This window comes from Carex rostrata, chromosome 11 (assembly GCF_964058835.1).
Source record: "Carex rostrata chromosome 11, lpCarRost1.2, whole genome shotgun sequence".
Classification (NCBI taxonomy): domain Eukaryota; kingdom Viridiplantae; phylum Streptophyta; class Magnoliopsida; order Poales; family Cyperaceae; genus Carex; species Carex rostrata.
In genome coordinates this window covers 511,665-583,753 of record NC_135928.1, presented here as the reverse complement: position 1 = coordinate 583,753, position 72,089 = coordinate 511,665, and the positions used below count along the sequence as shown (strand labels likewise).

At 33.5% G+C, this 72,089-nt stretch overlaps 6 protein-coding genes and 1 long non-coding RNA gene across 7 annotated transcripts; 3 read left to right on the top strand and 4 right to left on the bottom strand.

Annotated features, from left to right (window-relative positions):
- The first annotated feature begins 18,590 nt into the window (after window positions 1-18,590).
- LOC144561895 (serine/threonine-protein phosphatase 7 long form homolog) lies at window positions 18,591-19,187 on the top strand. The gene has a single exon (XM_078311000.1). It carries the CDS (start codon window positions 18,591-18,593, stop codon window positions 19,185-19,187), a length of 597 nt encoding a protein of 198 aa, XP_078167126.1.
- A 13,067-nt stretch (window positions 19,188-32,254) lies between these two features.
- Window positions 32,255-37,365, top strand: LOC144562010 (uncharacterized). Its single transcript, XM_078311133.1, has 8 exons — window positions 32,255-32,483; window positions 32,871-32,992; window positions 33,357-33,604; window positions 34,353-34,472; window positions 35,102-35,258; window positions 35,593-35,732; window positions 36,031-36,066; window positions 36,339-37,365. The coding sequence occupies exons 2-8, from the start codon at window positions 32,917-32,919 to the stop codon at window positions 37,017-37,019; spliced, it is 1,458 nt and encodes a 485-aa protein (XP_078167259.1). The 5' UTR covers window positions 32,255-32,483; window positions 32,871-32,916; the 3' UTR covers window positions 37,020-37,365.
- Window positions 37,366-40,442: 3,077 nt separating this feature from the next.
- DCI1 (delta(3,5),delta(2,4)-dienoyl-CoA isomerase 1) lies at window positions 40,443-42,814 on the bottom strand. Its single transcript, XM_078311132.1, has 4 exons — window positions 42,495-42,814; window positions 41,951-42,141; window positions 41,136-41,337; window positions 40,443-40,748 (listed from the first exon to the last, which is right to left on the bottom strand). The coding sequence occupies exons 1-4, from the start codon at window positions 42,763-42,765 to the stop codon at window positions 40,558-40,560; spliced, it is 855 nt and encodes a 284-aa protein (XP_078167258.1). The 5' UTR covers window positions 42,766-42,814; the 3' UTR covers window positions 40,443-40,557.
- Window positions 42,815-44,584: 1,770 nt separating this feature from the next.
- Window positions 44,585-47,308, bottom strand: LOC144562008 (uncharacterized). Its single transcript, XM_078311131.1, has 2 exons — window positions 47,032-47,308; window positions 44,585-45,211 (listed from the first exon to the last, which is right to left on the bottom strand). The coding sequence occupies exon 2, from the start codon at window positions 45,208-45,210 to the stop codon at window positions 44,782-44,784; it is 429 nt and encodes a 142-aa protein (XP_078167257.1). The 5' UTR covers window position 45,211; window positions 47,032-47,308; the 3' UTR covers window positions 44,585-44,781.
- Window positions 47,309-52,431: 5,123 nt separating this feature from the next.
- On the top strand, window positions 52,432-54,031 carry LOC144561804 (NAC domain-containing protein 104-like). Its single transcript, XM_078310900.1, has 3 exons — window positions 52,432-52,831; window positions 53,007-53,287; window positions 53,617-54,031. Exons 1-3 carry the CDS (start codon window positions 52,642-52,644, stop codon window positions 53,845-53,847), a joined length of 702 nt encoding a protein of 233 aa, XP_078167026.1. The 5' UTR covers window positions 52,432-52,641; the 3' UTR covers window positions 53,848-54,031.
- A 5,806-nt stretch (window positions 54,032-59,837) lies between these two features.
- LOC144562004 (zinc finger CCCH domain-containing protein 12-like) lies at window positions 59,838-64,971 on the bottom strand. Its single transcript, XM_078311126.1, has 7 exons — window positions 64,586-64,971; window positions 63,192-63,376; window positions 62,743-62,805; window positions 62,522-62,641; window positions 61,853-62,161; window positions 61,040-61,369; window positions 59,838-60,187 (listed from the first exon to the last, which is right to left on the bottom strand). The coding sequence occupies exons 1-7, from the start codon at window positions 64,650-64,652 to the stop codon at window positions 60,035-60,037; spliced, it is 1,227 nt and encodes a 408-aa protein (XP_078167252.1). The 5' UTR covers window positions 64,653-64,971; the 3' UTR covers window positions 59,838-60,034.
- Window positions 64,972-68,788: 3,817 nt separating this feature from the next.
- On the bottom strand, window positions 68,789-71,212 carry LOC144562007 (uncharacterized). Its single transcript, XR_013513953.1, has 3 exons — window positions 71,116-71,212; window positions 69,873-69,954; window positions 68,789-68,918 (listed from the first exon to the last, which is right to left on the bottom strand). It is a non-coding gene; the product is annotated as an uncharacterized LOC144562007 (long non-coding RNA).
- Between the last annotated feature and the right edge of the window lie 877 nt (window positions 71,213-72,089).

The following is a 72,089-nucleotide window of genomic DNA, read 5'->3' as shown; positions in this document are numbered from 1 at the left end:
CTAGTCGTCGGCTCTCCTCTCTCTTTGCACTCCCACCACAGTGGCACCCTGCCTTCTATGCCCGCAACCCAAATAGAAAAAAAGAAGAAAAAGAAAAATATGTCTTATTTCCTTTGGTCGCTATAGTCAGCCAATACTGAAGGTTATCGGTATTTACCACTAAATGATATGGTTTGTTTCTTTTGTTGTTTTAGTTGTTTGTGTTATTAGATGTTGATATTTAGATGCGGATGTTTTTTAGATGTTGATGTAGTTTGGATGATGTTTTGGATGTAGAACAATGAATGTATTTTACGTTTTAATTAATAAAAATTATACTTGACAACCACTGTCAAAGTTTCAAAAAAAATATTTTCAACCCGATTGCTAATTTAGCATGATACTTAAATTTGCTGTAATTCTCCATTCCAACATTCTAAATTGCTGTTGCCAAATATATATTTACAGCTTATTTGCAAATAATAGGATAGATATGCTCTTGAACTAGTCATTCCATAACCTGACACATAAATATGAGGAAAATGAGATACACCCAGCACAAATGGAGGTATTGTGAGCAAGGGTGTCAATAACATCATTTTATCAGTTTATCTGGTTCGTATCGTATTCGAAAAAAGGATAAGGATAAGATTTTCTTATCTGTTTACCCGATATGTATTGTATTTTGAAAAGAGAGATAAGAATAAGATTTGTTTTCATTAACTTCTTGATTACAGGTAAGGATAAAGATTTTTTTTCATTATCATAGCAGGTAAGAGTACGGATAAAGGCTATTTCTTAACCGTTATTTTATAAGATAATTTTAAAAATACTAATATATATATATATATATATATAGAGAGAGAGAGATGAGCTATGGTGCATTGCAATGCATAGGCACCCTTGTGCATTGGACCATAAATCACCGATTCAAAGTCCAAATGACCGATCCAAACCGTTCATCTTGTTCTCCATATTAATATGTGCTTGGAGACTATATTAATTTTACATTTTTTGGAATTTTTTTACTATCTATTAAGCCACTTTGAAAATCGCTGATCCGGTGGTCTAGAAATTTTTATTGTTTTTACTGTTCACCTAGATTTTCAATAAATCTAAAAAAATAGTAAAAAAATTCCAAAAAAATGTAAAATTTGGTCTCCAAGCACATATTAATATGGAGAACAAGATGAACGGCTTGGATCGGTCATTTGGACTTTGAATCGGTGATTTATGGTCCAATGCACAAGGGTGCCTATGCATTGCAATGCACCGTAGCCCATCTCTCTCTCTCTCTCTCTCTCTCTCTCTCTCTCTCTATATATATATATATATATATAATTATAGATATATATTTGTATGGAGATGGTACTTGATACTGATACGATAAATTTTTGTACTTTACTAATTTTCACAATACAAATTAATTACATTCATTACTAGTTTCTTCTTCTTGTTTTCTTTTTTTGAAAAATATATTATCGAAAGTAGAAATCTGGATGTCAATAGCATTTTTTATTTGTTTATTAACTTAATCGAGTACTGGAAAGGATAAAAAATATTTTTGTTATCATGACAAATACGAGTATAAAAATGTTTCCACCTAATCTTTATTGTACCCGTTGACACCTCTAGTTGTGAGGAGCAAAGTATAAAATTTCATTAAAACTTTGGATCCTCTAGTATGCCGAAATTTTTATTAATATCCAAAAAAGATAATTAATTTAAAAAACTATCCTCTCTACATTGGAATTCGAAATCTATCCAAACAAGAATTTTTTTTTACTGATTTCAAGCCAACTATTTGGTAGTAAAAATTCCGGTTGCATCCTTCTGAAACCGGTGATAATTTTTCCGGTTTGTAAGACCGGCAAAAAAAAAAACGATTTGATTTTACTAAAAAATATTGAATTGTCAGATATTATCAGTACTCCCATCTCATAATTTTCTCTCGCTGTGTTTTCTTCTCTCTTGTTTGAGCAGAAAAGAAAGCTCTTAATTGTAGGACCCACATAAGAAAAAATAATATCATGTGCAAATAATAAATATCAAACTTCTAGTTCCTATTCACTTTACAACATTTAATACATGTAACGGGTCACAATCATATTATATAGATGACTCGCCATATCAATAAATAAATAGTTGTAGCTAAAACACCAATCTCTGCTCAGAAATGATAAATTTATTATGTGCTGACCTTGATCTCTGCCCAGAAATGATATATTGTTTAGGTTGCTTGTTGTTTTATAACAAATAGAACAATTTTGTGTTATGAAACCAGTGTTTTTTTTACTGGTCGTAGCAACCGGGAAAATTATTACCGGTTTTGGAAGGTATTTAACCTGGACTTTTCTTACTAAAAAGTTGGCTTCAAACCGATAATTTTTTTTCGGTTTGAATAGATTTTGAATTTCAGCACAGAGGAAGATAGTTTTTGAAATTAATTAATTGTTTTGGATATTAATAAAAATTTCGGCACCAGATTGTTAGATGCTTTCATGTTGCATGTTGTTTATGTTTCATGAAATGTAATTAACATCTTGTAAATTTACACTCAATTTTTACAAACAGTTTCTTTGATAAATATTCATGTAACTATTGTATTTTCAACCCGTTGAGCTTTATAACAAAATATGCTCAAATAATAATAATAATCTTCTACAGTTGACCACTTTGGATCAAAATCTGCTCGTGCATGAACAGTGTTCCTGCTATCTCTGTCTTTTCAAATTCAATCATTGAATTGTTTCGAGAAGCGTGCACATAAATGTTTTGAAAAAAGTTGCTTTGAGATTTGTTCCCCAAAAAAATGAATGGTTGGATTCGAAAAAGCAGGGTTACTGTTCACAGGAAGAGAATAGCAGCGGATTTCATTCCGACCGCTTTCACTAGCACCTAACTAATTAATGGTAGGTGTGGAAAGTTGACATGACCTGTTCTGAAATCTGAACAAGTGCAATGCATAAAAATTGTATTTGAAAAAACGGTCTTAACGGCCGTTTAATCGTTAATGGCAATCAAACTGTTACAAATACACTTAACAGATATCTGTTTGCGGATGAAAATGATTAATTAGCCATTTTACCGTTTAATCGTCCGTTTATTTCCATTATTTTAATTTATTCTAGTGAATATTTATTTTCACATTGAATTTTTTTTTTTCTGTAATAGTGTGTAATAATAAGTTTTATAAATCATGTATTATAGTTTTATTTTTTCTTAGATATACATCTAATATTTTTAATATAAGTTTTTTCTTCTTACTTACTTTGAAATTGAAAAAAAATAAACGTAGTGTCATATTATAATAATAGAACTAAGTTAAATTAAGTTTATTTGATAAGTTTAAATAAAATATTTTTTTATAAATTATGATATATATACATAAATTTAATAAAAACGTTAAATTGTCCGTATAATTCTGATTAATCGACCGCATACCGATTAAATGAGAAGTGGTCATATGGAAATAGCAGGTAAATGGGAAGTGGTCATATGCACAGTACTGAGGACTTCGGAAATTGCATGTTATAGCTAGAGGTGCTACTTTTATCCGATTACCCGGATCTGATCCGGAACCGAACCAGATCCGACCCGGATCTGATCCGGAACTGACCCGGATCTGATCTGGAACCGACCTGGATCTGATCCGGAACCGAACCGGATCCGACCCGAATCCGATTAATTTGGATAGGGTATGGTTTAAAAAATATAACCGGTTAAATTATGTGTACAATTACAAAATTAATAATTTAATATCCGACCCGGATCCGAACCGGAACCGATACTGTAATGGGTAGTATATGGATAACATTTAATTATCCGACCCAATACCTGTATAAATACCCGATAAAATATATATTAATAACTCTGCATCAAGTTTTTGTGTTAGATAATATATTTTAGTTGTGCTATAGCTTGTTATAACTTAACCAGGTTTATGCTGTAGTTTTACACTAGCTTTTTAATTATGGCCTTAACAAGCTCAGTTCTTCTGTGCTATATTTTACTAATAAAAAAAATCTGCTCATATGACTAATCTAATATATGATACTTCCAATTCAATTTGCTATGTTTATACACACATGAGCTTTAGAATCTGCTTTTAGCACAGGTAACAGAGTAATTGATGGCAAACGAGCAAGTTTGGAGGTATCAACAATTGAAGCTCTCATTTGTTACAGCGATTGGTAAAATAGTAATTGAGATAATGTACTTGCAAATGTTGAATCAATGGGATAGTATTTTTTAATTTAGATAGATAACTAATAATTTAGAGTTATTATTTTTATTTTGTTATGTAGAATGATATATTTTATTATTTATGAACAAGATTAATAGTGTAATTTTTATTTTGCAGTAGTTTTTAATTTATATTGTAATGATTTATTATATGAGATGTTTAAAAAATTATAATTATATTTAAATGTAAATAATTTCTCAAATGCTTTAGAGTTATGATCTATATCTGCTCTGGATCTGGAACCGCCCCGTATCCGAATCGGACCCGATAATCCACAAACAAGTTATGGGTATCTATCTACCCGGAACCGAAAGACTGGACCCGAAATATCTATGGGTAGATAGGTATTCGGATCCGGACCCGATCCGGTTTGAAACAAATAAGTGTATGGATCGAAGTTCGGACCCGAACACTTTTAGGATACGGGTCCAAATATAATAGTACCTGGACCCGACCCGACCAGGTCCAAATTAAAAATTAGCCCCCCCCCCCCAAAAAAAAAAATAGCCGATCAGTTTTTTTTTTAATATTTGATAGACTACTTCTTTTGATGTATAATTAGCATAATTATACTAAATTACGCTAAATTATTCTAAATTATGTTAAATTGCGCTAAATTATGCTAACTTACGCTAATTATGCTAAAATAAGCTAATACTAATTATACTAAATTATGCTAAATTATGTTAAATTATGCTAAATTCAGCATTATTATACTAAATTTAGCTTAAATGCTAAATTATGCTAAATTATACTCTTGTTCTCTTTTATAAAATATTGACAATTTTATTTTATTTTTAAGTCATGTTGTGTCATCTTTCATAAATTACAAAAAATAGTAAAAAAAGAAAATCCAAAAATAGTAAAAATTGGTATTCTACGAGTTCATTATATAACTAATTTACTGAGTTACTTAGATCAAAAATTAGAAATGAAAAACTTAATCGAAAAATTATGAATTTTGAAAAGGGCATGGCAGTCAGTCACCAACACATGTATTTTTTCGCAAGTTTTTCGAAAAGTGGTCATTTGCTAAAATCGGACACTTCAGCACCGTTTGAAGTTTTGTTATCATTTTTTGTCTTCTCAGTGAAAATATCGTCTCTCTTGCCTTACCTCTTGTCTTAACCTCGCTTTTTTCGAGAAATGTCTTCGATAAATACATGTACCACATACAAGTGCTTTAGAAATGGGAATTCACTTTAAAAAAAAAAATCTCATTTAGCTTTGAAATGACTTAAATTCATAAACATCCATCTCAATGAAAAATGTTTCTCATTTAGCTTTGAAATAACTCAAATAATATTTATTTATTTACTTATTCTTAATAAATTTTGGATTCAATATAGACCAAAATCAAACAATAAGAGTATCGAAAAAGTGAGAAATTTAGCGTATTTTAGCATATTTTGTATAATTATACTAATTACACATCAAAAGAAGTAATCTAGTAAATATTTCAAAAACAAAAAACTTCACCGGTTATTTTCACTGAACTGTGATTCTCACGTGCAGTACGTGCAGGTTCCGTTTATGATATTCGAAATCCCGAACACAAAATCTATGCCGTGTATTATGTAAAAACCTACCCACGTTACTGGCAATAGCTTCAAGGAAATAGACTCTGTGGATATTAAATAGTTATATATTATGTATATTGACCTCGTATCAATAATGCGCACTATCTGTTCTCGTGACATAATGACTTTTAGCGAGCAAAGTAATGGAGCAAAACGATAATTAGTAATAGTTGATAAACGATCGGTTCTATCTAGGATCCTTTCAAATTTTACTGGGGATTAAATTCAATTTAATTTTCTGCATTATTTATTTACTTTTTTTCTAAAGAAAAGGTGGAGGTGTTTTTTATTCTTTCTTTTCATAAATTTTACTAAGCCGATTATTAATCTACGTGTTTCACAATATCAAAAACCAATTGTACTAGATAAGGTTTATAAAACACACATCAGTGTTGACCGGTAAGGTCTGCTCCTGAGTTATAGAAAGAAGAAAGAATGAGTAAAGGGTGTAATTAAGTTTATTATCCTCTAAATTAGAAAATCTTTAAAGAAATTGTTATATTTGATGATAATGCCAATTTATATAGCAAAAATCATTACTTTTAGTATAAAAAATGGTGAAAAAGCATATGCAAAGTACTCATTTTCTCAAATTATTCACCGCAAACGTGTTTTTAGGCTATTTTGGCAGGTTTTGAAGAAAGTTGCAAATTTAGGCCGAAAACGGAACAAAAATATCAGATTTAGATCAATTCTAAAGGAAGCGTCAAAAGAAACCATCACATGGAGTATGTAAATATTTCACACGAAGTGCACAACATGCAACATAGTGAAATTCACTGAAATTCGACTAAGTCGGGGCTCATACAGTATAAGCTATACCGTATGCGAGTACATGCTTATGCCGCACGGGCACACGAATCCAATCCGTGAACTGTCTAGTTTGGATGAAATCTCAGCCGTTGAGTAGTAACCTTCTAGAAGGACGAACCTACAAATGTGGCAGGTCTTGCTATGATTGGAAGTCTACTTTTAGCACTTCATTTTGGAAATCATCTATGTTTAGCGCCTCCAAATATGGCATGAGAGGCTAAAATTAGCCTTCATGCTCTCCATGGCTACACGCTAAGGATTACTATATAAACCCCTAATGTAATAGAATTTAGTGTGCATGTTTTAGTTATGTAAGTCCATAGATTAGAGTAGAATAGTACGTGTAAATTATGGAGTTGGAGAAGGAAAAACGCTCGAAGTCCAATGCGAAAGAATAAGGTGTCATCTAAGAAAGAGGTTTCTCTAGATTTTAAGTTATGTCTTTCTTATTTAATTTCTTTTATTCTGTTATGGCTTTGAGTACCTAAGCTTCTCCTCTCTAGAGTTTGAATGTAATGAATTATACATTATCTTTTTATTATATTTATTTTTCTTTTATGTCTATTTGAGAATTCGTTATTCTTTGAATGTTATTGAAATATGTCATTGTATACATAGTTCGGTCTACTATATGCCAATGTCCTCCACATACCTATGTGTGTTAAGTCATTGTATCTCAGTGTGAAAGAGAATACAAGTAAATACTAAACACTTTGGCTAATGAGACTTGGCAGCGGTTCAAAAACTAAAGTTAGATAACATCTCGAATTATAATTAGAAATTTATTTATTACTTGTAATAAGTAGGATTTAGGGTTATTACTTAGCGAGTACTAGGGGAATGTGATTAATTAGATTAGTATTAGTTTAATTATATTACATCCTGTGATAACCTAAATTGTCCCCCACAAGCCAATCTTAGAGTCGGAGAACCTTTCAAATACGCATAGAACCGAACCAAGGCATTCGAAGGGAATAATAGTACCGGTATGCGGCTCTGTCTGCGGGGTGGTCTATATCGCATATGGTAGTGACAGAAGACAGTATGAGGGTCTGTATGCTGCAGTGATAGAAGGTTGTATATGGGTAGACATGAGTGCCATAAAGATGTATTGAGATAATTAGAAGGATTTCATCTAAAACCCTAGAGGCTCCCTATTCTTGGCTTACAGCAATTAGCATCTCCACCTAAACCTTCGCTAGAGTAAACTGTAAAATCAACATGTACTTATTTTATTTTATTATTTATTAAGTATACACGCTATCCAAACAATCCGAAGAACTTAGACTAGTGTTAAGTTATTAATTACTTAGAGATATATCTTTGTGGATCGACATCCGACACTACTACTGTCACACCCCCCGGCCACGGGTCGTAACAGTACCCCGCCGTAAGCATACAATACCGTGTATACTTACAAGGCAATTAACAATTCAATCAAACAATAATATTATAAAAGAAGTTTCTAAATATATATATCAGAGTACACAGTCTGGTCAGAATATTGTTACGTCCAAAGGGTATGGTAAAAAGCTTTAGTACAACAAGATATACCTTTTATCCCTAAATACACTTTGGGTTCAGATTGCAAGTATACAATCTTACCATGTAGTATATTATTGGGTATCGAACCACAAGGAGTATGGTAAATACTATGCTTAAACTTTAAATAATAAATTTCAGAAAAAGAAGAAAGTAAAGTGCAATAAAGTAAATGAGGGGGTTGTATTCTAACGATTCCTAAGGTTGGGTTCAATACCCAAAATAAAGGAGTTTGAAACAATAATTGTAAATAAAAGTAAAAGAAATGAATTGATTTGCTTTCAAGATTTAGAGATCTAGGGGTCTTTGGTCTACAATCCCTTGCTAACTCTATTTATTCGGTATTTGTTTGAATTCATGTATGATTTGACGAGGTTTCTAACCTAATATGTTATTAAGGGTCACTTTCGTAAATTAATAACGTGCCTAGGTAATTCAGACTTCTCGATTAGGTCCCTCACCCTAGCTACCTAGACCATAAGCTCTTGTTAGTCTCTTCTCTCCTCAAATATTGGTACTTCTCAATTAAGTTCATGATACCAATACCCGATTCGATTTGAGATTTCCTAATTAGGGTTTGACTTCATGGTTAGGTTCTTCACCAAGTCCCTAACCTTAATATCTATAGTTCCGGCTTAGATTAAATTGGTTACAATCTTAATCTAAACCTAGAGTATTTGCATTCATAATTTAGTACTATCCTATTGATCACAGTCAATTTTGGTTCTTTCGAATCCAAAATGGAATACTACAATTCAAGTACTAACTATGTAATTAACACAAATGATTAAACCACAGAAATTAACAATCAAATCCCATAAAACAATCATAATAAAAACAAATAACCGAATAAAATAGAATTAAACAAGTTCATGCATTGACCTAAACCCCTAGAGAGAGAACTACTCTCTCTTCGAGAGATCCATTACAAAAATTGGTAAAAATAAGAAGAAATGAAATAAAGAAATAATTACATCCTTTATTTGATCAAAGCCCTCAATCTTGCCGACTTCTTGCTCAGGAAACCCTTCTTTTCCTTGCTTGAAAGCTTTCCTTACTTCAGAATTTATCGCTAAGTGTGTGTGTGTGTAGAGAGAGAAAATGAGATGAGATGTCCCTTTGAATGGAATAAACTTCCTCTTTTATAGCCAAGGATCATGCCCAATTAAGAGCCTATGAAGTGGAGTTAGTGGGTGTTATATTTGGATTATTTCTCAGGATGCCTTGTCCACATTTGGCTGTCAAAACGCATCCTTGGTGCGCCAAAAATAGAAAAACTGTCAAAAATGTGTAATTTTGGCTTTCTGCGGGTCCAGTGCGGGTGCTCCGGGCCGCACTGCGTATGGTATCACCTGCACTGGGGAAAATTTTAATTTTTAGTTTCTCATGTTGTAGATCTTCTCGCTAGCTTTCCAAAAAGTGGTCACAAGCCTTAATCGGAGTTACGAGTCAAAGGTTATGACTGTTTTAAGTTAAGACTCCATTTTTGGCTGACTGCTACAGTGCGTCCGCACTGGGATCCGCACTAGGCTCGGATTTTTCCTGTGCGACCAGAATGTGGCTGCATCGATATTCGTGTATCTGCACGGATTTTGATGTATAGCTTATTATACCTTCTTAAAATTGGCGCGTGTCCAGAAATCCATCTAAGTACTTAGTGCGGCCGTATCTTAAAGCGTGGGTCCGCACTGAGCATTTTTCTTCGATTTTCTTCATTTTCTACAAATTAAAACCAAGTAAATGCAGTAACTTGATCCTAGGTGTATTTTATTCACTTTATATTCAAGATACAAGATATTTGGTGTTATTTCGTGATAAAAATCAGATTGAATATGTATATAATTTTAGGCCTATCAGATATAATACATCAAAAGTATCTCATCCAGATACCAACCATGAGGCCTACCCTAAAGCCATACAACAAAACATATCTAGGGTCATATGATGGTAAACTACTAAGGCCTACTACTCGCGTGCCTCTCCGGAATCAGTCGCACCAGTACCTGTAAAATACCTGAAGGGTGGGGGTGAGAATAAATTCTCAGTGCGAATTTGCCACAGTTAGATTATTGGACTTGCAATCAAGCTCCATATTCAAAAATGAAATCCATACAACAACAATTCAAACAGATATATATTCATAAACAAAAGAATGCATATGCTCGACAACAATTCAACCAGATGAATCACAATTAACGGAATTTCCAAGATGAATTTCAAACACCACATATTTGGCTTAACTCGACTCATTAGGACTTGTAACAACTACAGATGTTCTTTCGAGCTGGACCCTTTATCAAACCCTCGTCTGTAGGGTTACTGACACCTACAGACCTTCCACCGAGCTGGACCATTTATCTGACACCCATCTGTAATCGCTTGGCTTAACCGTTCACTAAGGTCTGGTTCAAGTCATATAAAGAAAATCCTCTTTGGAATCATTCCAATGTTCGCAACATTCAATTGACCGTCCAAATCCATTAACACGTAGAAAAATGCCACCGAGCCACAAACGTTACACATGTCACCTATGACTCCAAATCACACATTAATACAATCACTCACCCCTCGTCCCAACCGGTAGTGGGAAAACTGAGGGCCGTTCACCTAAAGCGCTAGAAGGATCCAGGGCTCAAAGTCAGCTATACAGCTCAACTTTGCAAATTCGTTGGATCCAAGTCAGCTATACAGCTCAACTTCATAAATCCGCTCACACACACAATTCGTTGAATCCAAGTCAGCTATACAGCTCAACTTCGTAAATCTGCTCACATACATAGTCCGTGGTGACTTTCAATCAAAATCTGATCATAATAGATCGACACAATTGGCAACCACACAAGCATGCAAATCATTTCATTCACCATAATTCGAGTTTAATTTGATTGGACTATGCAAATGATTTATGCAATTCAATGATGCAACAATCAGACATTCAACATGACAAACGAATAAACAATTTAATTCCTGAAAATGAAATATCAAACAAGTCCAAAAATCCCGCACCTGATTACGACGAGCGTACCGCTTACTTATGGATCAGACATCTCGAAATGTCCTGCGAAGTCTTGCTCGACCGAGCCTACGCCTATATTACACATACACTTGATTTAACCTTGGTTCACAAATTCGGTTCCCGTAACAATTCAATTTATCGATTAGTTAACCATAATTTGGTCAAAACCTCAAATTAGCCGTTAAACGTTCTAGCAATTCAAGATCAAGAGGTAACCCTACCGATTACAAGTCTAATCAGTTGGATTAAACTATTCAATTCACGATTATGCCCAATGTCGATTTTGGCACAAAACCCTAGAAATCAAAATCCACAACCGAGGTGAAATCTGGGAAAGAATCGGCAAATAAACAATAAAAAAAGCTCAAGGAGCTAGTCTACAAGCAATTCAAACACAAATCTCGGGTTTAAAACGAAAACCCGAGCAATCGAGAAATTCGAGATTTTAGAGAGAAACGGGAAGAGAAAGGAATACCGAATATGAGAGCTAGGAGAGATCTACGGCTGCTTGCTCGGTTCCAACTTCGATTTCTCGCAACAATCGGGGGTTTGAGAGGGAAGTGAAACTCTCTCGCTCTTTTTCTTCTCTCTTGGACGAAAATCACATGGGAAAGAAATGAAGTGGGAGAGAAGGGGGCAAAGGAATTATGCAAATAAACCCTCAGAATCATCCAGTGCGGATCGCTCACCCGCACTGGATCTGAGTGCGAACGCACTCAGCACTTAGTTGATATTTTCAGCGCAAAACTGATGTCGGTGCGGGTCATCCACCCGCACTCACCATCAGTGCGGACGCACTCGATACCTAGAGTCAATTTTCAGCAAAATTTGGAAAAGTCCGAGCCCAGTGCGGACGCACTGAGACTCCAGTATGGGTCAGCCCATCCGCACCCAGCACTTAGTCGATTTTCAGATCAACACAGAAATTCATGAGTACAGACGCACTGATATCCAGTGCGGGTCAATCCATTCGCACTCACAGAAATTTCGAAAGCAATTTAAGAAAAACAGAAGCCAGTGCGGGTTAGTCACCCGCACTCACCACCAGTGCGAACGCACTGAGAAGAATTTCAGAAAATAATCAAAGGAAAATAGAGGCCAGTGCGGGTCAGCCACCCGCACTCACCACTAGTGCGGACGCATTGGACCTATAAAGGTTCAGAACTTCAAAATTTCGACGCGGTTTCGATTCACACTTAACTTACTTATCTAGGGAACCATTAATTAAGGTTTAAACTTCTATTTTGTTAGTACAATTTTCGATTCTTGCTTTCAAATTATTCAGAATTTAATTGTTAAAGTTCTGTAACGTAACAACTACACGGTAGGATTATGCGCTTGTAATCTGACAGATTATAATTAGGATAACTAAGTATATATTTATATATACTAAAAGTTAGTAGTACTCATTTAGAGTTATCATTTGACTCAAATTGTTATTGAAGTCCATTGAATTATGTTTGTTTATGTTATTGCATGTATCTAGACTTTTTTTAAGAGAGAAACTAATTTTAATGAAATCAATTTGAGTTGTCTCTTTATGTCTTGCTCTTCTTAAATCCTTGAAATCCTAACAAAAATAAATAGTAATATTTTATATTTTTCTTTATTCACCTTCAATCATAATTTGAAATAAAAATTCAGGGCAAATTTAACATTTTTATCTCTCCTCTTCCTTTCCTTTTTTTCTTCATTCATCTTATTTCATATAAAATCAGAAGCATAACCTAATGATACCGGAATGGATAATGTACTTAAATTTTCAAAGTTGAAGGTGAAAGTTACATAATTAATTGCGCTGCAGCACAATTTTTTATATTACAAGTAAAAAAAAAAAAAAAAAGAAGGTATATTTGAGATCTTCTGAGAGCACTTTTAACGTACGATTTGACTGGGTGGTGCATCTCCGAGATTTGGCACCCACAAATCAATATCGGGAAAACTCATTGTTTTATGGGAACATAGACAACTTAATTAGAATATAATTAGTCACACATGATCTCAAATCGTGTGGGCTGTCATGGTCAACTTCGTGTACAGGTTGGACCCAAAAGCCATAGCTGGTGAGTCATACGCAGAGGATCACCACACAGCTTTAAGTGTATTGAGCTAAAAAGCTCGAGCTAGTTAGGAAGTAAAGACTCTAGAACTAAATCCTAGACACTAAACTATTTCTTAAAAAAGATAAGTCGAGTGGATTTCAATATGTTGAGAAGTATGAAATTTTTAGCTCACTCAACATTGGAAGTTGGCTAGAGTTGCAAATTAATGCATTTTGAAATGTGAGATGCGGTTAGCTTAGCAAATCTAAAGTGATAATAAATCTTTATATAGTGGGGGACTTTTGATTTGCTAGATCCATTCCAACGGGAAGAATTTAATTCGGTTGGATGGATTTTTTGTTTGGATATTGCAGTTAGGATTTTCGCAAAATAATTTAAATTGTATTTGACCATTTCGTACATCTATGCTTGTGCAGAACGGTCAATACACTTTGTTCTCACAAAACTTGCTAAGGCGTTCCATGCGGGTCACACTCATATTGGACGGAACCAAACCAGAATGTGTTAACTTGTATTTTAATTAGTTCCGCATTTGTTCCGTTCAATATGAATGCTAAAAAAATCAACAAGCCTCAAATATAATATACTTAACTACTTGATTATTACACAAATCTATAGCTTTGTAAAGATCTTGTTGACTCCTCAAGTTCATCAAAAGAATCTTGAAATTGAATACTTCATGAACCTTGGTTCTTCATTATAAATCTTGAAATTAAAGCACATGACCTTTCTTTGGTTATTCATTATAAATATTTCAATTAAGCGAACCTGCAAACTCATTAAATCATTTGAAAGGTTAAATTCAAGTAATATATGTTTTGCAAATTCAGTCAAACAAGTAATAGAAGATTGCATACATCTAACACAATCATGTAACGACTGGACTCAGGCAGTAACAACCTCAAATCTACTTATCATACTTTCAGATAAATATACAAATTTATAAAATTAAAATGGTAAAGTATTCTTCATGATCATTATGATCTACATGATTCAACATCCAATCAATTTTGATATAGCTTGTGTTCATCATGAATTATGTCGTGATGCTTTTCTTTGACAGTCATATTGATATAGCAATTAAACCTGCAAACATATCAAACAAAAAAATTGTAAAATTCAATATTTATATATTTTATAAATTAGTCAAATAGAGCAATAAATTGCTTACAAAAACAATAACACTAATAGTAATTAAGTAACAATAACAATAATAATAACAGTAGCAATAATAATAATAATAACAGTAGTAGTAATAATAATAATAATAATAATAATAATAATAATAATAATAATAATAATAATAATAATAATAATAATAATGTGAAGGGACGTACTAATTAATATTCAGTTTCACGTGTGAAGTTTATGAAGACTTCGCTACTTGATAGACAAATTATTATCCTGGTTGATTAATTATTGGATATGAGCTCATATACCGACAATTAATCATTTGGATAAAACTTAAATTTTGGTGGTTATAATGATTATTAAATTAAATTTTTGGCATGTTTCAGTTGACCTCTCCAGTATTTAATATATATATATATATATATATATATATAGAAGCAATATGTAACATGTATTTTTGAAAACTTATAAGTCAAGTAATATCCACAAATCAAATATGAAAGGTACTTATCTAAAATAATATGTATTGGTAGCTGTTATTTCTCTAAAATAATTGTGGTTGAGACATTTAAAAAAAAAAAGAAAAAAGAAGAAGAAGTAAAAGTCTGTGGGCCGCATACCACTGAAACGGTCATTGTTATTAAAAGTGTCTTTAGCATATGATGGAAGTGAGGAAAATCGAATTAACTATATGTTTTTTGACAAACAATGCAATTTTTTTTCCTTGATAATTTATATTTTGAATTCAAAATAGCCAAAAGAGATCAGTGATTGCTTAGTATGAAAAGCAACACATGGTTAAAAGTTTGTCAAAAGAATTCACTCCTTGATTTATTTCCCCCCTAATTTTTTTATGACTAGATTAATGATTCACATCATTTTACTTTTTTTTTTAATATTTTATTTCATAGGTAATAAAATTGTTATGACGTGTAAATTAATTATAAGAAAAAAAAAACACAAAAGCAATAATAAAATATGCTGATAATGCAAAAAATGTTATCTTCCTAGACGATGAGTTGACGAAGATGTCAATGACAACTATTGGTTAATTGTCATTATTATTTATAAGAGCAATAGGCAATTTAATTATACTAGTTATAATTTTTAATGCCATTATTGGTGCTAGTTTCCACTTTCCAATAGTATACTATTATATTATACTAGTTATAAATTATGGTCGTTATCACAATTGGTGATTATTGTCAACGTAGTCTCATCACGGCACCTCTACCAATTCAATTGAGAATGAGATGGTTATACCGCATTACCGCCTAGGCCTACACAAATTAAGTTTACATGTGTCGATGTCAAATTGTCAAGTGAAGAGACACAGACTAATTAATTAAATTAAATACTATATTTGGAGACAGGTGGGCCCCAACATAAATGCTCTCTGCCTCTCTGTATGAGATGACAAAAGATCACCTCAGCTCAGCATGCCGCCCACAATAATAATTAAGCTAGGCCTAGGCCTAGGCGTACCAAATGTACCAATGGTATAACCCTATAAGCTGGTCTACTAGTCTGACACGTGTCATGAGTTCAACAATAAGATAGAATAGTGAAATAACATATATAAGAAAAATAAAATGTGAACAAGTCAAATAGCAATTCTATTTATAGCAGCAAAGAGAGATAACTTCAACAATTTTTATGTGTAGTTGTCTTTTATCCGGATTTAAAGATAAATGAGAGAAAACTTGTCCCTCGAAAAGTTGGTGCTAATGCACACGGCACACCCTTGAGTCGAACTTTTAGTTGGTCGGGATCTAATTTCATACCTCGAGACAAATAAGCTTAAATTCAAGCTCTATTGTCATCCCTCAAGCTTATGTGTAATTGTGTATTAAGATTTAATCTAAAATCAAAGAAAGGGAAACTTTTATAAAGAAACGAGTTTTAAACCTGCGACCTCTAATTTAGTACTTATTTATGATAAAATTTTAATTACGTCCATACAATTAAATTTTGAACATGCAGTTTTTCCCACGAATTTAAACATTTTTTTACTATTAATTAAAGACCAATTCTTCATATTCAATGCTAATAATCAGAATTCAATATGTATATTATAATTTGAATGGAATCACAACCTGCAAATCAATACGGATTTGATGCTAACAGAGTTCAGATCCTCTAAGATAACTCAAATTTAGAGTTTATTTTCAAATTATCCGATCATAATTCTTACGAATTAATATTAAAACAATCCGTAAATTTGGTTCTGTATTCTAATCGGAATCCGAATCTAAACTCAAAGTTTGAGTTGCCATAGAGGATCCGGACCGGACCCATGGTAGCAAGCATAATGGTCACATCAACCAAAACAATGCAAGAAACTTCCGAATTTTTTATTAATAAAAATAAAATAAAATAAATATCGAAAAACGGGATTACTTTTGGTTATTTGCGAAATATAGGTACAACGGGTTGTGTAAACCCGTCCACCGAACGGGTCTAATTATCCCGTCCGGGTTACATCCCTGCTTAATCCGTTAATCCACTTCGCCGTAAAAAAAGAAAAAGAAAAAGAAAAAGAAAACCTGGACGGGTTTAGAGGACCCGTCCCGAAAAAAAAAAAAAACGCGGACGGGTTAAGGCATCCTGTCCAGATGCAAAAAAAATAAATAAATAACCTGGACGGGTTAAGACATCCCGTCCCCATTCGTATTAACATCCCCCTTCTTTCTTTTTCCCTTTTGCTTTCGCTGTGTCCCACTTCACGCTACTCTGTTGGACCCGACCCGGACCAACGCGAACGAAGGACGGCGTCTTCTCTAGGACGGACTAAGGCAACCCGTCCAGATCCGTGAACTTCGCCATTCCTCCATCGGACCCGCCCCTTCCATCAATCATTTCAGGTTTTTTTTAAATATAATTAAAATAAATTAGTATAAAAATCTGTTAATTGATAGCAATTTCTAATTTGATTTGTTATCAAACTATTGTTTATAGCGAATTTTATTAATTTGTTAATTGCATTTTAAAAGAATTGATAAATTAGGGTTTTAGGATTTATAAAAATTGATTTATTTTTAAACTTATTTGATATGGTATAAATTAATTTAGTTTAAATTAGTCCATAGCATAGAATTGAGAGTGTTGATAGCATTATTTTAATTATTCTTGAGATTAACTATCTACTCTCAATTATTAGTTGCAATTTATTAAATATGAATAATTCATACTATTATTTTGACAATGTTCTAACCTAAAGTTCATAGTTCATTAATTTTAGATTTTTTGGTAATACAAGTAATTTAGGTAATGTAGGTACTTATTTTCCTAATCTATTATGAAAATGAATTGAATTAATTAAATTTTATTTTATTAGTTTGGTAAGTGTATTTTGCAAGAAGTTATAAATTAGATAATTTATTCATCTCGTATTTTTTTTCTCAATTTATTTATTATTGTGAGTTTTAGAGTTGATAGGTAATTGCTTAATTTAGTAATTTATTTAATAATGTTAGTGGTTAGTAAATTTAGATTGTTATTAATTTTTTTAAAATATCATGCATGCAGAATGTCAAGCAGTCGTGATCCGGGTGGCCCTTCACATGCTGTAGCTGCACATGATGATTTTGGTTTTGAATCGACATGGTCAGCAAATAATTTTAGTAATTTATTATGGATGCCGCATGACCAACATAAGGTCTCACGAATCCATGATAATGTAAGTTACTCCATGAATCATATAATTTTGTTTTTTTTTTATAAAATGATATAACTATTGAATTACAATATTTTACTTTAATTAAATTGTATAACATTGACAGGATTACAGAAATGTAGGAGTGGACCCTCGAGGTGTCTGGACTGGGATTGCGTACAACGACCTTTGCAAACCATTCTTGCTTAGACTCGGTTTGTATCAGGTTTCTCAAATGGCTCACATAAAAATTGACCCAGCACTCCTCGCTGGTCTCGTGGAGCGATGGAGACCAGAGACCCACAGTTTTCATCTTCCCGTGGTAGAGATGACAATTACGCTGCAGGATGTTTCTTGTCTATGGGCCCTGCCGATCATAGGGTTACCGGTGACAGGTCCTTCAGACCGTACTTGGTCTATCTTAGTGGATCAACTTCTTGGAAATGGGACCGCAAGTGCGGTGCTTAAAAAGAAAAAGAGATCGGGGCCAAACGACACGTAAGAGGTTCGAACGACTTCTGGGTATACTATAAGTTTGAAGGAGTTGCGTATTCGATTTGCTGCAATGCTAAATACGAAACCGAGTGAGCCGACAGAGGAGCAGATATGCCAGTACACAAGGGCGTATGTACTCGATTTGTTCGGGTCTATGTTTTTTGCTGATTCATCGAGAGATTCGGTTCCGGCAATGTATTTACAATTTATACAAGATCTTGATTCCCTGGAACAGTACAACTGGGGTGGGGTTGTTCTAGCTTATCTCTACATAAGCCTTTGTGTTGCGGTTCAGCGTAAAACGAAGCTTATGTCAGGGCCAACTGTGCTTCTACAACATTGGTGTTGGTCTCGTTTACCAACCGGCCGTCCTCGTCCCTTAAATGATTGGAGTCCAAATTGGGGCAATCCAAATGAACATGAGTATCCAGCATTCGGAGATAAGTGGTGTTGTCTCCATGATTATCGCCAAGGTCACAATTGGAGTGGAGTTAGTTACTTCCGCAACGAACTGCAGAAGCTCGAAGATTACATGGTAAAATGGGAGCCCTATAATGCATTGTTAAATCAGATACCGTGTAAGTTGCCATTACGAGTTATTGACGAAAGGGGTGTATGGCTAGCTCGTGTGCCACTTGTGCACTTTTGGATAATTGAACATTATTGAAGCATCGGCATGACACGTATGTGGTTCTGAAATTGTTCTAATTTCCCACTTAGATGAAAATAATCTAGAGTTAGCATACAAACGCCACGTACACCTGGTGTCCTTGTAATTGACTACCATGCTAGTTCTATTGCTCCCCGTAATGTTTACTTCAATATTCTTTATGATGTGATAATCATTTATTTTCAATCATAGAGCCTTTTTTGAAGAGAACTCATTACCTACAGCAAGTGTATCATGGACATGTTTCGGCCTACTGAAGAAGTTGACATCTGCGGGTTGAAATGCTGAGGTGTCATTGAAGCTTGCCACAGGGTGACTTACACCGCGGTCACTTATGGGAAAATGTTCAGCCTGAACGCGTGGTGTTTGCTGTGATTGTGTCGAGGTATTATCCCGGATATCCCCTTCTGAATCAGCTTCATTATCCCAGTCGGCGTCATCCTCACATGAGTCAGCATCCCCTTCGTCATTACTTTGCGGCACATCATCAAAATCAGTATTAGGATCAGCTACCTCCGGTGGATCGATCCATGGGCTATTCTGATTATTGTATTCTGTCTGAACAGACGGTGACAACTCATTTACATTGGGATAAGGATGCAAATAAAGGTCTTGTCTCGGTGTTTGTTGTGTCGGATAGGGTTCCAAGAAACTGGGACCCACATAGTTACCACTTTGGGTCTGTCGAGGGTCTTGCCTCAGTGTTTGTTGTGTCTGATAGGGTTCCAAGAAACTGGGACCCGCATAGTTATCACTATATTGGGTCTGTAGAGGTTCTGGATTTATTTCTGGTACCATACTATTAACGAATGCCTGCGGTTGTATTTCACTCATGATTGGAACCAACTCAATGTATAAATAGAGAAAAGTATATTGGGTTTGGGCACGCATACTTTGGATATAAATACCTCTCCAACTCTGATCGCACACGATTTCAATTTTATCATAATAACGTCGGGTTGTTGTACCAACATTAGCCCATGCATGTGCTTTTAGGTTATACTCATTCTCGGAATATCCAAGTTCACGATAAATTTCACCTTTCACATCATACCAACCGTGTTCATCAGTCACACTCAATGAGAATTGATGACTAATACTGTACTCTACTCCTTTACGACCGTGTCGTATTTCACCACCAAAACAAATCCTCAGCATCAACATGATTAATTATTTTTATAAATTAACCTGCACAATAATGACTAAATCACATATTATTATTATTACAATAATAAAAACTAGGAAACGTCTAATTGTCCACAGCCTTTTGTCCACCATTTGTCCACAGTTTTGACTTGCGCGAATACTGTAAAATTACTTCTACATGCTGTATAATTATACAATATATCACATAAAATATATCAGTTAATCACAAAACATCCAGCAACTATTTGAAGTGGTCCCATGATAGTTAGAAAAAGATTGCAACGAGAAAAGAAATGTACTTTCAAACTGCACTTTCGGAAATTGCAGTTATAGGAAGTTATTGGCAGTTAGAGTTAGTTATTAGCGTCTGTAGTGGGTTGAATCTTGTATACTGTAAAATTGAATCTTGTATACAGTAAAATTTTCGATTGAATCCTGTATACTGTGAAATTGAATATTGTATACTGTAAAATTGAATCTTGTATACTGTAAAATTGAATCTTTTATACTGTAAAATTTTCAAATAATACTGTAAATTTTCAATTGAATCTTGTATACTGTAAAATTGCTAAATCTAAACCATAAAATAATACCATGTATACTGTAAGATAAAATATAAAAAATGCTACATTTCAGCTTAAACTACAACTTGCAAAGAATCATGTATACTGTAAAATTTCAAAATATAAATCATAAAATAATACCATGTATATTGTAAAATTTCTAAACCTATACATACATCCATCATCTGTTCAACAAAAATCTGTTCACCACAAAACAAAATCAATTCACCACACACAAAATCTGTTCACCACAATGTTTGACTCTGCTGATTCTTCAATTCCTACATCTCCCATAATATCGGGTTCGGCATTTAAATCGATTTCTACAACCCTAATTTCTGCAACACTATTCACGCTTGAATTTTCACTTGCCAAATCTTCATTCAAATCAAAAGTCATTGGGGCAAAACTGTAAAAATCAATACTAAAGAATGTTAGACAAAAAAAAAAAATATAATGATGTACATCAAAATGTATTTATAACACTGTATTTGTATATTTTATATACTATAAATTACTTAATATAAAATGTAACATACACATATCATAATAACTAATACAAAGTGCATACATTACTTATATACTGTAAAATTAGACACCTATACCGTAAACCAAACTCATTTATAACATAAAATGATATACATAATATTTAAAAAATAACAACATATATCATGTAAAACTGACTTGCGCCAATCCTGCAAAATTCATAATTCAAAGCTGTAACTTATGTAAAACAATCTAATAACAATTTTCAAACATAAAAAAAAGTATCATTTCACTTGCACCAATCCTGTAAAATTCACCATTCAATGTTGTAACTTAAATAACAAATCTTATAAAAAATGTCATACAAATTTTCAAACATTCAGAAACTTTCATAACATATTGCAAAATGCACAATTTCGCAAAACTAACAGTAGAATATGAAAACATTTCAATATGCACCAATACTGTAAAATTCATCATTCAATGCTATAACTTAAATAACAAATCCTACAAAAAACGTACTTCACATTTTCAAACATCCAAAAACTTTCATAACAGTTCGATATCCTGTAAAATGAGACATATATATTGTAATTCATATATATATGTACTGTAAAAAACAGAGAATACAAAATCATACGAAATTACAACATACGAATAATATTCATATAAAAATTCAGTCAAAATGATAAATCTGTTATTGCATACAATGAAAAAATACAAATTCAACAGAAAAACTTACTAGATTTGAATATCGCCGTCTTCTATCCGATCGAAATACACTCTTCCGCCGCGATCATGTTTAAACAACGAGATCGAGTCAGTAATCTAAAAAAAAAATTATCATTGCGAACAAAAAATGAATGACAGAAGCAAAATACAACAAAAATCGCATAAATTACTATTTTGTTTGAATACAATGTTCATATAATGCATACACGCCTGAGACTACATCAATTCAAATGAAACTTCAATAGAAGCAAAGAAATCATGATTATCAATTCAAATCAATAGAAGGAACGAAACTTAAATAGATTAGTAAATAAACTGTTTTGAATACTGTAAAACCACAAGATACATATTGTAAAACTACAAAGTGAATACTGTAAAATAACCTGATTATGCTCCAGATCGCCTCGCTCTCATCTCTCTCCACCAGATCGCTCCTCCAGATCGACTCTCTTAGATCGTCTCTCTCCATTAGAATCCAAGAGAGATGTTGGAGAAGTCCGTCGGAGAGAAGAAAGCGCCGACGAGTAGTGGCGCCGGCGAGTGGCGAGCGGTGAGTAGTGGTGTTGCCGTTGAAAAATAAACTGTATGAGAGGAGGCCGTTCAGATCTGTACGATCAAGAACCTGTCGAAGAGGAGACCGTCAAAGGAGAGACGTCGGAGGGAAGGAGAGATCAGAAAGAGAGAACGTAAGTTTTGTTTCTGTAATGAAAAATACAGAGATCTGAAAAATACAGAAAGAGAGAAAGAGAGAAAGAGAGAACGTAATTTAGTGGAGTAGAGAAGAATGAAAAATACAGAGATCGGAGGAATCTCTAATGGAGAGATTGTTAAAAGAGATCTGAAAATTGATTGGGAGAAGTGATATGAAATCGAATTCAAAAAACTGAAGGAATGAGCGAAGAGATATAAGACAATATAGAAGTGGGGATCGTGAACGGTTAAAAGACAGTTAGATGGGAGTGGATAAGGTTGTGGACAAATGGTGGACAAAACTCAGTGGACAGAAACATTTTCTCTAAAAACTAATATTAATTAAATTATTCTACAATAGTTACTAAATGACACAGCAGAAAATAACAAAATTATTTAATTGAAGAAATATAAAATTCAATAACTACGTAAAAACAAATTCAATTTGATAACATTTTAGTGATACCCTACAAAATTTACCTATTGAAATATATTCATAACTAATATTAATTAAATAAAAATTACATATTATTAACCTACACAATAATGAATAAATTATATATTATTATTATTACATTAATAAAAACTAATATTAATTAAATTATTTTACAAAAATTACTGAATGACACAGCATAAAATATAATTTCAATGTTACCTGTTTGAAATTTAATTTCGCTATCAACAACAATCACCTCTCTCTGTCTGAATCTGATGAGCTTCTGTCTCTGTCTGAACGTTATCTTCTCGTCTTCTGCTATTTAAGTGAAAGTGAGCGAGACTTCTGCGTGGGGAAGATTAAAACAACGCATCTGGAGTATAAAAGAACCCCCGGACGGGTTTAAGCATAGCGTCTGGGTTTTTTTTTTTTTTTTGGTGCCGGGATGGGTTCAAGCAAACCGTTCTGACTTTTTTTTTTTGCGCCGGGACGGAACGCCACAACCCGTCTGGATTTTGTTATTTTTTTTTTCCGCGAAGTTGATTAAGTTGACGGAGGGATTAAAAGTCAATAACCCGGACGGGATAATTAGACCCGTCCGGTGGACGGATTTACACAACCCGTTATACCTATATTTCGAAAATAATCAAAAGTAATCAATATTTATTTTATTTTATTTCTATTAATAAAAAATTCGGCAAGAAACTTTCCGTTGCTTCTTAAAAATAACAAAGCAGCAACTGGAAGGGGTTATTAAATTCAACGCTGACGCTGTTAGCAGGAAATGTGTGGCTTGAATTAAAAGGAACTGCTGCCGCTGTTGCTTTCTACCATCTCATTTTCCGTGTTGTCCTCCCAACTCCAAAAAAAGGATATGTAAATACATGTAATACACCAAAAAAGTCTACATCTCCCACAAATTACAAATTATACAAATATAGCCGATTTTTTTTTATTAATACCTTAAATAAATAAATAAAATATCAAATATGTCCTTTAAATTTTTTTTTCAAATTTACCATGACCGCCCAAACGTGAGGCGGCCAGATTTTTCTACCAAACCTCTCCACGTTGGGGCAGTTAACTTTTTTTTTTTTAACCAGACTGTCTAGAGCTAGGGCAGTCAGCTACATTAATTTTTTATTTTAGAAATTTTAATATTTTTCTCTAAAAATGAGCAATGAGAAAATAAAGATTATATCAACTTTTAATGTATCAATATTTTATATATCAACTTTTAATGAAGATTATTTGTTAAATTTCGAGTGCACACATATTGGATAAACTATAAAAGAAAATGACTTAATATGTACGAGAACATAATAACAAAAGAATTCAATTTTAATAATAATAAATAAAATATAACATATGAAATTATTTATTTGAATAAAAAAAACATTTAAACATTTAACATATATATGAAAGTAACTATTTTGTCCCACCCCATAGGTCGCACCATATACAAAGGCATAGCCATATATAAATTAGAATATGAGAAGTCAAATTGAATGAAAGAAGGAATCATAATATCAATAGAGAGAGTAAGGTAATTGCTGTGTTAGATACCACCAACTGTAAAAGGAAAAGAGATAACACACACAACTAATGATTTTAATTACTAGGGCTCAGTCAGTCAGTCATACAAAGTTAAACCCTAGCAATATGAGAACAAAGAAAAAATGATACTGGAGAGAAGGGTAAAAACAATGGGGTAAACAAATTAAAAATGAGGTGGCAGCAAGATAAGTATAAGCATATTTATAAAATATAAGAGGGTGGATATAATAACCATATCCGATATTGAACTGCTGCTCATTTTTTTGTTTTCTCTAAGGCCTACGGTCCAGAACATTCATCTAAAAAATGAAAATCTTAGATATCTTGATTAATTAATTAATACAATACCTACATTATAATTATGATTTAGATTAACCTTTATTCTTCAAGGTTACCAATATTCAAGTTTATAAGTTCCAGTTTCCTGATTCGGGGATCCCATTCAATTTTGTTTATAATTTTGTAAATTTCATTATTCATATTTCAATTTCACTCAATAAAATAGACCTAATGCTAGATGCTTAATCAATGAGTTAGGCAATATAGAATCCTCCATAGCATCAGAAACTTTTAAATTTGAGCCTATAATATATTTTAAATTTTTCTGTTGCTCTTTTTCAAAATTCACAATGTTACATAAGATCTCTAAAAAAAAATGACACGTGGGCTGTGGGCCGAAAGGTAAATATATACGCAAAGATAATTTAAAAAGGCAAATAACCGAGGCATGATGCATGAAGCCATGAACATCGATCAACAGTCAACTTGCGGCGTTAGGCACTAGATCTTAGGCCGTAGGTGTTGGGCAATTCCGCAATTGGTCAAAGTGTGAAACGCTGCATGAAATTTAAAGGAGTAGGAGGGGCCACTGATTCATGGCATGGATGCAAATATAATTTGGGGTACCCCGTACCTATCTCTTGAGTCTTGATATATATATCTAACCTTTAATTTCTACATGGAAGTGCAAGGTTAATTTTTAAAAATAATACCTAAAATTAATATAAGTGAGAGGTTTAAACTAATTCATTCACTTAATAGAATCATATATAATTCTGTATCAATATCATTTTATTGATGTAATGTCAATTGGATGCAGATCCCTTAATAACGGCCTACCTTAAAAATCTTAACAACGTCTTTTAAGATCACAAGTAAAAAGTTTTTAATGCATCTACTGAATAACATGTCAATTTTATACTTCCAAAGACGCCCATGAATTGGGGCCTATAGTTATCTTTTAGAGCCTCGCCATTACAACCATGCATGGGCTTGGGCTTCAATATTTAACTTAGTCTCAAAACAAGCTCTTTCTTTACTAAATATAATTGGAGGAATTTCATGTATACCTCTCAAAAACTTAAAAATTATGTATTTTTTCTCTAAACTACAAAAATTCTCAAATTTATTCATTTTATTTTCTTTTATATTAAAACTCATTCTAAATTTATGAATTATCCATTTTATCGTTTATTAAAAAAATAGAATGTCCATCAAACTCAAATTTGAATATGAAGAGTTCCTCTACCATCTGATTTGTGAGCATCACTTCAATATTCGTACTTGTTCGCTTCAATTTGAGTTGATCTAATGTGCACGACTCTTAAAGCAATTCTGATCCGCGCACATCACATTAAAATCTGTGCATGTCGTTTCAATATCCTTGCAAGTTTGCTTCAAGATTCGTGCTTATCTTGCGCACGCTGCTCTTAAAGCAATTCGGATGATAGAGGAACCTTCAGATTCAAATTTGAGTTTGACAGTTTTTATGCTTTTAATAAGCATAAAAATGGGTATCTTATAAATTTAGAATGAGTTTTAATATAAAATAGATATATAAATGGGTAAATTTGTGAATTTTTAAAGTTCGGAGGGTAATTTTGAAGTTTTTGAGATGTATACGTGAAATTCTCCCAATTATATTTAATGGATGTTACACAATAGATGATGGATATTAAGCCTCCAAATCATGATGTAAAAGACACTGTATAGTGGGGTCAGTTGTACAAAAATTAAAAGTTAGAAAAAGAAAAACATGAAATTAAAAGTTTGAAAAAGAAAAACATGAAGATTACAAGGAAATTACGGACAAACAAATATGTATAATTCTAGACAGCTTACTTATTGTTTACTACTGTAATTGTTGAGATTTATGTATGTTTATACATTATATAGAATTAGAGGGTCCTTTTGGTAAGATAGGAATTATAGTGAATTGTAGGGACTCGTTGGTAAGATGTAACGCCTATAAGGCATGAAGAAAACAAGGAATAAAATTACAATTCATTTTCTCTTGATTTTCCACTTGATATCAGAGCTCAAACAAAACCCTAGCATTTTTTTCCTTTTTTTTCCTCTTTTTTTTTCCCGATTTTATTATAGCGCTACAGTACCTCCGCCAAAACAGCAGAGATCCAATCCGCCAGTGCCGCCACCTGTGCTCCGCCCACCTCCAGCCAGATCGCCGGGCCCCACTGGTCGGTGTCGCCGCCTGGGATGCCATTGGTCGGCTCCGCCTCTGCCTAGATTTGCTTCGCCCAGCCACTGATCTGGGGTGCACCAAGTCCGCCCAGACCTGACCTAGCCGCTGCTCCGCCCATTGTCGGTCGGTTCCGCCTCTCTCAGCTGAGCATTTTAGCTCCACCCTCCTCTACAGCCAAGGTCACCCTCTCTTCAGCCAAGGCAGAACTCCTCTTTCTCTCCTAAGACCGGTCTTCTTCTTCTCTAGGCCGGTCAGCCAACAAGGTAGGCTACTTATGATCGATTAGGCCGGTGTGGGGGGCCTTTACCCCATGATACCCGACAAGCGGGTTTAGATCGGGTTTGGGCTCGAATCTTGATGAGATAGATCAAGATCAGGTCAAGAAAGAGAAGAAGAAAGAGGGAGATGGTTTAGATCCGTCTTAAAGGTGCAAGATCGGGTTTTTACAAGAGATACAAGTGATTCAGATCGAGAAAGGGAAGGAAGTTGCGTGTGATCTTTGTGATCGAGACTTGGATCCTTTTCTTCTTTGCTTGTGAGAAGATGTCGATGAACGATGGGAGTTCAGGAAGTAAATGAGGTCTGGAGATACTGATGCAGGTGGATCTTGAGATTCTAAAGGTATTGGTTGGGCTCATACAGGGAGTTAGTGTCTCGACCAATACCTTGGCTCCTCAGGATGATGCCATTGCTACAATAATGCAGGAAGAGAGTCGCATGAGGATACATGTTGAGTCGAGTGGATCTCCAAGTGTGCGATCAGCTTTGGCTGCCTCGAGATCAAGTATGACAGGTGTCCAGGGAGAGACTTGCAGGTGCTACAACTGCGGGAAAACAGGTCATCTGATTAAGGTTTGCCCTAAGTCACCAAAGAAGAGAGATACATGTGGTAGGGGGACTTGCAATTTTTCGAATGTTGTAATCAATTTTTGGAGTAAGTAGGTTTTACTTATCCTTTATTCAAGATGTAATGACAGAAACCATGTAATGTTTTATTGAGTATCAATGGAAATTGTCTACGGGCGTGTTTGTAGCAAAAAAAAATAAAAAAAAATCAAATGTTGTGAGATCCATTCACGCTTTCACTCACCTCCACTTTGTAAGAGATATGGGTAAGAGGGGTAATTAACTTCACATTCAGAACCAACAAAAACTATTTGAAAAACCTTTATTATTATTATTATTATTATTATTATTATTATTATTTGAATATTTATTAAACACTTTACAAAATGCTGGAAATTTAATGGAATCAACTATACAGAAAACTAACTAAATTTGCCAAACATGATCGGAAATAATTGATACCATTTTATGAACTCTAAAGAGATTAATGTAGTTTACTAGGATGATTTTTTATATTCTCACAACACCGGAAGAGACAAAGGTGGGCGTTTTATTATTTTAAATGTATTGATACGGTCTCAAAAAATGATTATGTAAGATTTAGTTTACTCCATTGTACCTTTATGTACATCAACTTTTTGAAATATTTTTTAGCCTTAGGAAAAAAATAAAAGCCATTTCATAAAAAATATTGATCGGGTTCATCAGAAGTTAGTGTATTTTTTTTTTCCCAGCCAATTGAAAATTATAAAATAAGCAACTCAAAATTCATTTATCCTAAAATGGAGAAACTATGAATGGTTATGATTGATATTCATCGTATAATCCAAAATGATAGATTACTAATATTATTTTATTCCAGATCATGAATAATATTGTTATTCTATATATATCGATCAAAATTGAAACATTGGATGGAGGATGGAGGATGGAGGATGGAGCATATATAGCTGCTTGTCGTAAAAATTGAGTATGACTGTATCTGTATGAGGTCTTGGTCATGTAGCTTATAGTTATAGCTAGGAAAACGCCGATGTAGAAAAATGGATGCTTCCATTACTTCCACAATTGGATGGGTGGAAAAATGGATGCTTCCCACCCCCATTAACCACTTACAGCCGCACATAGATTCCATATCTCTCTTTTCTCTGTTTTATTTTTATTATTAGTTTGGTTTACTTCTTTTTATTAAAAACGGTTCATTAAATTAGTCATGCTCAATTCCATTACTTTAAAGGGAGCTGATAATAGTAACCGGATCATTTTTTTGAATCCAGAAACTAAATTATCGAAAAGGAAACCTTTATCCGGTTATTTAGTAACCGAAAAAGACAATTTTTAAAATCCCATCAGAAAATAGATAGATTGTATAATTTTGTAGTTTTTTTGGATATTAATAAAAAAATTGGCTAACTTCTAACATATATTCTGACTTCCTCATTATAGAAAAAATATAATTATAAAATATTTAAATAAATTATCCTAAGTCCTAACCAATGCAAGACTTCAATTCTATTATTTTTAGTGAGTAGCTCGGCTGGGGAATTTGAAAAGTGCAGACTGTAAATGTAAAGCCATAGATTTTGAGGATGATGTCATTAATTGATGACAAATGCACCCATAGTTGATAGTTCAGAGACACAAACGGGTGCACCTTCGTAAACCATGTCCACCTATACATATTTATCGTCTCTTTTAAGGATGCAAATGGATCGGATATATTATTCTTCCGTATTCAGATTGGTATTCAAATTTTGTGAATTCGGATATTGATATATAGATACAGATATGGATATAATTTATACTAATACAAATAGAAATATAGTTTTGGTTTTGGAAGCCAATACAGAAACAAATATGAATAATTATTTTTATCTATATATTTTATTTTTCAGATATTTGTTTATTTAAAAATCATATATACTCAGAGAGAGAGAGAGAATATTTTTTCATTAATATATTTTGATTAAAAAAATTGTTGTATCTCCATTCTTATATTATGCACATAGTTGTCCTGATCTGCCAACGGCTGAGATTGAAAGATGAATTTTCGAATTGAATATCAGCTCTCCAATCATATAATATGTCTTATTTTGATTAAATACATCTATTTTATGTGTAGAAGTCTAAATTTTGTTAAAAACATATTCGTCATACAAACTGCTACATGATTTGTCGCAATTAAAAATTGATTGAATCCCTAGCGAAGTAGCGATCCATTTCCTTATTTTTCTTTACAACTATCTCTGATTCCTACAATTAAATTATTTTCTTATTTCTCCATTTCCTCCATTTCATTTCTTCTATTCCTCTATAGTTTTGACAATGAAAATGGAAACAATCATGTATTTCCAAATTTTGTTTAGAGCTATTGTATCTTTGTAAATAAATGAATAACAGATATTATGCTGATAGAAACAATCATATCTTTCTGATCTGGAGAGAAAATGAAGAATATCTAGAACTTTTGTGTAGATAAAAGATATGTAGAGAAATTTTCATTGTTAAAATAATTTCCATCAATAGTATATATGTAGAGAAAATCTTTATTTGAATCATTTAATCATATATTTTTCAATTTTGTTTTTGTACTGATCATTTCTCCTCTAAATTATTTAATGACCTGTCTTGCTTGTGGGAAAAATTAGATGTTACTTATTATGTTGGAGTTGAGATGTTATTGCAATGATATTTGAAGAATTTTTTTCATGTTATATTTGACTTCTTTTTTTCATTTGTTGTTTTTTTATTGTTATTTATTATTTGGATTTCAGTTTTTTTTTTTCATTTGTGTCGTTTATTTTTATTTAAATATATTTTTCTTAATTTTGTATAAATGTCAAATAAAAAGGTCTCTTTATATTCTATTCAATCTTATAATATTTTTTCGTTGCAACGCACGTGCACGATATTAGTTTGTAGTTAAAGATAGTTATATATATGAGTTGGGCTATGGTACTTCGCGAAGTAAAGTGAGTGTTTTACTTCACATCTATATTTTTAATTTCAAAGTTCAAACACATCAATTCAAACTGTTTAAGTTGATCTCCATATTAAATTGTATTTAGAGACCAAATTTTACAATTTTTAGATATTTTGTACTATTTTTTTTTGGAATTTTTAAAATCACAGACCATAAAAAAAATAGTGATTTTAACAAATTCCAAAAAAGTAGTAAAAGGTTTCTAAAAATTGTAAAATTTGGTCTCCAAGCACAATTTAACATGGAGATTACTTGAACGGTTCGGATCAACGTTTTGAACTTTGATATTGAAAATATAGATGTGAAGTAAAATACTCACTTTACTCTACGAAGTACTGTAGCTCAACTCTTTCTCTCTGTATATATGTTTTATAGTGACATAATAAGATTTAATATGAGAAGAATTATTTTATTCACCATAATAATTGAATATTTAAATTATATATATAATTTATGTTATTATTATTATTAATGATAAAATAATTTGTTAAATTAGTTAGTTTTATTACAATATTTTAATTGAGAATTTGAATTATATATGTATTTGTATTCGTATCCATTTAATATTTGAACTATATATGTATAGATACATATTAGTGTCATGCTTGTGCATTGCAACATAGACATTATAAGAGAACAAAAATAATTCCCATACAAAAATGACAGATATCATAAAAAATAGATCAATGAAAAGAATAATTATTCAACAATATTCATGAAAATAATGCAGTTTATTTGATCAGATGGTTGATATTCAATTTAAAATATTATTTTTTAATCATAGCAGTTGACGAATTAGAAAAACCTTTGTGTTTAATATCGACATCGGATATGGATTTGATTTTATGGATGGATCCGTTTTCACAGTAACACCCAGTCACACACACATCCAACTAAACCCGTTCCTCGTTCGTACGTTTCCAAGGATATGTGCTTACACTCGGATCATCATATCAAAAGGACACTACGTTCGTTATAAGTGGGTCCCGAGGGTTTTCTATATGTACTCACGTGATGCCCCAAGAGCAAAGAATAATCTCCATTTTGTTGTATGTATTGAAAATGGACGCGGTTCAAATGTCGTCTAAATATGTTAGAAAACCCGGTCGGCCGGTCTCTCTACTACACCTTGAAGGGTTGAAGGGAAGGGGGGCAAGTAAAACCACAGAAAATAAAACCTCGTTATGTTCTTTCATTCTATAATATCCAATAAGAATTGAATGCTTCCGCTCTATATCTTTATCGCTCTATCTCGTCTTTAGAAACCCTAATTTTCCTTTTCGGCCGAAATCCGATTTTAGCAAATGCTTTCTCAGTAACGCCCCAATTGGAGGAGGCAGGTCGTTCGTACTCAAATATTCCGGATTATCAGGTTTCAATTTATTGCTTGTTTGGTGAAGTTCTTCTTGATTTCTGTGACCACTTAGTAGGCGGTGTCGCTGTAATCTCAAAAATTAATAACCTATTTTAGTAATTTCGGTCGATATACTTAGAATTGTTTAATGCTTGATTTTGTTTTTTTTATTCTGTTTAATAGAAAAAGAAAAGGTCTTCTGTTGTGCTACAAAAAAGCTATCTGATTTAACAAGTAAATTTTTTTGAGGTCATTTTGTATATACAAATATGCATTGTAATTGAACAGCTTAATTGTTTATCAAAGGTTATGGTCTCTCAGAATCATAGAGATTAGGGTAAATTCGTATATATTGCAATTTGGAGTTAGTTCTATCAATTTATATCCATTGTTATTCTCGTGTAGGTGGATACCAATTTCTATCTATAAGGAAATATTTAAGCTGGAGGAAATGAACAGTTCTTTTAACAGTCAGATTTTCGTGGAAAAGCTTAGCAAGCTCAATGCTACCCAGCAGAGCATAGAGAGTATCCTTTCATACTATGCCCATCTGTTAATTTTCATGTTGCATATTGCGTCGTTGGTAATTCATGTTCAATGCTTCTTTGGATAACTGCGGAACTTTAACGGAGTATTTGTTAATTCATATTTGTCATCTATGTAATGCCATTCATGTTGTTGATTCTCTCAGAAAAAAAAGGATCATTGCTTAACCAAAAGTATGTGATATGAGTTATCTCTATGCTGTCTTATAATAACTGTTATATCCAAAGTCATCTACCATACTCAATAGTAGGCATGGAGTTTTTATTCCTTTTGTGACCTCCTGGTAGTTGTCATTTCTTCAGTTCAACTTGTTGCCTTAACCCCCTCTTTCATAAAAAAAAAAAGCATTATCGCACTGGTGCATATTTCACAGAATTAAGGCGAAGCAGGTAGTGGATACATGGGAGAAGCAGTTCCATTGTGCCCCTCGGGAGCAGAGGATTGCGTTCCTTTATTTGGCTAATGATATTCTTCAGAACAGCAGGAGGAAGGGAGTCGAGTTCATAGCAGAGTTTTGGCGTGTTTTGCCGGCTGCTCTTGCTGATGTTCTCAAGAAGGGTGGCGAGAGTGGACGCACTGCTGTCCTCAGACTGGTAAGCATATGATTTTTTTTATTTCTGATGTCTTAAGTTAGTGGTTCATTTGCTAATGATACCATGATATTTGCTTGCTGTTTGATTGAGGAAGAAATTGATTGTAATTTTTTTTTGATAAAATTGGTTAGTTAATGGCTCCTCTTATTACTTAATACTAGCATAGTAGATTCCATGTAGCAAATACTTATGTCACTTGTGCATTGGTAGAAATATCAACAATGGCGCTGCTTTACTGTCATTAAAAGGTGGGAAAATATGGTGTTGATTCTTCATTATTATTTTTTTCAGTTTTAGTGAGGGTAGTATCGCAAACAATGTTTGCGGGTTAATCTCATGCTTCTGTTATCAGTATATTGATCAAGCTTTCTGTTCACCGTAGTATCGAAAGAATAGAATCACATATCAATGTATGATGCCAAACTAGAATGTTAGTGACTTTTAAAGTTTGTACTAGGAACAATCTACTGCCAATCTCCATATACTGTAATGGTCCAAACCATGGTGAGATCAAAATTTTGATACTTTCTTCCATGATTCGGGTTTTTGTTTGATTGGGATCACACATGCATGAACATGGAGATGCATTGAAATTGTTTTCATGTTTTGCATAAGAGGGTGAGATTTGCACAGTGATGAAGTTTGTGGAACAATAAGTAGATATGAAACTTCTTGTATCTTGTTTTCTTGTGACTAATAAAAGATCACTAATTCTGGATTTCTTTTGTCAATTATTTGTGTAATTTAGTTGAACATATGGAATGAACGTAAAGTTTTTGGTTCGCGAGGCCAGGCCCTGAAGGAGGAGCTCTTTGGGAAGAATTCAGAGAACCAAAATGAAGATTCAAAAGGAACTAGCTATAAATTGGTAAGAATCTTTTATTCCTTGCAGCTTTGGTGTAGAAGAATACAGCTACAATAAAACACCAAGACATACAGCAAATTTAATGTTTATGCTAAATTATTGGAAATGATCTCCTCTCCAACCGTACAAACTGCATTGGATGGTCCATTGCCAGATCTGGGCTGTCCATTTCAGATTGGATGATTCAGATGAAGTCCGACTGTATAACCGTCCTTCACCTATTCTGTTTTTAAACGGACGACTTATCTCTGGAAGGGACCATCCAATGAAGTCCTTGCTACTAGAGCTGACCCAAAAAGTGGACTACTTTGTAATGTGTTTTTAAAAGGAAACATTAACGTACTTAATTTGTCATGCGGTGGTGCCTTTGGACAATGAGAGGCATTTTAAGCTTATAAGATGTTTTAGAGGTTTAGGGTTCTAGGATCTGAGACTTGATATTCTCTGTTCACCAAGAATTTGTGTATAATTTTGCACAAGTTGTATCTCTGTTAAAATTTGGAATTTTTGTTGGGGCAAGTCAGCACATCCACATCTGTACAACTATTTTCTATCTGTGAGATATAGGGTCTGTTCAAGGTTTTGGAGTCTGGACAGTTCTGTTCTGACATTTTTTCTTTTTGTACTGACAGAAGCAACCCAATAAAGACATGCTAGACAAGCTAACCTCAAGTTATGAACATATTTTTAATCTTCCATTGGATGAAGATACTTTGTATGAGAAATGCCAGACAGCAATTACTTTTGTTGATAAAATGGAAAGAGAATATGGCAAAAACTCCATTCCAGGTAATACATTTTGCATGGATGAAACAGTATTTTTATTATGACACATGGCAGTTTTATGCTTTTTGCATGCTGCACAAAATCTCTGTTTTGTGAAATAAAAAAGGTAATACTCAATTTTTATCTATATTTACAAATTTGGCACAATAGCAGCAAGCAGCTTGTTTGCTTTTAATTGTGGGTTTGACATCTTCCCAAAAAAATTCTGGGTTTTAATTGTGAATGAAAGAAATGTGGTTCTTGATTGGGATTTTGAAGTGGGTGAGATATAAGATGCCATTTGCAGAAGAAACTCTACTCGTAGATGTAATTAAGAAGTGAGCTTTCTATTTTGTAGGAGAAAATAACACGCCAGAGATGGCAAGAGATCTGGAGGCACAACTGAGAGTACTTAGGGAGTGTATAGAGAATCTTAAAGCGTCCAAATTGTCCAGGAATAATCTCATCACCTGCTTGAAAGAAGCCATTGGTGAACAGGTTTGCTATGGCAAGATTGTCTACTGTCTTTTTTTATTATTTTTTACTTGTCCTTTTTATTTTATTCCTTTTACTTTTTTTGTCATTTTTGGTTTGCTTGGCTTTTTACTTGCATGGCGGAGGATTAAACTGTTATCTCACTGGTTGGTACTAGTAGGTACCATTCTGTACTGGGCCTGAGAATCATGCTAACTCTGGTGCTTGTGTGGTTGTATGTCAGACAAACTCATTGTTGTACCATTGTAAGTTGGGGAGATCACATGCACACATGCTTATGAACATATTTCATTTTTTTCAGGAAATGAAGATTCAACAAATAAACAGCCAGCTTCAGGTAAAATTATTCCATCCTAAACCCCATCTCTATTTTTCTATACATTTGAGGCTCCTGCAAGTAAACACCAGATCACCAATCTCCAAACCTGGTCTAAAAGTTAAATGGGCCCAACAATTTCTAATGATAAAGTACATACATCCGATAAGCACTAAGCAGTGCCTCCTTGTAGTCTCTCAAGTTACTGCTGAGCGATGGCTACTTCAACTTTTGCCTTTCAGTTCCTTGTTCATTTCTGATTCAATAATCATAACTAAAGTTTTTCCCTTCAGATGGCTCAATCCCAGTTTGATCAGGCTAATAAGCTTCTGGGCCACATTTTAGTGCCAAAATCTGTTGACCCCACCCTCACCCTGATCCCAACTGTAGAAACTCCAACCAATCTCCAAGGTCAAACCTCAGGCACCCCTACTGAATCTGCTGATGACGTCAAGTCTAAAGCTGCTGCAATGGCTGCCAGGCTGGCAGCCAAAACCTGCTCGGTTGAGATGTTCAGCCTCGTCATCTCCTCCCTTGCCTCTGAAGCCCAAAGCCAGTTGGCTCCTGATGCAAAACGCTCCAAATTAGACCCCTCCATCTCAGCTCCAGCCTCCTATGTTCCACAGCCTGTTGCCCCACCTCTGCCCCAGTCTCAGCCTGAGCCGGTCCCACCTCCTCCTCCGTTTTCCCCTTCTCCTAGAAAGGAGGATGGTACTGCTCCGGCATTGCCACCTGTAACAATACCATTGCAGCCAGTCATGATGCCTATGCCTGGGGGTGTGGTTCCATTTGTGTATGGGTCAGTGGGGCCCACACCACCATTTCCTCTGCCTGATTACACAGTTCTAGCCCAGGCACCTTTTGTAGGTGGACCCAGTCCATACCAGGGTTTGCATGGACCAGCAGAGGGTGGTTTGTTTGGAGCACCTCCAGTTCCTTTTGCCCCAACCCCACCTCCATTGAGCCGGCCATGAATTGTTTGTCTTATTTCTTAATCAAAGGGAAGTTTTAATTAATGGCCATCTATGGAGCGTTGCTGTTGTAAATGTATTATTTTAGTTAGTTTGTAGGGGCCTCTAGGATAGTGCCTGGGGCATAAATTCTAATATGTTGTAGACTAGTTTGGGTTTAGGAGGTGCTTAGTGACCCTTGTGGTTCGGTTAATTTGATAACAAGAGTATACTCAGGTTGGATTTTATAGAAGGAAAACAAGTGATATGGTGTAGGATTTTTTGGTTATTTTTTTCTCCTGTAAAATTTTACTTTAGAACTATTTTTGTACTATTGGTCAGTTGAAGTTCTGATGATGATGCTTTAAAATGCATTATGATTTTTTTCTTTCTTTGTGCTAGTGCTGCAATCTTGTTTTTCATTTTCTTCTGAAGTAAATTAAGTTTATTTCATTTTTTTTATCCTTTCTATTTCTCCAATTTTCTCTTGTGAATTTAACTTTATTTCAAAGTCTTTTCTTCGTGGAACGAGCTTCAATTGAAAAAGTTAGCTCTTTTGCCCGTTGCAAGTTGTAATTATGCTTTCTTCTCTGTGGACGATAGATAAAACATTTAACTATTTTTCTTCTAATAGTTTCTATTTATTTAGCTCCTTGGGCTGTTGACAATAACCGCTTGAATAACTCGTAACAAATCCATGACTTGATATTTTGGCACATCATTGAAATCTCCTTCGCTTCAATGTGTTTGATTGCCTCTAAGAACATCTATATACCAATAATTGAAATGAATTTCTAAATATCTGGTAACCATTTTTTATAAAGAGAAATATTTTGGTTTTTCCCCAGAGTAGTTTAACATAAAAGATCTTCTAATGTTGTCTAATTTTAATTTCTATTTAAATCTCTATTTGAAAGCATTTCTAAATAGTTTTAACTCTTAATTATTTTTGTCTTCAAGCAAAAAAAAGAAAAAAAAATATTTTACCCACTTTTTTTTATATATTTTCTCTGATCATTCTAATTCATTTTTTCGACAATCTGTGATAAATTTTACGAATATAAAAATACGAATGTTTTCTATTTGATTTTATCTTTTAAATAAGATACATAAAGAAATACTTTTAAGTGATTTTGAAGTTATATGTGTTTTTTTTTTTTAAAAAGTAAAACTAATGAGCATTTTAAATTTTCAAGTTTTTAAATCTCAGTTTACAACCATTAAAATTTTCAAGGCTTTGTACATAATGTTTATATGTTTTGTACATGAACTTTATACATGAAGTGATATTGTTAAGATTTATACGAAAGATTTGAAGGCTTGTAAACATAGGTTTAAATTATTTTAGATTCGCAAAATTCATCACGGATCGCCAAGAAAATGAACGAGAATGATCCGAGGAAGAAAAAAAGTGTATGAAATGAATATTTCCTCTTTTGGCTTAAAGACAAAAGTAGTTAAGAGTTAAAACTAGGAGTGAGTAAATTGCTCAAAACTCATGACTCGCTCATTAAAAACTCATTAACAATTTACTTAAACTCGCTTATTATCAACCCACTCATTAACTTAATGAGCCGAGCATAAGCATACCCCAACTCACTCATAACTCGCTCATTTGCCACATCCAATCTCTGCCATATTCAATCCCAAATAAATCAATGAATCAAGTTTCTGCCGCATTAAATTAAGTTTCCCTGCCTCATTTCGCTTAAAATTTTGGGTAAATGATATGCCAAAATCACCAAAACCTAAAAGCCGGCAGACCAAATCACCAAAACCTAAAAACCTAAAGCACTCATTATGTACCAAAACCTTCGTTTTATGAGAAACTTTTTGAGCTCTGCCTCTATGCAACTACATATTTTTACTGTAAAAAAAGAAGGTTAAATGAATTATAATAATTTGTTAAATTTTGTAACTCATAACTCGTGACTCGCTCATTAAAAGTTTATTAACAACTCACTTATTATCAACTCGCTTAAACTCGCTCATTAACTTAACGAATCAAGCATGAGCATACCCCAACTCGCTCATTAATCACCCCTAGTTAAAACTATCTAAATTTAGAATTTTAATAATTTCAGGAGGAGAGTTCCAATGCCTCATTTTTTTTCATACCTCATTATACCTCATATTTTATATTTTTGTTTTCAAAGTCCAAATTGTCGATCCAAACCGTTCAACAAAATATTTATACTAAAATATGCATGGAGATGAAATTTTATATTTTTTGGAATTTGTTTTGCTATTTTTTAAGATAGGTACAAAATCACTGTTTTTTAACCGTTAAAAAAACAGTGATTTTCTACCCATCTTAAAAAATAGTAAAAAAATTTCAAAAATTATAAAATTTCATCCCTAACCATATTTTAGTATGGATATCATGTTGAACGGTTCGGATCGACAATTTAGATTTTTAATATGAAGAAAATGAATATATAAAATATGAGGTATTATGAGATATACAAAAAATGAGGCATTGGAACCCTCCTCTAATTTCAGATAGATGTTTAAATGTTTGTGAGTAACATTTTAAAATGTTATAAACATAGCTTTAAATATTTAGATATTAGAGTTGAAAATGAAAGTTAGACAACTTTGAAAGTTTTTTTCTATTAAACTACTGGGAGATATGCTAAGAAATTTTGTTTGGATACAATTATCAGGCTTCTTTTAGAAATTAAAGTCTTTCAAAAATTTTAAATCTTCATATTCATTAAATTAATTTTAGATTTTCTATTGAGCCATATCAGATTAGAAATTATATATTTGGAAACAGTTTCTTAATAATAAGAAATTGTCCAATAGTTTCTAAAACGTCAGATTAGAATTTATATATTTAGAAACAGTTTCTTAATTAAGAAATTTTGTCCAATAAATTTTAAATAAGAAACTGAGATGCTCTCTAAAATTGGAATATAAATAAGCATGTCAGATTAAAAATCCACAAGTTTCGGGATGGAGATGTCTAGATACTATGCGTCTCCTTAAAAGATAGATGATTGCATTTATAATGTACTTGGATGACAATCCAAATTGCCCCTGATATTTTAATAGTTTCCACAAAATCTACAGCCAGATATTTTAATAGTTTCCACTATATATCTACAGCCAGAATACATAATGTTTGATGCCCGCAAGAAATTGTCTTACCATTTTGTAAAGAAAATAGTGTCAAGGTACCTAATTACATGCATCACTTTGGTTCCACCGGTCTTGTCTTTCGAAAGATCATCTGTTAGCCAACACCCTGCTCCTCCCAGACAACATCAAGCAAAACTTCCTCCACTAAACCTCTTGTTCCAGTAGTTAATTTACCATCTTTTTCCCCTCCAAATACCCCAGCATTCCAAATCAACCCATTTCTCTGTCCTATTGTGGTGAGAAATTGTCCATTGCGATGCTACCTATAGCATGCACGAGTAAAGTTCAGTGTTCCATGAATCCCTTTCAAATCTCCTTTTCCAGGAGTAATTCATCATAAGCAGATAATTTATTATCATCACTGTGTTTATTACATGTATTATTTAACTTTTACCAAAGCTATTTAATGACAACATCTTTATAACTTGGAGAAGACAGGCTTTCTTTTTTCAAGACTAGCTTTAACAGCCTCCTCTAAATCACTGGACATAAGCATGGCAGAGTTCCATGTAGCTATGTGCTCCAGTCCTTGCTGCACCGTCAGGTCACGACTTCTCAGCATCATAGCCTTTGTTCCCATGATGGCAACTGCTGATTTCGCTGCTATATCTACATTCAAAGACAGGGAACAAAATAATATAGTATATCTAGCATGGAATTCTATGACCTGAAAATTGACAATTGTAATAGCTTCATAATAATTGGCATATCTGGTGCCTAATTGTATTATTAAGTGTTACCTTATTTTTTTTTTTTTTTTCAAATATTTCAAACACCAGTTCCCCAGAAAGGAAATTAAAAAAGAATCATGCAGATTTGATTATTTATATTGCTACTACCAAAGTTGATTGTTACAGACAGTCTGGTTCCATATACTTCTATCAAGCAGAACGAGAATTAAACTCACAAGTGGTACTATATACAGCCCACAAGAATAACTTTCTAGTGATCCCTTATTTAATACTAGAACGGGGAGAAGTTAGATGATGAAATTACCCTGGGCGATTTGCAAAGCACCCTTCTCGAGATCCTCAGGAGAAGAGAAAACCCGAGAGACGAGCCCCATCTGCTTAGCCTCAGCAGCAGGTAACCTCCTTGCTGTCAAGGCGAGTTCAATAGCATTACCAAAACCAACAATTGCCGGTAGCCTTTGCAGTGTCCCTAGATCTGCTGCAAGGCCCAAGTCCACCTCCTTCACCTAAACCAAAAATAAAAAAGGAGAACTAATTAAGAATAAAGAACTGTTTTCTTATAAGAAATACCAGCATTACAATTAGTCAGAATTTCAGTAAAGAGATGCTAGTATCCATTAGAGATGGCTAATTAAGAATATATACAATAGAAATGTCTAAATAAAAGAGACGAGCATAGAAGGGAAGAGAGAGGCATGATAAGTAAAGAGACTAAGAGCATCAATCTTTTTCAAAAAATTAACACAATTCTTTTCTCAAATATCAAAATTATATTTGATTTTAAATTTAGTTAAGCAGTTTCTATAGCATGATGCTCTCCTAAAAGGAAAAATGAGACTAATCATGTTATCCTTGATGAGCACCATCTATTCTATTACTATTTTTTGGCAAATTAACTATTTAGAATGACCAAATGTACCAGGAAGAGCCAGTTCATAATAAAGTGATAAAGGATGAGTGAGCAAACCAATCAGTCTGGTAAAGTATAGAACATTAATTGTGTGGTAGTACTATCTTTGCTTCAGCATACAAGAAATACCTCCTCTAGTATGCTTACAGTTACACTAAGATATGACGAAACATAAAAAATATATATATATATATATATATATATCAGACCTGAAAGAAGGCCCCTTGCTCACAACACCTTATATCACAAGCAGCTATCAGGTCAACGCCACCACCCACACATGCCCCATGGACTGCAACAATCACTGGCTTGCGGCACTTTTCAACTGCTGAGATTGAATCTTGTAGCACCAGTATTTTTCTCCTAAGTGATTCAGACCTTGTTGCGACATCACCAGATTCTGATAAAAACCACTTAAAGACAAATTAGAGCTGCAAAAGTCTTCTATTCCAAAGGTAAAACAAAATTATTGTACATGCAGATACACCCTTACAATATGGTTATTTTGTGTAGAACACAGTAAGTCTAAATTTGCATATTCGTTTTGCATTTTAAAGAAGTTGTTCAATAAGAAAAATTGGGATCATTTAATAGCTTGTGTGAAATTTTTATAGTGTTACTTAAGTGGATAAGCCCTTTAGATGGTCATAAATTTCTCCAGGGCGGATAAACAAATTAGAAATTTGCTCTAGTACATTCGCTAAACTGCAACAACTTCAATATATAACCTAACCTAACCTAACCTAACCTAACCTGATGGGACGGTAGCGACCAAGGCGGAGACCTCAATACCAGAGCAGAAGTGGGGCCCCCTGCCAGAGAGTACAATCACACGTGCGGAGGGAATGCAATCGAGGAGAGAAAGAGCGCGAGGTAACTCGGAGAAGAAATCGAGGCTTAGAGCGTTGCGCCGGGACGGGCGGTTCAGCCAGACCTGGTAGACCCCTTTGGACCGGTCCGGTCGGATCACCTCGATCGTGGAGAAGCCCTTCGCTAGCTCCGCCTCTGCCTGAGCCGGGTCCATGGTAACCGATTCAGATATTCGTGGAAAGACTAGACTGTTGGGATGATGGGATCAGACATCAGAATATCAGAATATCAGATCAGAGTAGACTGAATACCGATTGGAATTTGGAATCGGTGTTTGTATCCAAGTCGTACAGAAGTGCATCCAGTCCGTCCATGTTTTATGACGATCATGATGCTCCCGGTTCTGTTCAAAATCAAACTTTTGTTTGGAACTCGAATTTGGCGCGGAGGTTTCGAGGTTGTTTGGAGTGTTGATGAGTTCATTACTGCCTAAATTTCTATTAATAATTTATAAAATAAATAAATTAAAAAAAAAAACTAAGCCAGCGGTTTTGAAAGAGTTCTTACCGCTGGATAATCCAACGGTTTTTCTATTTTAAAGTGAAATGTTTAACGAGTCCACGAGAGAAATTGCTAAACTGAAATATCCAAGCGGAATTACTTGGCATGTGAAAATGATCAGGTCGTCTAACAACACATTTCACATTTGCTATGCTATGCTATGCTATGCGATCTGGATGGAAAGAATTTGTAATTGGCTAATTGCTGATTGCTAATTGAATAGATAAGGATGATGTTTTAGTATTTACATATATATAATGGTAAATCCATCCTCTTTTAAAGTGATTACCTTTGATTGGAGTGGATGCGAGAAGCTGCTCCTTTCTTTGCAAAAAATATAGACGAAGACGGAGTAAGACGAATTAAATATATCAAGCATTTTGGTCATGTTACCTTAGATATATATATATATATATATACCAGTGTTTGATTAAATCATAGTTTCAAGAGAGGTTGTGGACAAGGATGGGCATGAATTCTTACTTTTTAGGTCAGGTTACTGGGCTTTTTTATTATCTTTGTTTTCTATGTTGGTCGTTTTCATGTTATGACTGTTAAACTTGGTTGTGGCAGTTCTGTTGTTACTACTCATACTTAAATTTTATTTTCTAATGAAAATGATGGCAATTATGTTGTTACCACTGATACTTGATTTTAGTTTCTAGTGAAATTGATTCCTTGAAAAGAAAATTATAAAGAACTTTCAAATCGAAGTATAAATTTATAAATGTGTAGGTGTTGTATATATTGATACAGTCTTATCGAAAGAGCAAGTTCTACCAATATTTATTACTTGTCAGTGGACTAACTTAATAAAGTTGACAAATATTTTCCTTAAAAAATACACTGCAAATTTCATGTATTCTGAAATCTTAAAATCATCAGTCATTTTTTACGACTGTCAATACATGCAAGTTCATAGAACCATGATCTGGTTTGAGAAAGATTTTACAGACTGCTTAATCGACTTTCCACAAATAACATATTTAATCAAGTTTAATTTTCTAACATATGAGATATATCAATTAAAAAACCATACCTTCTGGTAAAAAGTTTGGTGAAATATTAGCCACCTTGTTCAATAATAAATTTCAACGGACCAAAAAATATCCAAATAATCTCTACAACTGTAACTTCCTTCCAAAAGACATTAATTCAAGTTGCTTTCACTATAATCTGACAGTATAAATCAGAAATTGAATGACAAATGAAAAAAGTGAATGACTTGATAAAAAGTATCATGATTCGATGAAACAGGCAGTGCCCGCAAGTTTAGTGGCCTCTTCTCTTAAAGCACTTGCACTAAATGCATGTGTTGGAACAAGGTCTCTTGTATCCTCTGGTTAAACAAAGAAAATGAAAAAATGAACCATCCAGAGGTTATCACAACAGAACCTAGCACATGATATCTCGACATAATTACAGACCTAATATATTTCTATGATATTTCAGAATTGAAACAGCAATGCCCGGGAATGACGCATCAATCCAGCAATCCAAAATGGATGAGAAAAACATAAGAAAAACTATACATGATATTTCCAATCCAACCTAAATTAAACATCACTTATTATCCTCTCCCCACACCTACTTCCCAGGAATTATATTTTTAACACAGAACAAACCACAAAATTCCAGGCACTATGTTAAACTACATGCACAGTCAAGTTCACTTCCTTCCATGGCTGGAACCACCTACTGAGGAACCCACTAAACCCTCCAACACAACAAGTTGATCCAGTAAGGCACTCTTCTCTTCCTCTAAGACCCGAGCCTCATCATCTGCCTCAGCCAACTCCTTGTCAACAGAAAAGCTCTCTTCTTCAAGCATTAAATACTTGCGCCGTAGGATCCGGTAGTCCTCTGCTGACCCTGGACCTGTTAAGTGTGAATTTGTATTTGACAAGTGGCTGGAACCAACATTCTTATACCCTCTCTTGGTTGGTGTTGCCTTCTGCTTTGCTCCCCCTATTGGTTCTCTCTCTAGTCCTTTTGGATGCATGCTAGGAGGACGTAATTTCACTTTAACAGCTACTGGGTTGGCAGTTTTCCTTATTTTCTTTGATTTCAGTGTGAAGATATCACGTGGATCTTGCATTCTGACAAAACAGAATTATGAACTGAGATTCTTTTTCTCTAGCAGCGAGAACCAAAATTTAGACAATATGGATACAAATTTTATGGGTCTTTAATGACCTAAAACACAACATTCTTTTAATTAAGCACTTTACTAATATAAACCGGCCATATGGTAATTGACTCCTGTATCAGCACTGTGTCTGTCAGGACTGATACGGGCACCAGTAAAGACATGAAACTTTTCCTTTAACAAGAGTATGTAAGAAATAAGATAGGATTATAGACCTGTACCTGAATATGTTGACAATCTGACTTCTCCAGTTATGAACACAGGTATCTTGTAAGAAGAGCTGGTTTTAATCTGTTGGCAAAAGTAAAAATTTGGTCAAAAAAAAAAACCAAAGAGGTAATTTGCAACTCGCCCCAAATTTTTGAGCAATTTACAAGAATATAACATCGGATTGTACACAATTTTTCAAATTCTTTTAGCAAGCACCTCCCAATGTTTGTGATTCAAGGGAAAAATGATCAGAAGCAATCCTGACAGCCCTTAATTTATTAAAGAATCAACCACTTTACCAATTTATTTGCTTACTCGAATAATGAAAAGAGAAAATGAGAATTGTTTTTAACTAGACAGCCATGGGAAAAGAAACAGAGACAGAGAAAGAGCTCTAAGTGTATCTGGGAACCAACAGAGACAGAGACAAATAGAGCTCTAAATCCACCTCAACTTCTTTAGGGCTTTTTTATCCGTGAGCAATTTAAGAAGTATAGGGTTTCCCGACTCTGACTCTTACAATTTGATCTTGGATTTAGCATCCTTCGAAAACTATAGTGTGGATTGTTTTCTTCATAAATCCTAATGTATGCTGCACAGCTACAGATAGGAGTATCATATCCAATATGATACTGATATGGCATAATGATATTTGTCAAAAAAAACCCTAGAATATGATATGCCTATAAATATATAATATCTTTATTTTTTTTCCCTTGGACATGAACACAAATAATATATTTAAATGTTTTAAATCCATTTTCTTTATAATGATTCAATTTCAAAGCCTTGAAATTTTTGTAAATTTCATAAACGGAAGTCCATAAAATCATCAAACAGATCATGTATGCTACTGTGCATTTGATATATTATTTTCCTATTGCAGATTGGTAAAGATGCTACCAGCAGATAAAATATATAAGGGTTTAGTGTCTATATTAAAAAAGTACAAACAGATAAACAATTGCATAAAATTCTCTAAGAAACCCTGCAACTTCGGTTAAACCAGTAAAAAATTAAAAATAAAAGGGCACAAGAAAAGAGGACGCTTGGCTGTGAATATGTCCCCAACAATACTTTAGAGTTCCACTTGCAAAGTAAAATCTTTTCTAAGAAACCGAATATATTTTCTATCCAGCAATTCATTTAAGTTATCAATGATCTCATGCTGTATAGTATATAATTGTTGGTTCTAGACATTTGCGTATAATTAGTTAACGAAAGAATGTGCTACTTAACTATGTTTCAGTTAGTGCTGTTTTCAAAAACTAGCGAGCAAGTCTTTGTCCAGATATTTCACAACAGAACTTCATCGATACACCTGATTAACCATTCAAGCAATTGATATGTTACCCAAGATTTGAGAAACTGTTAATTTGTCTTTTGGAGATTGTGATAGGCTCTATGAAGCTATAACTGCTTCCCTCAAGAATCAAGTAATTGAAATATTGAATTGAGCTAAATCAATAGCCACCGGAAGTGAGGAAAAATGAACCAAAGTTAACAAATGCTAGGTTGCAGACGAGAGAGATTATGATTGAGTCACTATTAGCCTGTTACCTTGAGTCGGACTGTGGGGCTTGCAATGAAATCTGAGAAGAGGAAGCCGGCGGTAAGGTCAGAGATCGACACTGGTGACCGGACGCCGAAAGATTGGTGCGCGGGTGGCTAATCTCGGTGGCTATTCTCGGTGGCCCGCGGAGTTGGCCAGTTGCCGGTGGAGCACGGAGCCTAGGTGAGAGAGAGAGAGAGAGAGAGAGAGAGAGATGGGAAGGAATGAGAGAGAAAGAGAGCTCAAGGGTTTCGTTGGGTTGTCGGGTCTCAAACTTTTGCGTCACCGACGTGTACGGTGCCTATTCGGGGACAGCGCAGGAGGGCAGTATTGTTTGTGCTTTGAGATTCGTGGAGAACGTTTTTAAACGGTCGACATTTTTCAGAAAACACTCAAAAGTCTCAGATATCGAAGAGCATCTGCATCCCACCAACTCAAATGAGTTTCTAAATAACTATTAACTATATTTTTTTTTTTAAATAACTAAAGTTTCTAAATTTTTTAACTCTCATATTTTTTAAATTAATTTAAAATTTTTATTAAACCACGTAGCAATAAAACTAAAAGGATAAATAATTTCAGTCAATTATTTGACAGTATAGAGTTTATAACCAGTTTTTTAATAAGAAATTTTTCTGCATAGTTTTTAAATAAAAAAAATTTATGGACATAATTTCTAAATAAGAAACTCTCTCACATCTCTTAAACTGAATTAAAAATTGCCATATCAGATTAGAAACTCTCATAATATCAGAAATGTAGATGCTCTAAGAGGATGCGAATTCGTAGGTTAGGGAGAAATGGAAACCTAGACAATGGGAAGGGAGTGGTCTAGGTTAGTGGGTTAAGATACTTTGCATGGTCTAAGGTACCGAATCCACGCAAGAATTCAGATCCTAAAGTAACTCAAACTTTGAGTTTGGATACGGACCGTCTGATCTAAATCCACACGATTATTAAAGAAGCTTTGTGAATTCTAACCTGAGTCAGATTGGTTCGAATTCTGATCGGACAGTCTAGATCCAAAATTTATTTTTTGAGTTACTTTAAATCATGCTTGGTTGTGGAGTAAATCCTTTACTCCATCTTAAACAGTCAAATGAAAAGTAAATATGAAAGAATAAAATAGAATAACATTTGAGTTAATCAAAAATAAGATATTTTATCTGTAAGTCCCACAGTTAAAATAATATCATGTTACAATTTTTTTTCTTTTTATAAACTTACTCCATCAAAGTTCAATAATTATTTTACACTATATTAATTCATAGTGAAAATTTTAATTAATTCAGAATAACTGTACTCCACAATCAAACATGACCTTAGAGTTCTGGACCAGAAGCATCGTTACCGTCCATCAAATCCAGCGGCTCATCTTTGATATCAGCGACTTGCGAGCTGTCCTAATATTGTTTACCTCGCACTCGCACATATCTATGCCGAAACATTCTCACAAGTAGGGGTGGCAATGATACATGTTTACTCTACCTGTATCGTATTCGATAAGACGTGTATGGGTGAGATTTTTTTTTCGTTAACTTATTGGGTATGGATATGGGTAAGGATTTTTTTTTCGTTAAATAAATAGATATGGTTATGGGTAAAGATTATTCTGAATCCGTTGGATAACGAGTAATTATATAAAATAAATTATATCATAAGAAGAATATTATGCTAAACATTTTACTTTTTATTTGAATGTTAATTTATTATTTAGTTAAGGAATTGAATTTGTTAGAAGAGATATTTGTGATTTTTTTTTGCTTAATAAAAAACTATTATTTAGAATTAATTGCATATTTATATTAGTAATTGTGATTGCATATGTATGACATGATAAGTCTTAATAGTTTATTTGTAAAAATGATAAAATCATTATATTTGTATTATCCGTTATTCGTCCACTGTCGTTTCGTTACCCACTAATCTTAACGGTTATAGGTGGGGTGAGGTAAGAAAAATTATTAACTGGTATAAATAGAATATGAGTAAGATCAATTATTAGTGAATAGAGTATGAAAATAATTTCACTCTAACCGTATCGTAGCTATTGACACCCCTGCTCACAAGTTACTAGTCAAATCTCTTTTATTGCTTTATGCAAAGGTATTGTTTATTTGCTTTATCTAAAGTGGTAAATCTGACTTTTGTCCGATCCGGTTTACTCAGATTTTAGTTCAATCCAACTCCATAATTTCAAAAGGCTCAATTAATTCATACTTTACCTGTTTTGAAATCTGAAGTGATTTCGAAAGTCCGGTTGGTTGTTTCATTTACATATCATATTTAAAATGTCCGTCCGATTAAATTCGATACGATTTGATAATTATAAAAAAAAAAAAAAAAAATCATGTCTAACTCGATTCGTTCTAAGGTGTCCCAAAATATCGATACAGTAATTTTCAAAGCAAGTATCAATTTTTTTGACATGGGGTTAAGTGATTTGGTTTGTGAGATTAAAAATAAAAAAGTTTGTTCCTATAGATAGAATTAACTCATTCATTAATATGACGAGGAGAATTCAAATATCTTTTTTTTTTGCACTATTATCATGTCTCCATTTTATTAAATGTTAATAACTCAAAATTTAAAATTTAAACGTCAAAATAAAACCATTAGATGTGATCTATGTTATTTTTTCTATATGTACATAAAAAATTGGGGGAATTTCACGTATACCCCTTAAAAACTTCAAAATTACGTATTTCCCCCTCTAAAGTTTAAAATTACGTATTTCCCCCCTCTAAACTTCAAAAACTCACAAATTTACCCATTTTATTGTATTTTATATTAAAACACATTCTAAAATCTTAAAATACCCATTTTACCCTTTATTAAAAGCATATAAAGCCCATCAAACTCAAATTTAAATCTAAAGGGTTCCTCTACCGTTTGATCCGTGTGCATCGCATTAAGATCTGTGCATAGTGCTTCAATTTTGTGTTGATCTAGCATGCACGGATCTTAAAGCAATATTGATTGGTGCGCATCGCATTAAGATCTGTGCACGTCACATCAATATACGTGTGTGTTCGCATCAAGATTCGTGCTGATCTTGCTCACGCATATTTAAAAGCAGTTTGGACAGTAGAAAAAATGTTCAGATTCAATTTTGAGTTTGATGAGCTTTATATGCTTTTAATAAAAGAGTAAAATGGATATTTTATAAATTTAGAATGAGTTTTAATATAAAATACAATAAAATGGGTAAATTTGTGAGTATTTGAAGTTTAGAGGGGGAAATATGTAATTTTAAACTTTAGAGGGGGAAATATGTAATTTTGAAGTTTTTGAGGGGTATACGTGAAATTCCCCCTAAAAAATTTATCACTTCCGGATTTATATTTTTGTTAATCAATAAGTTGAAAAATGAACGTTCCTTAATTATCCATATCAATGTTTTTTACAAGCTCTTGATAATAAACAAAACAAAGTTGAAATGTCATAGTCTTTTACATGTACACACATAAAATGATATACATCATATATAATGGTTTTCTTTTGACATTTAAATTTAAAATTTTGAATTATTAGTTTTAAAGTTGAAAGTATGATAGAAGTCAAAAAAAATAAAGACATTTAAACCCTTCTCGATCTAATATGACATTACGTATCTAAATATACAAAATATTTATGGAAGTATAAATTCTGTTCAAAAAATTAAACAGAATCCCCTCATAATATATTAATCTTGTTAGCGGGCGAGTTTGAAGGGTACTTTGCTTCAGATAATTCACAGTATGCCTCTGATTTTAATATACAGTAGAAAATTAATGTATGTACAATTAATTGTCACCATGCATCGCATATATTGGAATACCTAGTATTAATACTTAACGTATATAGCTAATCTAATCTTACCATTATAGTGACAATATTTTCGAAAATACTGAAAAGTTCTTAGATTAATTGTGCAATAAAATGATATTTATCTCATATAATTCATAAACATTATTACATAATTTCAAATCCATGGAGTAAAATGCGTTTGTACTCCACGCCGTATTTCATCAATTGATTTTATTAAATGATATTTCCCTCTAGTAGTCTCTGTGCTATCTTAGATCTTTACCCTCTCTGCATTTCATCAATTGATTTTATTATTATTTTATCAATAAACTTGTAGTGTTCTTTTAAATTCAATATCTAAATTAACAGTTCAATATAATTTCATGTAGTGCTCTTTAAGCTCATCGCCGTACTCGATGGAAGATGTTAAATAATTTCAGACAACGTGGGTTAATTTCTTTGTAGAAAAATTAATATTCATAATTGGTTATGAAATTTCAAACAATGTCAGAGATGATGCTATCTTAGCTTGTTTTTGTTGAAACTATCAAATTTAGTTAAGATGATACTTTTAAATTATGTGTTGTTTTATTTGTATAATTATGGTTGTCCATTATATATTTCTTGCATGTAAATATTTAATTTATGGCTAGCAAATTTGGAGGCTAGCCCAATATTAACCGAATTCCTAACAACAACAAAAAAAAATTTAGCTCCAATTTTTTAAGAAAAAAATATAATTATTGCAAAACGATTTATACACAACACCGGTTATTTAACAAAACAGATGCTAAATGTAACAATTATAGCACCATTTGAGGCTAAAAAAAAAATCCGGTGTTAAATGTAGCTTATATCACCGATTTTTATAAAACTACCGGTGTTGTACATTATATTTAGTATCAGTGCTAATCAATCGTAGAATCAGTAGAAAAACCGATTTTGAATGTAAAAAAAGATCGGTGTTGATTTGAAATTATGTAATAGTGAAAATTTATGAAGATCTTCATTTATTTTGTGCAAATACTAATATTTGACATATATATTATTTGAAACAAAAGACAACAAACATTCGAATTATGTCCGTACTATACCCCGAATAGAATCACTAAGCGTAGATCTTATCGAATAATTTTCGAATTTTAAACTTGTCAATATGTCCAATGCTATGTTACATTAAAAATGTACTTGGAACATAGCTGTAGTGTTCATGCTATTATTAAAATAGCTAGGATCGACATTACTGCTCACATTCTAATTGTGAATTTGTACATTGCCATGCTTTTATTCAGTTTGGCTTGTGGAAGTTTCTCTTCAGCTACCTGAAAAGTAAGATTTTTGCTTTTTTGGTTTCTTTTATTTTTACCTTCTTAATTTATAATTTCTACTTAACTACTTTTATTCTTTTACCTGCGTATTTAGCATGGGAAAAAGTTTCATGGTCTCACCAAAAGACCTCTCTTTTGTGTGATTTAAAAGCTTAAAAGATTACTACTTTTCGATGGATGTGTACGATTATGAGACACTGAAAGAGGTTGAGTCTGGTTTACGGCAACAGTGCTTGTTGCATTATATAAAGTACCTTCTTTCCTTCACCTTTCACAAAACCCACACTTCTGACTTCCCCTCTCTCTCTCTCTCTCTCCCTATCTCCCTATCTCTTTTTTTCTTTTCTTTTTTAAAAAAACACACACACACAAAATAGAGCAACAACTATGCACCACCAACACTAGTTAATATATATACCTAATATATGCCTTCGTAGAGGTAGAGCACAGAAACTAAATTTGCTTGCTTCCTAGTTTCTCTAGTTTCTCTTATTCCAAAAGATGGAGAGGCAAGGAACTGTGAGGTCTAAGGAAAGAATTAAAATAAGATTACCACCGGGGTTTCGATTCGACCCGACCGATCAAGAGCTTGTTCTTTATTACCTCAAGCCCAAGGTTTTCTCCTTGCCTCTGCCTGCTAGTGTTATTCCAGAAATCAATTTGAAGAAATATGATCCCTGGGACCTGCCAGGTAACAGGTTTCTTTTTCTTTTCAAAATTATTTTCCTCTTATTAATTAGACACTATTTTTTCCTGACATTTTCTTGAGGTGTTAATCATATATATATTTTCTCTTGGTTGTTATTAATTAGTACAGATGTGAGTAGTTGCTAATATTGATTTATTCTGTTTATTCTTAAATTTAGGTGTTGGTCAGGGGGAGAGATATTTCTTCAATATGCTAGAAGCAAATTACAGAAGAAACAAAATGTACAGATTAACTAGTTCAGGATATTGGAAAGTGACGGGCAAGGATCGACCTGTGACGACTAATTCGCAAAGTAACCGGCCTATAGGAATCAAGAGGATTCTGACCTTCTACATAGGGAAACTGTCATGTGGGTCCCAGACTAACTGGATCATGCATGAATACTGCCTCATGGATACCAACATTGTTGGTGTATGTCAAACGAGGAACACAACCAATGTATGTTAATTTGATACTTGTATAATTTTGTTACTGCTAAAGACAATTAAAATAACCTATATATATATTATCTGCATGCATAGCCTTTTGGGTATAGATTTTAACAATACCTAAGATATATAATTGGAAATATTATTCAAATCCTGGCCAATCCATGCATGTTGAGTTAACTGCCACATTTCTCATTGTACCGTACGATCGAAATTGGCTATGCTTCTCACCAAGTAAAACTTAGAAATTAAGGCGATGAATGTTCTTGTTACTGTTATGTTATTTCAGTACACTTATATGTCTAACATGAAATCATACTAATTAGTCATTTCATGCAGGATTTCAACTTATCCAAACCAAAAGGTTGGGTGGTTTGTCGCATTTTTGAGAAGAATAAGTACAAATATCCAAATATGGTGACTATAAGATCATCATCTTGCGACCGAGTTCTCAGCCAAGAGAATTTGCTTCCTTCTTTTCGATCTGATCTGGCTTCTTCTTCAAGTTGCGTAACTTATTCAGATGAGGTTGAACAAAATAGTACCTGCACCTCTAATCCAACAAAATAAGAATTGCAATTAGGCAAACTCTTTCTCATCAAAGAAAGTCTGAGCTCTAGAAAATGTGGAGCTACTGGTATTTAGTACTTAGATATAATTAATTTTTCTATCTGGTCATTGTATTTTAAATTTCTGAATTTATTTAGCTTTTCTTCATGTACTTTTTATATTTAATCTACAAATTCAGCTAACAGTACGTGTTTGAGTTAATTCCAGCTATCCATAGTAGAATTCATGATTATTTTTTATTGTTTACTGAATAAATGGGGGGGATTTACAACAAATCATATAGCTAGGTTTAAATTTTTAATTATGTATAATGAAATTTAATTGAATTTTATTTTAAAATAATAATATGTGCATGGTTCAACCTGGCCTCCTCATTATGAATTTTAAGTTTAAGTTTAGCTCTCAATCTAAATTTTATAGATTAACAGTGTGTATAAAATTAAATCTGGTTTGGAATTTAGTAATGCTGCCTAGCTAGCTAGTAGGCTAGTAGCTACAGCACAATTTTACAAGCAGGTGAATTAAAATTTAAAAGAGAGTTTGATTACAAAGCACAAAGAAAGAATCTTTTGATGGAAAGAGAAATATAAAGGGTGAAAAGCAGAATCCTTTCCCAATCCTAATGCAAAGGGAATCCTATGCTGTTTTCAAAGCAGGGAATAAAATCCAATCGTTTAAAATTGAGATCCCGTTTTGAGTGGCCGCTTTATTCATCATGAAGAACAAGAATAAACTCATGCTGATGAGGTAAATATTCTGATGAAAGAGCACAAAAATTACCAAAATTTGCAAAGTCTATAATATAATATAATATAATAGTGCTGGTACGGTACCATACCATCATTGGCTTCTACAATATATACTTATCTTTCGCCTTTACTTTTTAATGAGCATGGGTGCGTCCGTTTTTTTTTTTCCTACCACCCTCAAAAATCAGAATTAAATGAATACCATCCAAAAAATCGGAATTCAGATTCCGCCACGTTCGTACCGTGGATCTGCGAACAGGTTGACCCGTCCCCAGATCCATGGTGCGAACGAGTCGGTGCGCAGATCCACAGTGCGAACGGGTCATGACGCGAGCGGGTCAAAGCGAGCTTGTCAGTGCACAGATCCACGGGTCGGTGCGCAGATCTATGGTGCGAACGGGTCACGCGAGCGGGTCAGTCCGCAGATCCATTTCGCGAACGGGTTGGCGATTCGTCCGCAGATCCACGGTGCGAACGTGGCGAAATCTAAAATCTGATTATTCGGGTGGTATTCATTTAATTCTGATTTTTGAGGGTGGTAGGAAAAAAAAAACGGTGGGTGCGTTATGACACAGTCATCTGATATATGCCTATATATTTCGATGCAAAGCAAAAATACAATTATATATATATAGAGAGAGAGATGGGCTATGGTGCATTGCAATGCATGGACCCCCTTATGCATTGCACTATAATCACAGATTTAAAGTCCAAACGACCGATCCGAACCGTTAGATGTTTAATCCATATTGAAATGTGTTTGGAGACCAAATTTTACATTTTTTGGAATTTTTTTACTATTTATTAAGTATTTTTGAAAATTGTTGTTTTGCTGTGAACAGTAAAAAACAGTAAAATTTTCTGGACCATCAGATCAGCTACTTTCAAAATTGCTTAATAAATAGTAAAAAAATTCCAAAAAATGTAAAATTTGGTCCCCAAGCACATATTAATATGAAGAACAAGATGAACGGTTCAGATTGGTCGTTTGGACTTTAAATCCATGATTAATAGTGCAATGCATAAGAGGGTTCATGCATTGCAATGCACCATAGCCCATCTCTCTCTCTCTCTCTCTCTATATATATATATATATCTCCTCCTTATTAAGGAACTTAATGTCTAGATATTCTGCAAGGGTTCTGATTTACTTTTTTTTTCGGAATGATGCTCAACCGTTGAATTTTCAGATCGCACATAGATGAATTTTTCAAATTATGAGCTTCAACACTTAAGTATGCACTGGTCGCGCCGCATATGATCCCAGTGCCACGCCGCAAATGATCTCAGTGCCAAAATTCTTACCACTATATTAGAGTTCACATGTGTTATCTTGTAGATAAATATAATATTTAATTATTTTTCACTACAAATTTGATTTAAATATTCTCTCCTCCTTATTAAGGAGCTTAATGATTTCTACTACATAATTTGCTCCCGTTGCTGTGCACGGGAACGATTACTGGTATATATATATGTACCTCTGTAGTATTGTGAATACAATAAACTTATTAACTATCTGACAGCGCGCATCCTCATAGATTACTTCATGTTATATATACGAATAATTAACCCTTCTAATAAATTAAAAAAACTCATAGATTTACCCAATTTTTTGCATTTTTCTATTAAGACTCATTTTAAATTCCCACAATTAATTAGTTTCCTAATGGTGGTACTAAGCTGTTACGTGTATATGAACAATTAAAGTTTTCTTTTGGTATTGGCAGGAGCATGTCTATAAATAGAGTTGAAAATGAAACGAATTAAGGAATAACGTACGCAACTATATATATATATATATATATATATCAATTGTCAGGTTCACAGTACAGAACTATCAATTTTTAGCTAGCTAGCTAGCATTCTTGACAATGTCTTTGTGTGTTTATATATAACCTACATCTTATTTTTGTTGGTAATATTTTTTTATAATTAATGATGTTGATAGAACCTACATGTACAATTCATCTAGATATTGGTCGGAAAAAGAAATGTGGTTTTAATTAATATTGCTGCGTGCATGTTCATATATACTACCATACATTCGATTAGAATCCACAAGAGGAATAAATAGCTAGGTCCCGCCGATCGGATGGTCCAGATTCAAACTCAAAGTTTGAGTTACCTCGGAGGATATATATGGACCAGGTATGCGCATATATACTGCCCCAAATTATACAAATTATACAAATTTACCCATAAAAAGACATTTCGATCGTAATAATTTTAGAAGAGATATATTTTGTTTAAAAAATTTAGAAGATATATATGACCATTTGTAAAAGAATATTTCTCGCTAGACACTTCAACCACATGCAAAAAAAAATAATGTTTGATTTAATCTATACTCTTAAGGTGTTCACGTTTCAGCACAAAATCTGATTCGATCGTTATATCACTTCAACATTAATTCATGCAACTATAATCTCAAAATTCCCCCAAAAATCTATTAATTCGTTCAGAGATGGAGAAGATTCAGCAAGATGAAGATCCAACGAATTTAACGAATTTCTCTAAATTGTTTTGCTTCACTTTCCCAATAGCGCTCCCCCTATATATATACGTAATCATAATCAAACATTAAATGGGTTATTGCATGCCTTCTTACAAAAACACGAGCTAGCTAGCTAGCTAGTACAACTAATTAATATTTAACAAAGATTTCATACAAAAACACCTTCACTTGACATAATATATACATAAATTAATGGACTACACATAATTTAAACGCTTGTAGATCGAACAAATCAGATTTTGTGGGAAAACAAAATGTATAATTAATTAAGTGCATCACAAGTAAAATAATTTCTTCCCTTTGGTTGATGAGTAAAATGGTTGTGATGCATCAATCAACAAGAAACAAGAAAGACACTCTTGGAATGGTTAAGTAGTTTAAGTAAACTATGTTCAAAGCAATCATGCATCTTAGAATTAATATATTGGCATCAATACGCGCATGTGCTTCAAACCCATATCTAATCCAATTAGGTTGTTCTTAAGTACGATTATCTTTTCAATTAATTCAAATTAATTATATATGCATTTGATTAATAGGGATATGCAAAGATTTAGAGCACCTACATTCATAAAATTAGGCTGAAATTAATTTAAAGTTAATTTCAAAAGCACTTCACACATGCAATTAATTTTGACATAAATTAAAAAAAAAAAAGTCTCCTGCTTCTCATAAATTAATTTTTAGAATAAATGAACAAATAAGAAATAATATTTTTACCCATCGCGACATGACATCTTGATAAAATAATTTCATTAAATAAATAGAATCACACATGCATCCCATCCTGAAATTGTAAATGAAATTGTCATCTAAAATTTGAAATTGACACAATATTATCAATATATATATAGATACTCTAGTTAATTAATACTTGGGTGATTGCATCCATAAATTAATTAATTAATTAATTAAGGTTTAACATGAAGGTGATGAGCACGTTACCTGATTGCGCCGACACAAAGTTACTTGATGCCTTGGTCTTTAGATTACATACAACAACAAATTAATGAAAAGATTTGGAAGTTGCACTAGTATATATATATATATGTCATCATCATATTTTGACTTCTTTTTCTTACAACGTGCTAATGAAAAAGATACGTAAAATTAAAGGATACAAAGTTAACTCACAACACACACACATATATATTGCGCCTCTAGCAAGGTTTTGAGGAATTTGATTTTATTGCGCCTCTATATTTTAATAAACTTTTTACTTTGTTTTAATGATCTATATATTTACCTAGCTAGATGACGTCCAGAGCACGACGTCACACCTAGCTATAGCTAGTTGCGCGCTTTAGGACCAGAATTTCAGATGATATGCAATCAATCGTGCCCCTGGACCTGGAGTGGACCATTCAATATTATATTCCTCTATATATCATCCTTTTATTTTTATTTTTTTTTTATTTTTATTTTTTATTTTTATTTTTGACACACAACCTAATTTCCTATTTTATTTGCTGCATCTATAGTGCATATATTTTATGAGTATCACTCTAATTAAAAGCTCGGAATTACATATTGACCCCCCTAGAAATTAATATCTATAATTAAAATCATGCTGGCTTTTCCAAACTATAAAGAACTATATATGGACCAGATAATTATCTTTATAAACTAATTAAAATACTCAGTGAATTCTTACATATCTTTGAATGCACACTTAACTATTACACCATACACTTATTTATTTTAGGTTTAGGATTGCTTATATGACACCTGACATGCATTTTTAACCCAGTAAAAATGTGGTTTCATAGTTTATAATAGATACTTTGAGCTTCCATACTCATCATCCAAACCACTCTACAATTGATGCACATTTGTTTATAATAAAATACAAAACTTCAGTCTTCATTATTATGCACGATGCCCGTTTGACTATTTTATATATATATATATATTGCCAAGTTAGCAAAAGACATAATGTCAGTGATGATTTTAATCAATTTGGGTCACGTTTGTGATCTCAATATCATCAAATTAAACTGATGATATAACCTCCAATATATGTCATCTACAAGTGCATAAATTTATTTTGTGCAAAATTCAAGGAGAGAGATTAAATACTATGCATAAACTAAAGTGCATTAATGTATGTCAATCGGTTGATGTTTTTAATCAATTTGGGTCAAATATATATGATTCTTATATCAATATCGAAACGGAAGAACAAGTGCATAAATTTACTTGCGTAATTGTGAACAAGTCCATGGTAACTACTATTAGTATCTCGACGAGACCGAACCAACAATGCCAAACTACAGCCGAAGACAACTCGGCATGAACGTCAAAATGTTAAAAGGGGTAACATGTTACCACATTAGCTACTCTGTCATTTTCCGGCTTCGGCTCTTTGCTTTTGCTAGTGCATATCAGCCGCACAAGCTCACGCAGCTTGTTGGCCGCCAGCCTATATCCTCTTTTTGTTTGGTTATTTCTTGTATTGCGTTATTAAAAATTTGATTAGGATTGGTTGATATAATGAAACGGATTCAAGAAGAGAAGCACGCCCTCGATAGAGTAGCGAGAGATTGTGGATTGTATAATTGTACTCCGCAGGTATGGTTATAAGATTAAGATTTTTGAACTGACTGACACTTCCCTTTAAGAGGCCTATTTGTACAATTATACACCTGCAGGTACACGTTAAAAGAGATTATGGAATGCGAACAAAAAGGGAAGAAAATTAAAAATAATAATAATAATAATAATAAAATATAAATACAACTCTAGATACATAATATATAACTCTTGAGTTATTTTGTTAACATGGACAGAAAAGAGAGGCTGTACATGCAAAATAGCATCTCAATTTACATAGCTCTTCTTGATAATTAAAAAAAAAAAAAGAGATAAGAAATATTTATTCAGTTTGAGTTGAACCTGGCCAGAAGACCAATCAACCCAATCAACGGTTGACATTTGCCATATTAGTTAACGAAGCAGGTGAATACCCATATGCGTATACCCCCATAGGTGTTGCCATAGGATGATCAAATTTGCAATTCGGCCCAAACTTGCATATGCCGTACCGAGAATAGAATTTACAGTGTATTTCACCCTGAAAAGAGAACTTCACAAATGATACAGTTCTTTGTTTCCTAAAAAGTTTGCAACAATGAGAGAATGTGATTGGCCCAGGGTATCAATTTTTCCTGGTAAAGCTTGATACATGCAAAACCAGCCAGGCATCTTTTTTTTTTTTTTGCAAATAAACACACTTCTAGTTGTTTTGCTTCATTTTTTATGTAATTTTTTAGAATCCTACTTGGATAACTTAAGGCCAGAGAAACTACAACACAACAACAACAAACAACTAAAGACATATAACAGCAAAACTATTAAAAAGGAAAGAAGTACCTCAGCAGACATCATACAACAGCACAATAAATTACTTAACCTTAATATCAACGCGACCGCCTGAACAAAGTTATCTGAGAGATAAATGTACTGACTGAAAGCCCAGTCTGACCCAACACGAAGTAAATAAAAACACCAAACAACCTCCGGCAAATACCCCAAATTGGAAAATTGAAGCATAAAATATGCACAAACAGAAGGTAGGAATGTCAGGAAAAATAATCACCATACCTCAACTAAAGGCATATTTTGTAGTTACTAAAAAGAAAAAGAAAACACATACTGTACTCTGTACAACTGAAAAATAAACCTTATCACAAAAAAAGGTTTTAACATTGTTTCCTCAGTAGAGACGACAACAATATCGTATGCCACAAGAAACATTCATTAGTCCCACAAAACAAGAAATACCAACTCTCCCTCCAATAACAACAGACTAACATCCATATTACCCTCCATGTCCCTCACACCTTTTAAGGGGAATTAATAGTACTTTCATATTTTTCCAAGAGCAAACAAAACTAAACCAAGAGAAAATGAAAAAAACACTTACAGGTCGGAGGGGAAGGCCAAGAGGGCTAAGAAGGCAGTCAGGAGGAGGAATGCGGCGCTCACTGGGGTGGTGAAACTTGCATGTAACACCAAATTTACAATCACCTGTTTTCATATAATACTGGCACTCAGGCTGGTCAGGCTGCTCCGGGAAGACACTTTCTCTGTGAAGTGCTGATTGGTACTGTGGAGGAACCGAAATGGAAGCAGTGTGGTTGCTTCCACTGGCTTCTCCCTGGTGGGAGGTCATGCCGCTGTTGGGACTGTAAAGATGGTAGGTGGCTGAATGTTGTTGGCTGCTATCTCCAGATGACACTGGCAACATTTGGCCCTGCACTCCCATAAATATTTGCTTTTAGTACGGTTATTCTGAGTGGAGCGGTCTGGGTGGTTCAGAAATATTCTCTTATAATATGTTGCCCCCCACCTAGGTAAGTGGGTTTTTCATTTTCTTCTTCCTCCTCTTCATTTTTGTGTTCCAAAAGTCATTACTGAACCAGAAAACTCATACAGATATCATGCCAACTACCGTTTGACACCCTACGGGATAGTTTTGAGCTGTATGTTTTAGCTTCATCATATTAAATTGCGGCTTTTCACCGAATAAATAAGTTAATGAATAAATTGCCGCTGTTGCCCAACCCAGTTTGTGAATCTTATTTCTCTCAGGTAGATAAATAAGTATGAGCGCACAATTAATATAAAGATCTATGATTGTCTTATGTACTAGTTAAAAGAACTTCATCCAAACTCAAAAAGACATAAGATGTATGCTTTCTATATACAAAGCTTTTAATGAGAAAAGGTATCTTACTGCATAAGCATTCCAGCTAGGTAAAGGAACAAGTCCTTGAGGTGCCATGAGCTGTGCATAGCTAGAAGATGCGCCCTGCTCCCATCTAGGGCTCGCCATATAAGAAGACTTAGAAACGGGCCAGCTCATCAGACCACCTCCAGTAGTACTATATGAACTCTGGCCAGGATTTATACTAGTAGGGGCAGTATTGGAATTTACAGAAAATACAGAGGCAGCGTCAGAGGAAGGATTTGGGTGGTTGAATTTACAAGTCATGCCGAATTTACATTCTAGGGTTCTTAGGTAATATGCACACTCCTTCTCCCCCTACACAATTTGAGGAAAATAGAAGTTAGTGTCCAGATGATCATCGTTAGTGATCTGTCTTCCTTCGATCACTGGGCACAAATTATGAGGCCGCCTAAATTATAGGAACATAACAAAAACTTGTGCCATCTCAGGTACTCTTCACATTACTGTTCTAACATGGAACGGTAGAAAATCCCATGTTGGTATTTTTCCCTTGGACCATGTTTAGTAGTGGGATAAGAGTTTCTACTTATCCCTGTTCCTCTTCCAAACATAGTCTTGAAAGTTTAGTAAATATCATGTTAAATAAACCGAGGAGAAGGAAGATTAGGGAAAAATAAGAAAATTGGTAGAATGAGAAGGAAAGAAATAACAAACCTGCCGAAGAGGGTAGCCCAAAGAATTTAATTGAGCTCTCCCGACGATTCCAGCCTTATCTTTTGGGTGGTGGAATTTGCATGTAGGCCCAAATTTACATGTTCCAGTCTTTAAATAGAACTGCAAAGGCGACAAAAAATTTATGATTGAAGTCAAGGACGTGAGTGACCTACTATCACCACGAGAAATAAAAAAAATAAAAAATGAAAATGCACAAGTACCTGGCACTCAGGTTGTCCCACTCTCTCAGGATATTCTTCCTTAAGTCTAGCAGCTGCAATAGCCTGGAACATTAAATGAGGTAGGCCAGTTAGAAGTTTCTAGAAACAAAGAAGTCCATAAAATATTCTTTCAATGGGTTCTATTCCAAATATTTCAAATTTAGATGTTAATGTTTTAATGCATTTGATGACAAAAATTAAATAAAAGAAACGTTCAAGGTTGTATGCCCATATCACATCAAAACACTATGCATGCCACCCCAAATTGAGATAAATCCCACATAGTACTTGAAGATAAATAAAAAACAAAGAAACAAAAAGGAAACATCAAGTGCAGAGTATACATTTATCATGCTATAAAGGGATGTACAGAGTAGTTACTATCTTCCCAGGTACACATAGGAATTCCCTTCTCCAAAATAATAGTAAAAGATTCAGGAGTGTCATACCAATTTCCTATCAGGAGGATGGTTGAACTTGCAAGTGGTACTGAACCGGCAGAGACCAGTCCTGAGATAATACGAACAGTCTGGCTCACCAGATCTTTCGGGGTAAGAGTTAGTGGCGGCACCATTATCCATAATCGCAACCGTGCTACTGCTACCTGTCACGTTCAGTTGCTGCCAAATGGCACCTGAATTATCATAATCAATAACAAAAGTGAAATTTCACGTGAGTTGCTGCCTTCTTCTTTAAAAAATAAACTTCTTGAAATTAGGTGAAGTTTCCTACCCCAGATAATGAAGCCCTAATAGATGCATTTAACCCTCAATTTTGTCAATGAAGCCTCAACTTATGTACAGGTTGTGTAAAATAGTTGTAATGTGATATACTTCATCAAAAAAAAAAAATGGGTAAAGAGGTACTAGAACCAGCACTAGTGACGCACCAGCTTCTACACATTATGAATGTAAACAATATAGGACAACAACGGAAAGCAATTATTGTTGTTTTATTGCCAGAACAGAAGAATTATGGGACAGTTAAAAAAAAAAAAGATAGAAGGAATGGGCCAGAAGGGCCTTCCCCCCTGTCTCATGTCTCATCAAAGGAAACCCTTGAAATTCTCACATAAAAATAAAAAGAGAAAACAAAGAAGTATGTCATAATTTCAAAACTTTACGAGAATAACCAAATGATCAAGCAAATATAATACAAAAATTTTGCAGCAAGATGTACAAGGCATAATAAAGAACACATAGCAGATGGTGGCAATTAGCGGTAAACATCACTAGCACAAATTGCAATGACGGATCCACCTTAAGTCAATTGACCCCCATTTATTTTCAAAAATTTTGTAATTATACATAATTTTCTATAAATTTAAGAGCAAAATGCTATGGCTACTGTAGTATTGACCACCACACGCAGCATAAAAATTTTATATAATTGACCGCCCATTCATGATTGATGGGTTTGAAAGTCTAGCTCCGGCTCGGACAAATTGACTAAACCTCAGTGCTTGAACAGAAAAGCATGTAGTATTTTCGTATTTCATTGTATGATTTTTTTCATAACATACAGTATTACGTACTAGATAGAAGTATCAGTTAACAAAATTCCAATGGATGTGTGAACATTCCCAAATAACAGACTAGTCATAAACCCACTCGTCCCATCTACATGCCACTGGATTGAAAAAAGAAGCCAAAGGTCTAGTAAAATAAGAATTACACCACAGTCAGCCAGATGGCGACTATTGTTTGAACCATACATAAATACAACCCCAATTTGTAATATTACCGCGTGAACACTCACAGACATGAAAATAACATAAGCACAAGCAACTCGTAAGAAACCACTTGCCAACCGAAACCCTAACCCTAACCAAAATGGAACTGACCTCCGGGGATGAGGGGAGGCGCAGCGGGCAGCGACGGCGAGGCGTCGAAGTCCATCGTCGGCAACATGTGGCGGCGACGGTGGCCATCACCAGATCATCCTAGCCACGTGAGCCATTATAGGATGCGAGAGCGAGGGAGGGGAAGAGACAGAGAATCGTACGGTTTGGTTCCTCTCTCTCTTTTCTTTATGTTTTTTGGTTTTTTTTTTTCCTCTCTCTTTTCTTTATGTTGGACAGGTTCTAGGAAGTTAGAACAGACCGGGTCAATGAAATTGGGTCCCACGAAAATAAGGACCACCATTGGCAAAAAAAATAAAAAAAATTTACCACCTGTGGACCCTGTCCAAATACAACTTATCGCGAAAGAGAGGTGGGTGTTTAGGTGCGGTCCGTGTGTGAGGAGGGGAATGAACAAAACAGAAGTCTGTCCAGTGTCCATCCATTATACTGATTTTCTCTGTACTATTAATTTGTGCAGTCCTCTTTGTAACGAGTGACAACTGATAATAAATTGCCGCGCTGTCAGTGACCGGTGACATATCCTACCATACCATCAGAGAAACCTCAAGTTTCAACCGATCTGATTTCTTCGGAGTTGCCGAGTGTGTCGAGTCTGCTCTGCTGAGCACACGTGCGCATTACATACAAGTTGGGCTGGCTTAACCGCTGCCACTTTGGTACTTGGTAGGAATAGATCGTAGTCCGGGAATAATTCAATATGATGTACAACTATAAATCTAAACAAGTGATGTACAACTATAATTATTCTAATTTTTTCCACTGGAAATTAATCATCTACTAAATTAAATCACTAATAATGGCATTAATATTTTCGCCAAAATTTATGGAAAAAAACATGTAAAACCATGTCATGATATCAGATCCAGTCCAGTTTGACACTAGAGGCATTTGGGATGGACAAGTTAAACAAATTTTAGCCTGACTCCCAATTTGCTCGCATTCTTCTTTTATAATCTCTACTTGATTGCAGTCGAGTTATCATAATATATATTTTTTTTCTTTCTTTTTCAAAATCATATTTTTGTGGTTTGTTTCCTACAAGCAAATATTTTTTTTTTATCAGAACAAACTTTACAAGTAGCTCAATATATTGAGAAGCACAAAAAGGCTTTGTTTCGAACAACGATGGATGAGGTTAGAGTTCAATTCTGAAGAAACAAGATATAAAAAAAAAAAAAAAAAAAAAAAAAAAAAAAAAAAGATTGTGAATTGAAGTTTGTTGGTAAAAATTTGAAGGTTTATGAGAAATTTCAGTGTCGAGCTTCACTTAATAAACTTTGAATTCATCTAATTTATCAATTGTGTCATTAAATTTTTAAAAAATAGGTTTGAAAACGGGAGAGTAGATAATAAAATCAGTCATTAATAGAAGCAATTAATATAAAATACAGAGAGAACACATTAATAACTTACGTGCCACTTCTCTTCTCTTGATTGTCGAATTCACCATGTTGCCTCGCTCTCTAAGTAGAAACACAAGAGGCGGAAATCGAGTAGAGAGGGTATTTTATCAGCGACAATCCAAGTCTCATCAAATATTTTCACCAAACTCTTTTTTTTTTTTTATCGCCTGATCTTTTTTTCAGATTGAAGAAGTCGCTAATGCAAATTATTTTTCTCGCCCAAGCAAATTAGGGTTTTATTTGGTAAAGTTTTAATAAAGTTTCCTTTGAAAATAATAACCCAAAAAAAGCGAAAAAGCGATTTCGGTGCATGGGAAAAAAATTGTAAACAAATTAGATCTCAAAATAAACTCCAATTTCAATGAATTTGAAACCAAATAAATGTGAAATAAAATAAAGTGTTGTTATATATATCACGCGCGTCATGCGTTGATAAAGAATTATCATCATTTCAATTTTGTCTGTCTGTTCGAATATATGAGATTTATTTTTATTATTTCAAGTCCCTAAAAAGTCTAATTGAGTTTGTTTGTTTAAGTGCTTTTTACGTACCACTATATATATATGGATACGTTTGAATTGTTAAGAATAATATTTCTCAAACAGCGCCATTAATTTATTTTTCTAGCAATCAATAGCAAATTTATCTATCTTCTTAGTTCTTACTTCTTACAAGCACCATTCAAAATTATATTACTAAACAATATTAAGAATATATAATAGTGTCCAGTTATAATTTTTTTCGCACACTTCGATTAATACTTTTATTCATACTATTTTAATAACTAATTCAAATAATATTATTCTTGTACATTTTTTTTTAACAATTCAAACACTTCCTAATTCTATTGTTTATTTGACAAACTTTGAAAATATTTGAAAGTTAGGAAGAAAAAAAAACGGGATTTGAAATGAGGGAAACATAATAAAGACAAATTGGTATATTTTTTTAAGAAAAATGATAATTAAATACCATGAAGAAAATAAGGGTAGGTGGAAGTTGAGGAATTCGTATCACCCGAGGTTACATTATATTTATATTTGGATCCAGACCGTCCAATCAGAATCTGTACAAATATTAAAAGGACCTCGTGCATTTCATCTGGAATTGAATTGGTCTGAATTCTGATCCGAAAGTCCAAATCTAAATATGGAGTCAAGTCATTCAATTTTAAAAAATTATAAAATAAGATTTTATCTGAGTTCTGAATTTTTAATCTCTCGTATGAAGAATATTATCTTAATTATTAGAGAAAACACTAATTTTCGAAGTATTAAAATGAATTAGTATAATAATTTAGATAAGTCCTTTTTTTAGACATTATATTAAATCAAAGCATCAAACAACTAAATTTTAGTTATTCATAGAGAACATTTTATTGAGATTTCGAACATTGATGCTAGTGCATGGAGGACTTTTTTTTTTAACTATTATATAAAAAAAATTAGGTGAATGTTCTTAATATGAAAGATTACATGTTAAAAAAATATCATTAAAGCACAACTTTGTGTATATATTTAGAATTAGGCAGATAATTTCTTAAATATTATAAAAAATAAAGTTTCTAATTTCTTCATCACACATGAATACATATAAAGCTTCCATTTCCTTCCAAAAACATCAGTATTTTAGCTATTAAACGAATAATGCTTTTAAAATATTATTACAAATTGAAAAGTAAAATACAATTAATCGTTTTGTGTCACTTTATAATTAAGAATAACACATTAAATTATTGTTTAAAAAAAAATAGCCCTCAATACCCATCTTTATTTGTATCCTTTAGCAGATTTTTAAAAAAATCATCATCTTTAATTTTTTTTTTCACTAAATACTTATTTTATTTTCGCTCATATAACTTTGGTTTTTAAAGTAGAACTAGGGTGTTCTTAAGTTCATCAAGTCTCTTGGTGTACTCAAGTCTAAAATCAGTGAAATCGGTTTCAAATGACGAATCTAAACCGTTGAAATCCACCTATCTTATGAGTGATGCGTCTACATGTGAAAAATTTTAACATTCAAATTAATTTAGTTTAAAGTCAAGCGGTCAAAATTAGAAGGTTAATAAATTAATTTGAGTGAGTCTATGGTACTATGCATATTACGATTTGGCACCGTGCTACGGCTCTATATTCGAGTTTTCAAATCCTAACGGTCGATCCGAACCGTTCATCCTGTTCTCCATATTAATATGTGTTTGGAGACCAAATTTTACATTTTTTGAAAATTTTTTACTATTTTTTTAGATTTATTGAAAATCACTGTTTTTGGATGGTCCAGAATTTTCAGATCAAGTGATTTTCTAAATATCTAAAAAATAGTAAAAAAATTTCAAAAAATGTAAAATTTGGTCTCCAAACACATATTAATATGGAGAACAAGATGAATAGTTCGGATCGATCGTTAGGATTTGAAAACTCGAATATAGAGCCGTAGCACGGTAACAACCAGTGATATGCATAGTACCATTGTCACACCCCGGAACAAGGGGTCGTGCAGTTACGCCGTGAATATATAGATGACTATACATTCACAAGGCAATTACGGTGTAAACCTAACATAATATCGGTTTACAACATCACCACTTATCATTTAAGTAGTCAAAAATCATATTTATACAAATATGATTTATATATTTTCGACATATACTCTCAATCATATAATACTCATTTCCAATACCATTTCAAGCACATTTAAAACATAATAATCTATATTAACATAAAGTATGTATATTTAGGTCGTATTTAGGGTTACAATCAACATGACATGATCCGATAAGAGGCTATACAACAAATACCATACCAAAACCCTATCGACATCAAAATGGACTCAATGTGAGGCATACCCTATCGCTATGCGGCTTAAACCTCACTGGTCGAGCACTCGAATCCCTTCTATTCGCGTTTACCTGCAAACACATACAAAAGAATAAAGTTCCCCGAGGGGATAGGGGGTGAGAAAACTTGTCAACCGTTTTCTCAGTGCGGAATTTAGTCAGGGCTACTGGATTTGTAAGAAATCCATTACCGGAACTAAATAAACCCGCAACGAGTTTCAATTCAACAATTCGATAAAAGAAATGCATATGCAACACCTATAGAAGCAATTGAAATCCAACTCATATCACAATCAAATGAAATCGAAGAATTCATAGAATGGTTTGGTATAACAGATACAATTGCTAAGTCCGGTTACAATTGATAGATATCGACTATCCATCTCATTTGGCTTAACATTTCTCTGGTCTGGTTTATAGTCAAACATCCATATCAATTCGTCAATTTCCAATTTAGGATTGCATATCTCCCGATCATGCAACGGGTTGTCACTCTTCCAAAGAGAGACCAATAACAATCAATTATCCACAGTTTCAATCCTCCTGCTATACTCTACCTTTTTGGTATCAGTTAGCCTAGCTCTGCCTTTCTCTTTGGTTACCGATACCCTCCACAATTAGGGTTATTCACCGTATGCGCATATGGGCCCTGAGACAAAGTCTAGTAGCTAGCTAGACATTGTCCCTACAATTCACTCATTTCATTCACAATTAACTTATCCTCTGCCCTCTTCACATTTCAGTACTGTGGTTCCATTCAATTATCAAAACGATAGAACAATCAATCGAATAACAATACCAACATGCTAGATCAACAATATCATATCAATTCAATTATATCATTACTTATTTTCATGCAATGCTGCAAATAATGCTAACAATAGAGATCCAACATGAGGTCATGCACAATAAGTCAATTAACAATTCAATCGGTATATATATATAAGCACACATATATATATATACATGTACCGTTATTTAATTCTAAGTAATAGAATCCAAAACAGATCCCGTGAACCCCCGCACCTGATTATGAAGAGCGTATCTCGCACTTATGGTTCGAACGTCTCGAAAGATCCCGCAAAATCTTGCTCAACCAAGCCTACACCTATATTAACATATACACTTTCCTTAACATAATCCATATAACTATGTATCCACCTTCTTGGTGTTAAAAATAGAGAGCGCTATTGGAGAAAGAGTAAACAATAACACAAAATAAATGAAAAACAGAATTATAGACAGCAGCCCTAAATTCTGACCCTTGGTTACTAAAACTGCAATAACTTTTTATAGGAAACTCCAAACAACTTGAAACTTGAACCACTAGAAACTAGACTCCGAGACGCATCAAATAGACTCTTCATTTGTCCAGAATGATTTAGAATTGCCCATTCAAATTAGCTTCTTAATCAGCCTAAAAATCTGTCCACTGTGCAGTCACAAATTTAATGGTAAATCAAGTTTGTTCATCAACACTTGCTATTTTGATTCAATACGTTGGACATCATAGAATATGCAAAGTTCACCTTTTAGAATTCCAATTGAACAACAACCTACACCAAAGAGGGAACAAAGAAAAGAGACCTATTTAATAGCCTTCCGATTTAAAATCCCTTTTGATTTAATATGAAGACTTTTCAAATCAATATAGATACTTTCTCAATCAGTATCCTCCATTTTGGAATAAATGATCAAGCCTTTCTCAATAAATATTAAGTCTTTCGGAGACAATATTAACACTTCCTCAAAAATATTATGACTTTGTTTAATTATCACCATACACAATAAATACTAGGCCTTTCGGAGACAATATTAACACTTCCTCAAAAATATTATGACTTTGTTTAATTATCACCATACACAATAAATACTAGGCCTTTCGGAGACAATATTAGCACTTCATCAAAAATATTATGACTTTGTTTAATTATCACAATACACAAAAGAGGGAACAAAGAAAAGAGATCAACACCAAATTGATTTCAGATTTTAAGAGAGTGAGAGAAGAACTTACCAATCAACACCTTTGTTTGTTGGATTAGACTAGACAAATCAAAATATTTCTCTAATTTTCGAATTTGAATCAAACCCTAGATAGAAAATCAAGATTAAGATAGAATTGAGAAGAGAATCACTAAATTAACAACCTAGAAGCATAATGGAGATAGATTACTCATCATTTATACAAACATTTCAGATTTGAGCAAAACCCTAGCAATGGAGATAAAATTCAGATTTTTGATGAGAGATGAGAGAAAAGCAGTACCAATGGGGAAGCTAGATGGCCACTAGAGAGAGATTCTCAACAATTTTCATTCTTTTCTTCAATTTCTCAAGGTTTCTTGGTGGATTTTTAAGAGAGGAGATGATCTCTCCTTCTCTTTCTTTTGGCAGCAAACACACAAGGGAGCAACGAAGGGAGAAAGAGAGGGTTGAATTGTTTACATGCATTTTGGACATTTTTCAAAATAGACCCTCCACTTGTTGGATATTACTAAAAGAAGAATATACATATATATATATACAATTTAATTTAACACTTAGGCTTTTAATTCAATTTGCATTTAAAATTTTATGTTATTATTATTTTTTTATTTTTTATTTTCACGGTGTTACAACCATAGACTCACTCAATTAATTTTAATGCATTCATTTTTTGAACGTATTTTGACCACTTGACTTTATGCAAAATTAATTTTTTTTACATGTACACGCATCACTCCTAAAGTAGATGGGTTTCAATGGTTCGGATTTGTCGTTTAAAGTCTATTCGATTAGCTTTAGACTTGAACTTAAGAAAACCCTAGTTCTACTCTTGGTTTTTATGTTCATGTGAATATGAACTTATTAAACTTGTACTCTTAACAATAACATATGTTTAATTAATCGTCAGTACAAAAATATGTTCTTAAATAAAATTCTGACCCCGTTTCTGGAGTAAAGATACTAACAGAGATAGTTTGACTTCATACACCACACAAGCAATAAAGTCATAATAAAAATGTACGATTGGTGCGCTGGATAAAGCCAAATCAGCTCGGTGAATATCTTTATACCGTTCCTTCCGAGAAATTGAGACCGTTAATTTTCATCAAACTTGGCGTTCGTCGGTCAATGGTTCGGATCTCGTTCAATTCTCGGGGACACGAGCGCTGCGGATCCGACTAAGAAAGATCCTCTCTCTTTGAGGGTAAATATTAACAGAGTAGTTTTGACTTTATACAGCGCAGAAACTATAGA

What these genes read in the sequence shown, in the direction of transcription:
- LOC144561895 (XM_078311000.1), top strand. Translation starts at nt 18,591, where the DNA reads ATGCTAAATACGAAACCGAGTGAGCCGACAGAGGAGCAGATATGCCAG.
- LOC144562010 (XM_078311133.1), top strand. Translation starts at nt 32,917, where the DNA reads ATGAACAGTTCTTTTAACAGTCAGATTTTCGTGGAAAAGCTTAGCAAG. An exon ending in TACCCAGCAGAGCATAGAGA is followed by an intron (nt 32,993 to 33,356) that starts GTATCCTTTCAT and finishes AAAAAAAAAAAG; the next exon opens with CATTATCGCACTGGTGCATA. An exon ending in GCACTGCTGTCCTCAGACTG is followed by an intron (nt 33,605 to 34,352) that starts GTAAGCATATGA and finishes TGTGTAATTTAG; the next exon opens with TTGAACATATGGAATGAACG.
- DCI1 (XM_078311132.1), bottom strand. Translation starts at nt 42,765, where the DNA reads ATGGACCCGGCTCAGGCAGAGGCGGAGCTAGCGAAGGGCTTCTCCACG. An exon ending in GGTCGCTACCGTCCCATCAG is followed by an intron (nt 42,142 to 42,494) that starts GTTAGGTTAGGT and finishes GGTTTTTATCAG; the next exon opens with AATCTGGTGATGTCGCAACA. An exon ending in AGCAAGGGGCCTTCTTTCAG is followed by an intron (nt 41,338 to 41,950) that starts GTCTGATATATA and finishes TTTTTGGTTTAG; the next exon opens with GTGAAGGAGGTGGACTTGGG.
- LOC144562008 (XM_078311131.1), bottom strand. Translation starts at nt 45,210, where the DNA reads ATGCAAGATCCACGTGATATCTTCACACTGAAATCAAAGAAAATAAGG.
- LOC144561804 (XM_078310900.1), top strand. Translation starts at nt 52,642, where the DNA reads ATGGAGAGGCAAGGAACTGTGAGGTCTAAGGAAAGAATTAAAATAAGA. An exon ending in TGATCCCTGGGACCTGCCAG is followed by an intron (nt 52,832 to 53,006) that starts GTAACAGGTTTC and finishes TCTTAAATTTAG; the next exon opens with GTGTTGGTCAGGGGGAGAGA. An exon ending in AAACGAGGAACACAACCAAT is followed by an intron (nt 53,288 to 53,616) that starts GTATGTTAATTT and finishes CATTTCATGCAG; the next exon opens with GATTTCAACTTATCCAAACC.
- LOC144562004 (XM_078311126.1), bottom strand. Translation starts at nt 64,652, where the DNA reads ATGTTGCCGACGATGGACTTCGACGCCTCGCCGTCGCTGCCCGCTGCG. An exon ending in CTAGCTGGAATGCTTATGCA is followed by an intron (nt 61,370 to 61,852) that starts GTAAGATACCTT and finishes ATGGGAGTGCAG; the next exon opens with GGCCAAATGTTGCCAGTGTC. An exon ending in TTGGCCTTCCCCTCCGACCT is followed by an intron (nt 60,188 to 61,039) that starts GTAAGTGTTTTT and finishes TTCTCTTTTCAG; the next exon opens with GGTGAAATACACTGTAAATT.